This window comes from Pan troglodytes, chromosome 15, assembly GCF_028858775.2.
Source record: "Pan troglodytes isolate AG18354 chromosome 15, NHGRI_mPanTro3-v2.0_pri, whole genome shotgun sequence".
NCBI classification, from domain to species: Eukaryota; Metazoa; Chordata; class Mammalia; order Primates; family Hominidae; genus Pan; species Pan troglodytes.
In genome coordinates, this window is record NC_072413.2 from 10,573,623 (window position 1) to 10,645,711 (window position 72,089).

Sequence of the window (72,089 nt, forward strand, 5' to 3'; positions counted from 1 at the left end):
TTATGTAAATTATATAATACATATTTGGTGTAGTTTCTGATATTTTACATAGGGTGCGTCGTATATATTGACTGTCCTTTTTGATATATTATTTACAGTATATAATATACATTTGGTGTAATTTTTGATATTTTATGTACAGTATATTAAATATAATTACTGTAGTTTTTGATAGTTTATTTACAGTATATATAACACATATTTGGTGTACTTTTTGATATTTTATGTACAGTATGCAATATATATTTACTGAAGTTTTTCAAACTTTATTTACAGTATATAAAATGTATTTGGTATACTTTCAGTTAATATTATATGTACAATATATGAAATATATTTACTGTACTTTTTGATATTTTATGTAGAGTATATAAGATATATTTGGTGTCCTTTTGATATTTTATGTAAATTAAATAATTCACATTTGGTGTAGTTTTTGATATTTTACATAGGGTGTGTCATATATATTGACTGTCTTTTTGATATTTTATTTACAGTATATAATATGCATTTGGTGTAATTTTTGATATTTTATGTACAGTATATTAAATATAATTACTGTAGTTTTTGATAGTTTATTTACAGTATATATAACACATATTTGGAGCACTTTTTGATATTTTATGTACAGTATGTAATATATATTTACTGTACTTTTTCAAATTTTATTTACAGTATATAAAATGTATTTGGTGTACTTTCAGTTAATATTATATGTACAATATATGAAATATATTTACTGTACTTTTTGATATTTTCTGTACAGTATATAAGATATATTTGGTGTCCTTTTGATATTTTCTGTAAATTATATAATACATATTTGGTGTAGTTTCTGATATTTTACATAGGGTGCGTCGTATATATTGACTGTCCTTTTTGATATTTTATTTACAATATATAATATACATTTGGTGTAATTCTTGATATTTTATGTACAGTATATTAAATATAATTACTGTAGTATTTGATAGTTTATTTACAGTATATATAACACATATTTGGTGTACTTTTTGATATTTTATGTACAGTATGTAATATATATTAACTGTACTTTTTGATATTTTATTTACAGTATATAAAATGTATTTGGTGTACTTTCAGTCAATATTGTATGTACAATATATGAAATATATTTACTGTACTTTTTGATATTTTATGTAGAGTATATAAGATATAATTGGTGTCCTTTTGATATTTTATGTAAATTATATAATTCATATTTGGTGTAGTTTTTGATATTTTACATAGGGTGTGTCATATATATTGACTGTCTTTTTGATATTTTATTTACAGTATATAATATACATTTGTTGTAATTTTTGATATTTTATGTACAGTATATTAAATATAATTACTGTAGTTTTTGATAGTTTATTTACAGTATATATAACACATATTTGGTGCACTTTTTGATATTTTATATACAGTATGTCATATATCTTTACTGTACATTTTCAAATTTTATTTACAGTATATAAAATGTATTTGGTGTACTTTTAGTTAATATTATATGTACAATATATGAAATATATTTGCTGTACTTTTTGATATTTTCTGTACAGTATATAAGATATATTTGGTGTCCTTTTGATATTTTATGTAAATTATATAGTACATATTTGGTGTAGTTTTTGATATTTTACATAGGGTGTGTCATATATATTGACTGTCCTTTTTGATATTTTATTTACAGTATATAATATACTTTTGGTGTAATTTTTGATATTTTATGTACAGTATATTAAATATAATTACTGTAGTATTTGATAGTTCATTTACAGTATATATAACACATATTTGGTGTACTTTTTGATATTTTATGTACAGTATGTAATATATATTTACTGTACTTTTTGATATTATATTTACAGTATATAAAATGTATTTGGTGTACTTTCAGTTAATATTATATGTACAATATATGAAATATATTTACTGTACTTTTTGATATTTTATGTAGAGTATATAAGATATATTTGGTGTCCTTTTGATATTTTATGTAAATTATATAATTCATATTTGGTGTAGTTTTTGATATTTTACATAGGGTGTGTCATATATATTGACTGTCTTTTTGATATTTTATTTACAGTATATAATATACATTTGGTGTAATTTTTGATATTTTATGTACAGTATATTAAATATAATTACTGTAGTTTTTGATAGTTTATTTACAGTATATATAACACATATTTGGTGCACTTTTTGATATTTTATGTACAGTATGTCATATATCTTTTCTGTACTTTTTCAAATTTTATTTACAGTATATAAAATGTTTTTGGTGTACTTTTAGTTAATATTATATGTACAATATATGAAATATATTTACTGTACTTTTTGATATTTTCTGTACAGTATATAAGATATATTTGGTGTCCTTTTGATATTTTATGTAAATTATATAATACATATTTGGTGTAGTTTCTGATATTTTACATAGGGTGCGTCGTATATATTGACTGTCCTTTTTGATATTTTATTTACAGTATATAATATACATTTGGTGTAATTTTTGATATTTTATGTACAGTATATTAAATATAATTACTGTAGTATTTGATAGTTTATTTACAGTATATATAACACATATTTGGTGTACTTTTTGATATTTTATGTACAGTATGTAATATATATTTACTGTACTTTTTGATATTTTATTTACAGTATATAAAATGTATTTGGTGTACTTTCAGTTAATATTATATGTACAATATATGAAATATATTTACTGTACTTTTTGATATTTTATGTAGAGTATATAAGATATATTTGGTGTCCTTTTGATATTTTATGTAAATTATATAATTCATATTTGGTGTAGTTTTTGATATTTTACATAGGGTGTGTCATATATATTGACTGTCTTTTTGATATTTTATTTACAGTATATAATATACATTTAGTGTAATTTTTGATATTTTATGTACAGTATATTAAATATAATTACTGTAGTTTTTGATAGTTTATTTACAGTATATATAACACATATTTGGTACACTTTTTGATATTTTATGTACAGTATGTAATATATATTTACTGTACTTTTTCAAACTTTATTTACAGTATATAAAATGTATTTGGTGTACTTTTAGTTAATATTATATGTACAATATATGAAATATATTTACTGTACTTTTTGATATTTTCTGTAGAGTATATAAGATATATTTGGTGTCCTTTTGATATTTTATGTAAATTATATAATACATATTTGGTGTAGTTTCTGATATTTTACATAGGGTGCGTCGTATATATTGACTGTCCTTTTTGATATTTTATTTACAGTATATAATATACATTTGGTGTAATTTTTGATATTTTATGTACAGTATATTAAATATAATTACTGTAGTATTTGATAGTTTAGTTACAGTATATATAACACATATTTGGTGTACTTTTTGATATTTTATGTACAGTATGTAATATATATTTACTGTACTTTTTGATATTTTATTTACAGTATATAAAATGTATTTGGTGTACTTTCAGTTAATATTATATGTACAATATATGAAATATATTTACTGTACTTTTTGATATTTTCTGTACAGTATATAAGATATATTTGGTGTCCTTTTGATATTTTATGTAAATTATATAATTCATATTTGGTGTAGTTTTTGATATTTTACATAGGGTGTGTCATATATATTGACTGTCTTTTTGATATTTTATTTACAGTATATAATATACATTTGGTGTAATTTTTGATATTTTATGTACAGTATATTAAATATAATTACTGTAGTATTTGATAGTTTATTTACAGTATATATAACACATATTTGGTGCACTTTTTGATATTTTATGTACAGTATGTCATATATCTTTACTGTACTTTTTCAAATTTTATTTACAGTATATAAAATGTTTTTGGTGTACTTTTAGTTAATATTATATGTACAATATATGAAATATATTTACTGTACATTTTGATATTTTCTGTACAGTATATAAGATATATTTGGTGTCCTTTTGATATTTTTTGTAAATTATATCATACATATTTGGTGTAGTTTCTGATATTTTAGATAGGGTGTGTCATATATATTGACTGTCCTTTTTGATATTTTATTTACTGTATATAATATACTTTTGGTGTAATTTTTGATATTTTATGTACAGTATATTAAATATAATTACTGTAGTTTTTGATAGTTTATTTACAGTATATATTACACATATTTGGTGTACTTTTTGATATTTTATGTACAGTATGTAATATATATTTGCTGTACTTTTTCTAACTTTATTTACATTATATAAAATGTATTTGGTGTACTTTTAGTTAATATTATATGTACAATATATGAAATATATTTACTGTACTTTTTGATATTTTCTGTACAGTATATAAGATATATTTGGTGTCCTTTGATATTTTATGTAAATTATATAATACATATTTGGTGTAGTTTCTGATATTTTACCTAGGGTGCGTCGTATATTTTGACTGTCCTTTTTGATATTTTATTTACAGTATATAATATACATTTGGTGTAATTTTTGATATTTTATGTACAGTATATTAAATATAATTACTGTAGTATTTGATAGTTTATTTACAGTATATATAACACATATTTGGTGTACTTTTTGATATTTTATGTACAGTATGTAATATATATTTACTGTACTTTTTGATATATTATTTACAGTATATAAAATGTATTTGGTGTACTTTCAGTTAATATTATATGTACAATATATGAAATATATTTACTGTACTTTTTGATATTTTATATAGAGTATATAAGATATATTTGGTGTCCTTTTGATATTTTATGTAAATTATATAATTCATATTTGGTGTAGTTTTTGATATTTTACATAGGGTGTGTCATATATATTGACTGTCTTTTTGATATTTTATTTACAGTTTATAATATACATTTGGTGTAATTTTTGATATTTTATGTACAGTATATTAAATATAATTACTGTAGTTTTTGATAGTTTATTTACAGTATATATAACACATATTTGGTGCACTTTTTGATATTTTATGTACAGTATGTCATATATCTTTACTGTACTTTTTCAAATTTTATTTACAGTATATAAAACGTTTTTGGTGTACTTTTAGTTAATATTATATGTACAATATATGAAATATATTTACTGTACTTTTTGATATTTTCTGTACAGTATATAAGATATATTTGGTGTCCTTTTGATATTTTATGTAAATTATATAATACATATTTGGTGTAGATTTTGATATTTTACATAGGGTGTGTGATATATATTGACTGTCCTTTTTGATATTTTATTTACAGTATATAATATACTTTTGGTGTAATTTTTGATGTTTTATATACAGTATATTAAATATAATTACTGTAGTATTTGATAGTTTATTTACAGTATATATAACACATATTTGGTGTACTTTTTGATATTTTATGTACAGTATGTAATATATATTTACTGTACTTTTAGATATATTATTTACAATATATAAAATGTATTTGGTGTACTTTCAGTTAATATTATATGTACAATATATGAAATATATTTACTGTACTTTTTGATATTTTATGTAGAGTATATAAGATATATTTGGTGTCCTTTTGATATTTTATGTAAATTATATAATTCATATTTGGTGTAGTTTTTGATATTTTACATAGGGTGTGTCATATATATTGACTGTCTTTTTGATATTTTATTTACAGTATATAATATACATTTGGTGTAATTTTTGATATTTTATGTACAGTATATTAAATATAATTACTGTAGTATTTGATAGTTTATTTACAGTATATATAACACATATTTGGTGCACTTTTTGATATTTTACGTAGAGTATGTCATATATCTTTACTGTACTTTTTCAAATTTTATTTACAGTATATAAAATGTTTTTGGTGTACTTTTAGTTAATATTATATGTACAATAAATGAAATATATTTACTGTACATTTTGATATTTTCTGTACAGTATATAAGATATATTTGGTGTCCTTTTGATATTTTTTGTAAATTATATCATACATATTTGGTGTAGTTTTTGATATTTTACATAGGGTGTGTCATATATATTGACTGTCTTTTTGATATTTTATTTACAGTATATAATATACATTTGGTGTAATTTTTGATATTTTATGTACAGTATATTAAATATAATTACTGTAGTTTTTGATAGTTTATTTACAGTATATATAACACATATTTGGTGCACTTTTTGATATTTTATGTACAGTATGTGATATATCTTTACTGTACTTTTTCAAATTTTATTTACAGTATATAAAATGTTTTTGGTGTACTTTTAGTTAATATTATATGTACAATATATGAAATATATTTACTGTACTTTTTGATATTTTCTGTACAGTATATAAGATATATTTGGTGTCCTTTTGATATTTTATGTAAATTATATAATACATATTTGGTGTAGTTTTTGATATTTTACATAGGGTGTGTCATATATATTGACTGTCCTTTTTGATATTTTATTTACAGTATATAATATACTTTTGGTGTAATTTTTGATATTTTATGTACAGTATATTAAATATAATTACTGTAGTTTTTGATAGTTTATTTACAGTATATATTACACATATTTGGTGTACTTTTTGATATTTTATGTACAGTATGTAATATATATTTGCTGTACTTTTTCTAACTTTATTTACATTATATAAAATGTATTTGGTGTACTTTTAGTTAATATTATATGTACAATATATGAAATATATTTACTGTACTTTTTGATATTTTCTGTACAGTATATAAGATATATTTGGTGTCCTTTGATATTTTATGTAAATTATATAATACATATTTGGTGTAGTTTCTGATATTTTACCTAGGGTGCGTCGTATATATTGACTGTCCTTTTTGATATTTTATTTACAGTATATAATATACATTTGGTGTAATTTTTGATATTTTATGTACAGTATATTAAATATAATTACTGTAGTATTTGATAGTTTATTTACAGTATATATAACACATATTTGGTGTACTTTTTGATATTTTATGTACAGTATGTAATATTTATTTACTGTACTTTTTGATATTTTATTTACAGTATATAAAATGTATTTGGTGTACTTTCAGTTAATATTATATGTACAATATATGAAATATATTTACTGTACTTTTTGATATTTTATGTAGAGTATATAAGATATATTTGGTGTCCTTTTGATATTTTATGTAAATTATATAATTCATATTTGGTGTAGTTTTTGATATTTTACATAGGGTGTGTCATATATATTGACTGTCCTTTTTGATATTTTATTTACAGTATATAATATACATTTGGTGTAATTTTTGATATTTTATGTACAGTATATTAAATATAATTACTGTAGTTTTTGATAGTTTATTTACAGTATATATAACACATATTTGGTACACTTTTTGATATTTTATGTACAGTATATTAAATATAACTTTTTCAAACTTTATTTACAGTATATAAAATGTATTTGGTGTACTTTTAGTTAATATTATATGTACAATATATGAAATATATTTACTGTACTTTTTGCTATTTTCTGTACAGTATATAAGATATATTTGGTGTCCTTTTGATATTTTATGTAAATTATATAATACATATTTGGTGTAGTTTCTGATATTTTACATAAGGTGCGTCGTATATATTGACTGTCTTTTTTGATATTTTATTTACAGTATATAATATACATTTGGTGTAATTTTTGATATTTTATGTACAGTATATTAAATATAATTACTGTAGTTTTTGATAGTTTATTTACAGTATATATAACACATATTTGGTGTACTTTTTGATATTTTATGTACAGTATGTAATATATATTTACTGTACTTTTTGATATTTTATTTACAGTATATAAAATGTATTTGGTGTACTTTCAGTTAATATTATATGTACAATATATGAAATATATTTACTGTACTTTTTGATATTTTATGTAGAGTATATAAGATATATTTGGTGTCCTTTTGATATTTTATGTAAATTATATAATTCATATTTGGTGTAGTTTTTGATATTTTACATAGGGTGTGTCATATATATTGACTGTCTTTTTGATATTTTATTTACAGTATATAATATACATTTGTTGTAATTTTTGATATTTTATGTACAGTATATTAAATATAATTACTGTAGTATTTGATAGTTTATTTACAGTATATATAACACATATTTGGTGTACTTTTTGATATTTTATGTACAGTATGTAATATATATTTACTGTACTTTTTGATATTTTATTTACAGTATATAAAATGTATTTGGTGTACTTTCAGTTAATATTATATGTACAATATATGAAATATATTTACTGTACTTTTTGATATTTTATGTAGAGTATATATGATATATTTGGTGTCCTTTTGATATTTTATGTAAATTATATAATTCATATTTGGTGTAGTTTTTGATATTTTACATAGGGTGTGTCATATATATTGACTGTCTTTTTGATATTTTATTTACAGTATATAATATACATTTGGTGTAATTTTTGATATTTTATGTACAGTATATTAAATGTAACTTTTTCAAACTTTATTTACAGTATATAAAATGTATTTGGTGTACTTTCAGTTAATATTATATGTACAATATATGAAATATATTTACTGTACTTTTTGATATTTTATGTGGAGTATATAAAATATATTTGGTGTCCTTTTGATATTTTATGTAAATTATATAATTCATATTTGGTGTAGTTTTTGATATTTTACATAGGGTGTGTCATATATATTTACTGTCCTTTTTGATATTTTATTTACAGTATATAATATACATTTGGTGTAATTTTTGATATTTTATGTACAGTATATTAAATATAATTACTGTAGTATTTGATAGTTTATTTACAGTATATATAACACATATTTGGTGTACTTTTTGATATTTTATGTACAGTATGTAATATATATTTACTGTACTTTTTGATATATTATTTACAGTATATAAAATGTATTTGGTGTACTTTCAGTTAATATTATATGTACAATATATGAAATATATTTACTGTACTTTTTGATATTTTATGTAGAGTATATAAGATATATTTGGTGTCCTTTTGATATTTTATGTAAATTATGTAATTCATATTTGGTGTAGTTTTTGATGTTTTACATAGGGTGTGTCATATATATTGACTGTCTTTTTGATATTTTATTTACAGTATATAATATACATTTGGTGTAATTTTTGATATTTTATGTACAGTATATTAAATATAATTACTGTAGTTTTTGGTAGTTTATTTACAGTATATATAACACATATTTGGTACACTTTTTGATATTTTATGTACAGTATGTAATATATATTTACTGTACTTTCTCAAACTTTATTTACAGTATATAAAATGTATTTGGTGTACTTTTAGTTTATATTATATGTACAATATATGAAATATATTTACTGTACTTTTTGATATTTTCTGTACAGTATATAAGATATATTTGGTGTCCTTTTGATATTTTATGTAAATTATATAATACATATTTGGTGTAGTTTCTGATATTTTACATAGGGTGCGTCGTATATATTGACTGTCTTTTTTGATATTTTATTTACAGTATATAATATACATTTGGTGTAATTTTTGATATTTTATGTACAGTATATTAAATATAATTACTGTAGTATTTGATAGTTTATTTACAGTATATATAACACATATTTGGTGTACTTTTTGATATTTTATGTACAGTATGTAATATATATTTACTGTACTTTTTGATATTTTATTTACAGTATATAAAATGTATTTGGTGTACTTTCAGTTAATATTATATGTACAATATATGAAATATATTTACTGTACTTTTTGATATTTTATGTAGAGTATATAAGATATATTTGGTGTCCTTTTGATATTTTATGTAAATTATATAATTCATATTTGGTGTAGTTTTTGATATTTTACATAGGGTGTGTCATATATATTGACTGTCTTTTTGATATTTTATTTACAGTATATAATATACATTTGGTGTAATTTTTGATATTTTATGTACAGTATATTAAATATAATTACTGTAGTATTTGATAGTTTATTTACAGTATATATAACACATATTTGGTGCACTTTTTGATATTTTATGTACAGTATGTCATATATCTTTACTGTACTTTTTCAAATTTTATTTACAGTATATAAAATGTTTTTGGTGTACTTTTAGTTAGTATTATATGTACAATATATGAAATATATTTACTGTACATTTTGATATTTTCTGTACAGTATATAAGATATATTTGGTGTCCTTTTGATATTTTTTGTAAATTATATAATACATATTTGGTGTAGTTTTTGATATTTTACATAGGGTGTGTCATATATATTGACTGTCCTTTTTGATATTTTATTTACAGTATATAATATACTTTTGGTGTAATTTTTGATATTTTATGTACAGTATATTAAATATAATTACTGTAGTTTTTGATAGTTTATTTACAGTATATATTACACATATTTGGTGTACTTTTTGATATTTTATGTACAGTATGTAATATATATTTGCTGTAATTTTTCTAACTTTATTTACATTATATAAAATGTATTTGGTGTACTTTTAGTTAATATTATATGTACAATATATGAAATATATTTACTGTACTTTTTGATATTTTCTGTACAGTATATAAGATATATTTGGTGTCCTTTGATATTTTATGTAAATTATATAATACATATTTGGTGTAGTTACTGATATTTTACCTAGGGTGCGTCGTATATATTGACTGTCCTTTTTGATATTTTATTTACAGTATATAATATACATTTGGTGTAATTTTTGATATTTTATGTACAGTATATTAAATATAATTACTGTAGTATTTGATAGTTTATTTACAGTATATATAACACATATTTGGTGTACTTTTTGATATTTTATGTACAGTATGTAATATATATTTACTGTACTTTTTGATATATTATTTACAGTATATAAAATGTATTTGGTGTACTTTCAGTTAATATTATATGTACAATATATGAAATATATTTACTGTACTTTTTGATATTTTATGTAGAGTATATAAGATATATTTGGTGTCCTTTTGATATTTTATGTAAATTATATAATTCATATTTGGTGTAGTTTTTGATATTTTACATAGGGTGTGTCATATATATTGACTGTCTTTTTGATATTTTATTTACAGTATATAATATACATTTGGTGTAATTTTTGATATTTTATGTACAGTATATTAAATATAATTACTGTAGTATTTGATAGTTTATTTACAGTATATATAACACATATTTGGTGCACTTTTTGATATTTTATGTAGAGTATGTCATATATCTTTACTGTACTTTTTCAAATTTTATTTACAGTTTATAAAATGTTTTTGGTGTACTTTTAGTTAATATTATATGTACAATATATGAAATATATTTACTGTACATTTTGATATTTTCTGTACAGTATATAAGATATATTTGGTGTCCTTTTGATATTTTTTGTAAATTATATCATACATATTTGGTGTAGTTTTTGATATTTTACATAGGGTGTGTCGTATATATTGACTGTCATTTTTGATATTTTATTTACTGTATATAATATACTTTTGGTGTAATTTTTGATATTTTATGTACAGTATATTAAATATAATTACTGTAGTTTTTGATAGTTTATTTACAGTATATATTACACATATTTGGTGTACTTTTTGATATTTTATGTACAGTATGTAATATATATTTACTGTACTTTTTCAAACTTTATTTACAGTATATAAAATGTATTTGGTGTACTTTTAGTTAATATTATATGTACAATATATGAAATATATTTACTGTACTTTTTGATATTTTCTGTAGAGTATATAAGATATATTTGGTGTCCTTTTGATATTTTATGTAAATTTTATAATACATATTTGGTGTAGTTTCTGATATTTTACCTAGGGTGCGTCGTATATATTGACTGTCCTTTTTGATATTTTTTTTACAGTATATAATATACATTTGGTGTAATTTTTGATATTTTATGTACAGTATATTAAATATAATTACTGTAGTATTTGATAGTTTATTTACAGTATATATAACACATATTTGGTGTACTTTTTGATATTTTATGTACAGTATGTAATATATATTTACTGTACTTTTTGATATATTATTTACAGTATATAAAATGTATTTGGTGTACTTTCAGTTAATATTATATGCACAATATATGAAATATATTTACTGTACTTTTTGATATTTTATGTAGAGTATATAAGATATATTTGGTGTCCTTTTGATATTTTATGTAAATTATATAATACATATTTGGTGTAGTTTTTGATATTTTACATAGGGTGTGTCATATATATTGACTGTCTTTTTGATATTTTATTTACAGTATATAATATACATTTGGTGTAATTTTTGATATTTTATGTACAGTATATTAAATATAATTACTGTAGTTTTTGATAGTTTATTTACAGTATATATAACACATATTTGGTGCACTTTTTGATATTTTATGTACAGTATGTCATATATCTTTACTGTACTTTTTCAAATTTTATTTACACTATATAAAATGTTTTTGGTGTACTTTTAGTTAGTATTATATGTACAATATATGAAATATATTTACTGTACATTTTGATATTTTCTGTACAGTATATAAGATATATTTGGTGTCCTTTTGATATTTTTTGTAAATTATATAATACATATTTGGTGTAGTTTTTGATATTTTACATAGGGTGTGTCATATATATTGACTGTCCTTTTTGATATTTTATTTACAGTATATAATATACTTTTGGTGTAATTTTTGATATTTTATGTACAGTATATTAAATATAATTACTGTAGTTTTTGATAGTTTATTTACAGTATATATTACACATATTTGGTGTACTTTTTGATATTTTATGTACAGTATGTAATATATATTTGCTGTAATTTTTCTAACTTTATTTACATTATATAAAATGTATTTGGTGTACTTTTAGTTAATATTATATGTACAATATATGAAATATATTTACTGTACTTTTTGATATTTTCTGTACAGTATATAAGATATATTTGGTGTCCTTTGATATTTTATGTAAATTATATAATACATATTTGGTGTAGTTTCTGATATTTTACCTAGGGTGCGTCGTATATATTGACTGTCCTTTTTGATATTTTATTTACAGTATATAATATACATTTGGTGTAATTTTTGATATTTTATGTACAGTATATTAAATATAATTACTGTAGTATTTGATAGTTTATTTACACTATATATAACACATATTTGGTGTACTTTTTGATATTTTATGTACAGTATGTAATATATATTTACTGTACTTTTTGATATATTATTTACAGTATATAAAATGTATTTGGTGTACTTTCAGTTAATATTATATGTACAATATATGAAATATATTTACTGTACTTTTTGATATTTTATGTAGAGTATATAAGATATATTTGGTGTCCTTTTGATATTTTATGTAAATTATATAATTCATATTTGGTGTAGTTTTCGATATTTTACATAGGGTGTGTCATATATATTGACTGTCTTTTTGATATTTTATTTACACTATATAATATACATTTGGTGTAATTTTTGATATTTTATGTACAGTATATTAAATATAATTACTGTAGTATTTGATAGTTTATTTACAGTATATATAACACATATTTGGTGCACTTTTTGATATTTTATGTAGAGTATGTCATATATCTTTACTGTACTTTTTCAAATTTTATTTACAGTTTATAAAATGTTTTTGGTGTACTTTTAGTTAATATTATATGTACAATATATGAAATATATTTACTGTACATTTTGATATTTTCTGTACAGTATATAAGATATATTTGGTGTCCTTTTGATATTTTTTGTAAATTATATCATACATATTTGGTGTATTTTTTGATATTTTACATAGGGTGTGTCGTGTATATTGACTGTCCTTTTTGATATTTTATTTACTGTATATAATATACTTTTGGTGTAATTTTTGATATTTTATGTACAGTATATTAAATATAATTACTGTAGTTTTTGATAGTTTATTTACAGTATATATTACACATATTTGGTGTACTTTTTGATATTTTATGTACAGTATGTAATATATATTTACTGTACTTTTTCAAAATTTATTTACAGTATATAAAATGTATTTGGTGTACTTTTAGTTAATATTATATGTACAATATATGAAATATATTTACTGTACTTTTTGATATTTTCTGTACAGTATATAAGATATATTTGGTGTCCTTTTGATATTTTATGTAAATTTTATAATACATATTTGGTGTAGTTTCTGATATTTTACCTAGGGTGCGTCGTATATATTGACTGTCCTTTTTGATATTTTTTTTACAGTATATAATATACATTTGGTGTAATTTTTGATATTTTATGTACAGTATATTAAATATAATTACTGTAGTATTTGATAGTTTATTTACAGTATATATAACACATATTTGGTGTACTTTTTGATATTTTATGTACAGTATGTAATATATATTTACTGTACTTTTTGATATATTATTTACAGTATATAAAATGTATTTGGTGTACTTTCAGTTAATATTATATGTACAATATATGAAATATATTTACTGTACTTTTTGATATTTTATGTAGAGTATATAAGATATATTTGGTGTCCTTTTGATATTTTATGTAAATTATATAATACCTATTTGGTGTAGTTTTTGATATTTTACATAGGGTGTGTCATATATATTGACTGTCTTTTTGATATTTTATTTACAGTATATAATATACATTTGGTGTAATTTTTGATATTTTATGTACAGTATATTAAATATAATTACTGTAGTTTTTGATAGTTTATTTACAGTATATATAACACATATTTGGTGCACTTTTTGATATTTTATGTACAGTATGTCATATATCTTTACTGTACTTTTTCAAATTTTATTTACAGTATATAAAACGTTTTTGGTGTACTTTTAGTTAATATTATATGTACAATATATGAAATATATTTACTGTACTTTTTGATATTTTCTGTACAGTATATAAGATATATTTGGTGTCCTTTTGATATTTTATGTAAATTATATAATACATATTTGGTGTAGTTTTTGATATTTACATAGGGTGTGTCATATATATTGACTGTCCTTTTTGATATTTTATTTACAGTATATAATATACTTTTGGTGTAATTTTTGATATTTTATGTACAGTATATTAAATATAATTACTGTAGTTTTTGATAGTTTATTTACAGTATATATTACACATATTTGGTGTACTTTTTGATATTTTATGTACAGTATGTAATATATATTTGCTGTACTTTTTCTAACTTTATTTACATTATATAAAATGTATTTGGTGTACTTTTAGTTAATATTATATGTACAATATATGAAATATATTTACTGTACTTTTTGATATTTTCTGTACAGTATATAAGATATATTTGGTGTCCTTTGATATTTTATGTAAATTATATAATACATATTTGGTGTAGTTTCTGATATTTTACCTAGGGTGCGTCGTATATATTGACTGTCCTTTTTGATATTTTATTTACAGTATATAATATACATGTGGTGTAATTTTTGATATTTTATGTACAGTATATTAAATATAATTACTGTAGTATTTGATAGTTTATTTACAGTATATATAACACATATTTGGTGTACTTTTTGATATTTTATGTACAGTATGTAATATATATTTACTGTACTTTTTGATATATTATTTACAGTATATAAAATGTATTTGGTGTACTTTCAGTTAATATTATATGTACAATATATGAAATATATTTACTGTACTTTTTGATATTTTATGTAGAGTATATAAGATATATTTGGTGTCCTTTTGATATTTTATGTAAATTATATAATTCATATTTGGTGTAGTTTTTGATATTTTACATAGGGTGTGTCATATATATTGCTGTCTTTTTGATATTTTATTTACAGTATATAATATACATTTGGTGTAATTTTTGATATTTTATGTACAGTATATTAAATATAATTACTGTAGTTTTCGATAGTTTATTTACAGTATATATAACACATATTTGGTGCACTTTTTGATATTTTATGTACAGTATGTCATATATCTTTACTGTACTTTTTCAAATTTTATTTACAGTATATAAAATGTTTTTGGTGTACTTTTAGTTAATATTATATGTACAATATATGAAATATATTTACTGTACTTTTTGATATTTTCTGTACAGTATATAAGATATATTTGGTGTCCTTTTGATATTTTATGTAAATTATATAATACATATTTGGTGTAGTTTCTGATATTTTACATAGGGTGCGTCGTATATATTGACTGTCCTTTTTGATATTTTATTTACAGTATATAATATACATTTGGTGTAATTTTTGATATTTTATGTACAGTATATTAAATATAATTACTGTAGTATTTGATAGTTTATTTACAGTATATATAACACATATTTGGTGTACTTTTTGATATTTTATGTACAGTATGTAATATATATTTACTGTACTTTTTGATATTTTATTTACAGTATATAAAATGTATTTGGTGTACTTTCAGTTAATATTATATGTACAATATATGAAATATATTTACTGTACTTTTTGATATTTTATGTAGAGTATATAAGATATATTTGGTGTCCTTTTGATATTTTATGTAAATTATATAATTCATATTTGGTGTAGTTTTTGATATTTTACATAGGGTGTGTCATATATATTGACTGTCTTTTTGATATTTTATTTACAGTATGTAATATACATTTGGTGTAATTTTTGATATTTTATGTACAGTATATTAAATATAATTACTGTAGTATTTGATAGTTTATTTACAGTATATATAACACATATTTGTGCACTTTTTGATATTTTATGTACAGTATGTCACATATCTTTACTGTACTTTTTCAAATTTTATTTACAGTATATAAAATGTTTTTGGTGTACTTTTAGTTAATATTATATGTACAATATATGATATATATTTACTGTACATTTTGATATTTTCTGTACAGTATATAAGATATATTTGGTGTCCTTTTGATATTTTTTGTAAATTGTATAATACATATTTGGTGTAGTTTTTGATATTTTACATAGGGTGTGTCATATATATTGACTGTCCTTTTTGATATTTTATTTACTGTATATAATATACTTTTGGTGTAATTTTTGATATTTTATGTACAGTATATTAAATATAATTACTGTAGTTTTTGATAGTTTATTTACAGTATATATTACACATATTTGGTGTACTTTTTGATATTTTATGTACAGTATGTAATATATATTTACTGTACTTTTTCAAACTTTATTTACAGTATATAAAATGTATTTGGTGTACTTTTAGTTAATATTATATGTACAATATATGAAATATATTTACTGTACTTTTTGATATTTTCTGTACAGTATATAAGATATATTTGGTGTCCTTTTGATATTTTATGTAAATTATATAATACATATTTGGTGTAGTTTCTGATATTTTACCTAGGGTGCGTCGTATATATTGACTGTCCTTTTTGATATTTTATTTACCGTATATAATATACATTTGGTGTAATTTTTGATATTTTATGTACAGTATATTCAATATAATTACTGTAGTATTTGATAGTTTACTTACAGTATATATAACACATATTTGGTGTACTTTTTGATATTTTATGTACAGTATGTAATATATATTTACTGTACTTTTTGATATATTATTTACAGTATATAAAATGTATTTGGTGTACTTTCAGTTAATATTATATGTACAATATATGAAATATATTTACTGTACTTTTTGATATTTTATGTAGAGTATATAAGATATATTTGGTGTCCTTTTGATATTTTATGTAAATTATATAATTCATATTTGGTGTAGTTTTTGATATTTTACATAGGGTGTGTCATATATATTGACTGTCTTTTTGATATTTTATTTACAGTATGTAATATACATTTGGTGTAATTTTTGATATTTTATGTACAGTATATTAAATATAATTACTGTAGTATTTGATAGTTTATTTACAGTATATATAACACATATTTGTGCACTTTTTGATATTTTATGTACAGTATGTCATATACCTTTACTGTACTTTTTCAAATTTTATTTACAGTATATAAAATGTTTTTGGTGTACTTTTAGTTAATATTATATGTACAATATATGATATATATTTACTGTACATTTTGATATTTTCTGTACAGTATATAAGATATATTTGGTGTCCTTTTGATATTTTTTGTAAATTATATAATACATATTTGGTGTAGTTTTTGATATTTTACATAGGGTGTGTCATATATATTGACTGTCCTTTTTGATATTTTATTTACTGTATATAATATACTTTTGGTGTAATTTTTGATATTTTATGTACAGTATATTAAATATAATTACTGTAGTTTTTGAAAGTTTATTTAGAGTATATATTACACATATTTGGTGTACTTTTTGATATTTTATGTACAGTATGTAATATATATTTACTGTACTTTTTCAAACTTTATTTACAGTATATAAAATGTATTTGGTGTACTTTTAGTTAATATTATATGTACAATATATGAAATATATTTACTGTACTTTTTGATATTTTCTGTACAGTATATAAGATATATTTGGTGTCCTTTTTATATTTTATGTAAATTATATAATACATATTTGGTGTAGTTTCTGATATTTTACCTAGGGTGCGTCGTATATATTGACTGTCCTTTTTGATATTTTATTTACAGTATATAATATACATTTGGTGTAATTTTTGATATTTTATGTACAGTATATTCAATATAATTACTGTAGTATTTGATAGTTTACTTACAGTATATATAACACATATTTGGTGTACTTTTTGATATTTTATGTACAGTATGTAATATATATTTACTGTACTTTTTGATATATTATTTACAGTATATAAAATGTATTTGGTGTACTTTCAGTTAATATTATATGTACAATATATGAAATATATTTACTGTACGTTTTGATATTTTATGTAGAGTATATAAGATATATTTGGTGTCCTTTTGATATTTTATGTAAATTATATAATTCATATTTGGTGTAGTTTTTGATATTTTACATAGGGTGTGGCATATATATTGACTGTCTTTTTGATATTTTATTTAGAGTATATAATATACATTTGGTGTAATTTTTGATATTTTATGTACAGTATATTAAATATAACTTTTTCAAACTTTATTTACAGTATATAAAATGTATTTGGTGTACTTTCAGTTAATATTATATGTACAATATATGAAATATATTTACTGTACTTTTTGATATTTTCTGTACAGTATATAAGATATATTTGGTGTCCTTTTGATATTTTATGTAAATTATATAATACATATTTGGTGTAGTTTCTGATATTTTACATAGGGTGCGTCGTATATATTGACTGTCCTTTTTGATATTTTATTTACAGTATATAATATACATTTGGTGTAATTTTTGATATTTTATGTACAGTATATTAAATATAATTACTGTAGTATTTGATAGTTTATTTACAGTATATATAACACATATTTGGTGTACTTTTTGATATTTTATGTACAGTATGTAATATATATTTACTGTACTTTTTGATATATTATTTACAGTATATAAAATGTATTTGGTGTACTTTCAGTTAATATTATATGTACAATATATGAAATATATTTACTGTACTTTTTGATATTTTATGTAGAGTATATAAGATATATTTGGTGTCCTTTTGATATTTTATGTAAATTATGTAATTCATATTTGGTGTAGTTTTTGATGTTTTACATAGGGTGTGTCATATATATTGACTGTCTTTTTGATATTTTATTTACAGTATATAATATACATTTGGTGTAATTTTTGATATTTTATGTACAGTATATTAAATATAATTACTGTAGTTTTTGGTAGTTTATTTACAGTATATATAACACATATTTGGTACACTTTTTGATATTTTATGTACAGTATGTAATATATATTTACTGTACTTTCTCAAATTTTATTTACAGTATATAAAATGTATTTGGTGTACTTTCAGTTAATATTATATGTACAATATATGAAATATATTTACTGTACTTTTTGATATTTTCTGTAGAGTATATAAGATATATTTGGTGTCCTTTTGATATTTTATGTAAATTATATAATACATATTGGGTGTAGTTTCTGATATTTTACATAGGGTGCGTCGTATATATTGACTGTCTTTTTTGATATTTTATTTACAGTATATAATATACATTTGGTGTAATTTTTGATATTTTATGTACAGTATATTAAATATAATTACTGTAGTTTTTGATAGTTTATTTACAGTATATATAACACATATTTGGTGTACTTTTTGATATTTTATGTACAGTATGTAATATATATTTACTGTACTTTTTGATATATTATTTACAGTATATAAAATGTATTTGGTGTACTTTCAGTTAATATTATATGCACAATATATGAAATATATTTACTGTACTTTTTGATATTTTATGTAGAGTATATAAGATATATTTGGTGTCCTTTTGATATTTTATGTAAATTATATAATACATATTTGGTGTAGTTTTTGATATTTTACATAGGGTGTGTCATATATATTGACTGTCTTTTTGATATTTTATTTACAGTATATAATATACATTTGGTGTAATTTTTGATATTTTATGTACAGTATATTAAATATAATTACTGTAGTTTTTGATAGTTTATTTACAGTATATATAACACATATTTGGTGCACTTTTTGATATTTTATGTACAGTATGTCATATATCTTTACTGTACTTTTTCAAATTTTATTTACACTATATAAAATGTTTTTGGTGTACTTTTAGTTAGTATTATATGTACAATATATGAAATATATTTACTGTACATTTTGATATTTTCTGTACAGTATATAAGATATATTTGGTGTCCTTTTGATATTTTTTGTAAATTATATAATACATATTTGGTGTAGTTTTTGATATTTTACATAGGGTGTGTCATATATATTGACTGTCCTTTTTGATATTTTATTTACAGTATATAATATACTTTTGGTGTAATTTTTGATATTTTATGTACAGTATATTAAATATAATTACTGTAGTTTTTGATAGTTTATTTACAGTATATATTACACATATTTGGTGTACTTTTTGATATTTTATGTACAGTATGTAATATATATTTGCTGTAATTTTTCTAACTTTATTTACATTATATAAAATGTATTTGGTGTACTTTTAGTTAATATTATATGTACAATATATGAAATATATTTACTGTACTTTTTGATATTTTCTGTACAGTATATAAGATATATTTGGTGTCCTTTGATATTTTATGTAAATTATATAATACATATTTGGTGTAGTTTCTGATATTTTACCTAGGGTGCGTCGTATATATTGACTGTCCTTTTTGATATTTTATTTACAGTATATAATATACATTTGGTGTAATTTTTGATATTTTATGTACAGTATATTAAATATAATTACTGTAGTATTTGATAGTTTATTTACACTATATATAACACATATTTGGTGTACTTTTTGATATTTTATGTACAGTATGTAATATATATTTACTGTACTTTTTGATATATTATTTACAGTATATAAAATGTATTTGGTGTACTTTCAGTTAATATTATATGTACAATATATGAAATATATTTACTGTACTTTTTGATATTTTATGTAGAGTATATAAGATATATTTGGTGTCCTTTTGATATTTTATGTAAATTATATAATTCATATTTGGTGTAGTTTTCGATATTTTACATAGGGTGTGTCATATATATTGACTGTCTTTTTGATATTTTATTTACACTATATAATATACATTTGGTGTAATTTTTGATATTTTATGTACAGTATATTAAATATAATTACTGTAGTATTTGATAGTTTATTTACAGTATATATAACACATATTTGGTGCACTTTTTGATATTTTATGTAGAGTATGTCATATATCTTTACTGTACTTTTTCAAATTTTATTTACAGTTTATAAAATGTTTTTGGTGTACTTTTAGTTAATATTATATGTACAATATATGAAATATATTTACTGTACATTTTGATATTTTCTGTACAGTATATAAGATATATTTGGTGTCCTTTTGATATTTTTTGTAAATTATATCATACATATTTGGTGTAGTTTTTGATATTTTACATAGGGTGTGTCGTGTATATTGACTGTCCTTTTTGATATTTTATTTACTGTATATAATATACTTTTGGTGTAATTTTTGATATTTTATGTACAGTATATTAAATATAATTACTGTAGTTTTTGATAGTTTATTTACAGTATATATTACACATATTTGGTGTACTTTTTGATATTTTATGTACAGTATGTAATATATATTTACTGTACTTTTTCAAAATTTATTTACAGTATATAAAATGTATTTGGTGTACTTTTAGTTAATATTATATGTACAATATATGAAATATATTTACTGTACTTTTTGATATTTTCTGTACAGTATATAAGATATATTTGGTGTCCTTTTGATATTTTATGTAAATTTTATAATACATATTTGGTGTAGTTTCTGATATTTTACCTAGGGTGCGTCGTATATATTGACTGTCCTTTTTGATATTTTTTTTACAGTATATAATATACATTTGGTGTAATTTTTGATATTTTATGTACAGTATATTAAATATAATTACTGTAGTATTTGATAGTTTATTTACAGTATATATAACACATATTTGGTGTACTTTTTGATATTTTATGTACAGTATGTAATATATATTTACTGTACTTTTTGATATATTATTTACAGTATATAAAATGTATTTGGTGTACTTTCAGTTAATATTATATGTACAATATATGAAATATATTTACTGTACTTTTTGATATTTTATGTAGAGTATATAAGATATATTTGGTGTCCTTTTGATATTTTATGTAAATTATATAATACCTATTTGGTGTAGTTTTTGATATTTTACATAGGGTGTGTCATATATATTGACTGTCTTTTTGATATTTTATTTACAGTATATAATATACATTTGGTGTAATTTTTGATATTTTATGTACAGTATATTAAATATAATTACTGTAGTTTTTGATAGTTTATTTACAGTATATATAACACATATTTGGTGCACTTTTTGATATTTTATGTACAGTATGTCATATATCTTTACTGTACTTTTTCAAATTTTATTTACAGTATATAAAACGTTTTTGGTGTACTTTTAGTTAATATTATATGTACAATATATGAAATATATTTACTGTACTTTTTGATATTTTCTGTACAGTATATAAGATATATTTGGTGTCCTTTTGATATTTTATGTAAATTATATAATACATATTTGGTGTAGTTTTTGATATTTACATAGGGTGTGTCATATATATTGACTGTCCTTTTTGATATTTTATTTACAGTATATAATATACTTTTGGTGTAATTTTTGATATTTTATGTACAGTATATTAAATATAATTACTGTAGTTTTTGATAGTTTATTTACAGTATATATTACACATATTTGGTGTACTTTTTGATATTTTATGTACAGTATGTAATATATATTTGCTGTACTTTTTCTAACTTTATTTACATTATATAAAATGTATTTGGTGTACTTTTAGTTAATATTATATGTACAATATATGAAATATATTTACTGTACTTTTTGATATTTTCTGTACAGTATATAAGATATATTTGGTGTCCTTTGATATTTTATGTAAATTATATAATACATATTTGGTGTAGTTTCTGATATTTTACCTAGGGTGCGTCGTATATATTGACTGTCCTTTTTGATATTTTATTTACAGTATATAATATACATGTGGTGTAATTTTTGATATTTTATGTACAGTATATTAAATATAATTACTGTAGTATTTGATAGTTTATTTACAGTATATATAACACATATTTGGTGTACTTTTTGATATTTTATGTACAGTATGTAATATATATTTACTGTACTTTTTGATATATTATTTACAGTATATAAAATGTATTTGGTGTACTTTCAGTTAATATTATATGTACAATATATGAAATATATTTACTGTACTTTTTGATATTTTATGTAGAGTATATAAGATATATTTGGTGTCCTTTTGATATTTTATGTAAATTATATAATTCATATTTGGTGTAGTTTTTGATATTTTACATAGGGTGTGTCATATATATTGCTGTCTTTTTGATATTTTATTTACAGTATATAATATACATTTGGTGTAATTTTTGATATTTTATGTACAGTATATTAAATATAATTACTGTAGTTTTCGATAGTTTATTTACAGTATATATAACACATATTTGGTGCACTTTTTGATATTTTATGTACAGTATGTCATATATCTTTACTGTACTTTTTCAAATTTTATTTACAGTATATAAAATGTTTTTGGTGTACTTTTAGTTAATATTATATGTACAATATATGAAATATATTTACTGTACTTTTTGATATTTTCTGTACAGTATATAAGATATATTTGGTGTCCTTTTGATATTTTATGTAAATTATATAATACATATTTGGTGTAGTTTCTGATATTTTACATAGGGTGCGTCGTATATATTGACTGTCCTTTTTGATATTTTATTTACAGTATATAATATACATTTGGTGTAATTTTTGATATTTTATGTACAGTATATTAAATATAATTACTGTAGTATTTGATAGTTTATTTACAGTATATATAACACATATTTGGTGTACTTTTTGATATTTTATGTACAGTATGTAATATATATTTACTGTACTTTTTGATATTTTATTTACAGTATATAAAATGTATTTGGTGTACTTTCAGTTAATATTATATGTACAATATATGAAATATATTTACTGTACTTTTTGATATTTTATGTAGAGTATATAAGATATATTTGGTGTCCTTTTGATATTTTATGTAAATTATATAATTCATATTTGGTGTAGTTTTTGATATTTTACATAGGGTGTGTCATATATATTGACTGTCTTTTTGATATTTTATTTACAGTATGTAATATACATTTGGTGTAATTTTTGATATTTTATGTACAGTATATTAAATATAATTACTGTAGTATTTGATAGTTTATTTACAGTATATATAACACATATTTGTGCACTTTTTGATATTTTATGTACAGTATGTCACATATCTTTACTGTACTTTTTCAAATTTTATTTACAGTATATAAAATGTTTTTGGTGTACTTTTAGTTAATATTATATGTACAATATATGATATATATTTACTGTACATTTTGATATTTTCTGTACAGTATATAAGATATATTTGGTGTCCTTTTGATATTTTTTGTAAATTGTATAATACATATTTGGTGTAGTTTTTGATATTTTACATAGGGTGTGTCATATATATTGACTGTCCTTTTTGATATTTTATTTACTGTATATAATATACTTTTGGTGTAATTTTTGATATTTTATGTACAGTATATTAAATATAATTACTGTAGTTTTTGATAGTTTATTTACAGTATATATTACACATATTTGGTGTACTTTTTGATATTTTATGTACAGTATGTAATATATATTTACTGTACTTTTTCAAACTTTATTTACAGTATATAAAATGTATTTGGTGTACTTTTAGTTAATATTATATGTACAATATATGAAATATATTTACTGTACTTTTTGATATTTTCTGTACAGTATATAAGATATATTTGGTGTCCTTTTGATATTTTATGTAAATTATATAATACATATTTGGTGTAGTTTCTGATATTTTACCTAGGGTGCGTCGTATATATTGACTGTCCTTTTTGATATTTTATTTACCGTATATAATATACATTTGGTGTAATTTTTGATATTTTATGTACAGTATATTCAATATAATTACTGTAGTATTTGATAGTTTACTTACAGTATATATAACACATATTTGGTGTACTTTTTGATATTTTATGTACAGTATGTAATATATATTTACTGTACTTTTTGATATATTATTTACAGTATATAAAATGTATTTGGTGTACTTTCAGTTAATATTATATGTACAATATATGAAATATATTTACTGTACTTTTTGATATTTTATGTAGAGTATATAAGATATATTTGGTGTCCTTTTGATATTTTATGTAAATTATATAATTCATATTTGGTGTAGTTTTTGATATTTTACATAGGGTGTGTCATATATATTGACTGTCTTTTTGATATTTTATTTACAGTATGTAATATACATTTGGTGTAATTTTTGATATTTTATGTACAGTATATTAAATATAATTACTGTAGTATTTGATAGTTTATTTACAGTATATATAACACATATTTGTGCACTTTTTGATATTTTATGTACAGTATGTCATATACCTTTACTGTACTTTTTCAAATTTTATTTACAGTATATAAAATGTTTTTGGTGTACTTTTAGTTAATATTATATGTACAATATATGATATATATTTACTGTACATTTTGATATTTTCTGTACAGTATATAAGATATATTTGGTGTCCTTTTGATATTTTTTGTAAATTATATAATACATATTTGGTGTAGTTTTTGATATTTTACATAGGGTGTGTCATATATATTGACTGTCCTTTTTGATATTTTATTTACTGTATATAATATACTTTTGGTGTAATTTTTGATATTTTATGTACAGTATATTAAATATAATTACTGTAGTTTTTGAAAGTTTATTTAGAGTATATATTACACATATTTGGTGTACTTTTTGATATTTTATGTACAGTATGTAATATATATTTACTGTACTTTTTCAAACTTTATTTACAGTATATAAAATGTATTTGGTGTACTTTTAGTTAATATTATATGTACAATATATGAAATATATTTACTGTACTTTTTGATATTTTCTGTACAGTATATAAGATATATTTGGTGTCCTTTTTATATTTTATGTAAATTATATAATACATATTTGGTGTAGTTTCTGATATTTTACCTAGGGTGCGTCGTATATATTGACTGTCCTTTTTGATATTTTATTTACAGTATATAATATACATTTGGTGTAATTTTTGATATTTTATGTACAGTATATTCAATATAATTACTGTAGTATTTGATAGTTTACTTACAGTATATATAACACATATTTGGTGTACTTTTTGATATTTTATGTACAGTATGTAATATATATTTACTGTACTTTTTGATATATTATTTACAGTATATAAAATGTATTTGGTGTACTTTCAGTTAATATTATATGTACAATATATGAAATATATTTACTGTACGTTTTGATATTTTATGTAGAGTATATAAGATATATTTGGTGTCCTTTTGATATTTTATGTAAATTATATAATTCATATTTGGTGTAGTTTTTGATATTTTACATAGGGTGTGGCATATATATTGACTGTCTTTTTGATATTTTATTTAGAGTATATAATATACATTTGGTGTAATTTTTGATATTTTATGTACAGTATATTAAATATAACTTTTTCAAACTTTATTTACAGTATATAAAATGTATTTGGTGTACTTTCAGTTAATATTATATGTACAATATATGAAATATATTTACTGTACTTTTTGATATTTTCTGTACAGTATATAAGATATATTTGGTGTCCTTTTGATATTTTATGTAAATTATATAATACATATTTGGTGTAGTTTCTGATATTTTACATAGGGTGCGTCGTATATATTGACTGTCCTTTTTGATATTTTATTTACAGTATATAATATACATTTGGTGTAATTTTTGATATTTTATGTACAGTATATTAAATATAATTACTGTAGTATTTGATAGTTTATTTACAGTATATATAACACATATTTGGTGTACTTTTTGATATTTTATGTACAGTATGTAATATATATTTACTGTACTTTTTGATATATTATTTACAGTATATAAAATGTATTTGGTGTACTTTCAGTTAATATTATATGTACAATATATGAAATATATTTACTGTACTTTTTGATATTTTATGTAGAGTATATAAGATATATTTGGTGTCCTTTTGATATTTTATGTAAATTATGTAATTCATATTTGGTGTAGTTTTTGATGTTTTACATAGGGTGTGTCATATATATTGACTGTCTTTTTGATATTTTATTTACAGTATATAATATACATTTGGTGTAATTTTTGATATTTTATGTACAGTATATTAAATATAATTACTGTAGTTTTTGGTAGTTTATTTACAGTATATATAACACATATTTGGTACACTTTTTGATATTTTATGTACAGTATGTAATATATATTTACTGTACTTTCTCAAATTTTATTTACAGTATATAAAATGTATTTGGTGTACTTTCAGTTAATATTATATGTACAATATATGAAATATATTTACTGTACTTTTTGATATTTTCTGTAGAGTATATAAGATATATTTGGTGTCCTTTTGATATTTTATGTAAATTATATAATACATATTGGGTGTAGTTTCTGATATTTTACATAGGGTGCGTCGTATATATTGACTGTCTTTTTTGATATTTTATTTACAGTATATAATATACATTTGGTGTAATTTTTGATATTTTATGTACAGTATATTAAATATAATTACTGTAGTATTTGATAGTTTATTTACAGTATATATAACACATATTTGGTGTACTTTTTGATATTTTATGTACAGTATGTAATATATATTTACTGTACTTTTTGATATTTTATTTACAGTATATAAAATGTATTTGGTGTACTTTCAGTTAATATTATATGTACAATATATGAAATATATTTACTGTACTTTTTGATATTTTATGTAGAGTATATAAGATATATTTGGTGTCCTTTTGATATTTTATGTAAATTATATAATTCAAATTTGGTGTAGTTTTTGATATTTTACATAGGGTGTGTCATATATATTGACTGTCTTTTTGATATTTTATTTACAGTATATAATATACATTTGGTGTAATTTTTGATATTTTATGTACAGTATATTAAATATAATTACTGTAGTATTTGATAGTTTATTTACAGTATATATAACACATATTTGGTGCACTTTTTGATATTTTATGTACAGTATGTCATATATCTTTACTGTACTTTTTCAAATTTTATTTACAGTATATAAAATGTTTTTGATGTACTTTTAGTTAGTATTATATGTACAATATATGAAATATATTTACTGTACATTTTGATATTTTCTGTACAGTATATAAGATATATTTGGTGTCCTTTTGATATTTTTTGTAAATTATATAATACATATTTGGTGTAGTTTTTGATATTTTACATAGGGTGTGTCATATATATTGACTGTCCTTTTTGATATTTTATTTACAGTATATAATATACTTTTGGTGTAATTTTTGATATTTTATGTACAGTATATTAAATATAATTACTGTAGTTTTTGATAGTTTATTTACAGTATATATTACACATATTTGGTGTACTTTTTGATATTTTATGTACAGTATGTAATATATATTTGCTGTAATTTTTCTAACTTTATTTACATTATATAAAATGTATTTGGTGTACTTTTAGTTAATATTATATGTACAATATATGAAATATATTTACTGTACTTTTTGATATTTTCTGTACAGTATATAAGATATATTTGGTGTCCTTTGATATTTTATGTAAATTATATAATACATATTTGGTGTAGTTTCTGATATTTTACCTAGGGTGCGTCGTATATATTGACTGTCCTTTTTGATATTTTATTTACAGTATATAATATACCTTTGGTGTAATTTTTGATATTTTATGTACAGTATATTAAATATAATTACTGTAGTATTTGATAGTTTACTTACAGTATATATAACACATATTTGGTGTACTTTTTGATATTTTATGTACAGTATGTAATATATATTTACTGTACTTTTTGATATTTTATTTACAGTATATAAAATGTATTTGGTGTACTTTCAGTTAATATTATATGTACAATATATGAAATATATTTACTGTACTTTTTGATATTTTATGTAGAGTATATAAGATATATTTGGTGTCCTTTTGATATTTTATGTAAATTATATAATTCATATTTGGTGTAGTTTTTGATATTTTACATAGGGTGTGTCATATATATTGACTGTCTTTTTGATATTTTATTTACAGTATATAATATACATTTGGTGTAATTTTTGATATTTTATGTACAGTATATTAAATATAATTACTGTAGTATTTGATAGTTTATTTACAGTATGTATAACACATATTTGGTGCACTTTTTGATATTTTATGTAGAGTATGTCATATATCTTTACTGTACTTTTTCAAATTTTATTTACAGTTTATAAAATGTTTTTGGTGTACTTTTAGTTAATATTATATGTACAATATATGAAATATATTTACTGTACATTTTGATATTTTCTGTACAGTATATAAGATATATTTGGTGTCCTTTTGATATTTTTTGTAAATTATATCATACATATTTGGTGTAGTTTTTGATATTTTACATAGGGTGTGTCGTATATATTGACTGTCCTTTTTGATATTTTATTTACTGTATATAATATACTTTTGGTGTAATTTTTGATATTTTATGTACAGTATATTAAATATAATTACTGTAGTTTTTGATAGTTTATTTACAGTATATATTACACATATTTGGTGTACTTTTTGATATTTTATGTACAGTATGTAATATATATTTACTGTATTTTTTCAAACTTTATTTACAGTATATAAAATGTATTTGGTGTACTTTTAGTTAATATTATATGTACAATATATGAAATATATTTACTGTACTTTTTGACATTTTCTGTACAGTATATAAGATATATTTGGTGTCCTTTTGATATTTTATGTAAATTTTATAATACATATTTGGTGTAGTTTCTGATATTTTACCTAGGGTGCGTCGTATATATTGACTGTCCTTTTTGATATTTTATTTACAGTATATAATATACATTTGGTGTAATTTTTGATATTTTATGTACAGTATATTAAATATAATTACTGTAGTATTTGATAGTTTATTTACAGTATATATAACACATATTTGGTGTACTTTTTGATATTTTATGTACAGTATGTAATATATATTTACTGTACTTTTTGATATATTATTTACAGTATATAAAATGTATTTGGTGTACTTTCAGTTAATATTATATGTACAATATATGAAATATATTTACTGTACTTTTTGATATTTTATGTAGAGTATATAAGATATATTTGGTGTCCTTTTGATATTTTATGTAAATTATATAATACCTATTTGGTGTAGTTTTTGATATTTTACATAGGGTGTGTCATATATATTGACTGTCTTTTTGATATTTTATTTACAGTATATAATATACATTTGGTGTAATTTTTGATATTTTATGTACAGTATATTAAATATAATTACTGTAGTTTTTGATAGTTTATTTACAGTATATATAACACATATTTGGTGCACTTTTTGATATTTTATGTACAGTATGTCATATATCTTTACTGTACTTTTTCAAATTTTATTTACAGTATATAAAACGTTTTTGGTGTACTTTTAGTTAATATTATATGTACAATATATGAAATATATTTACTGTACTTTTTGATATTTTCTGTACAGTATATAAGATATATTTGGTGTCCTTTTGATATTTTATGTAAATTATATAATACATATTTGGTGTAGTTTTTGATATTTACATAGGGTGTGTCATATATATTGACTGTCCTTTTTGATATTTTATTTACAGTATATAATATACTTTTGGTGTAATTTTTGATATTTTATGTACAGTATATTAAATATAATTACTGTAGTTTTTGATAGTTTATTTACAGTATATATTACACATATTTGGTGTACTTTTTGATATTTTATGTACAGTATGTAATATATATTTGCTGTACTTTTTCTAACTTTATTTACATTATATAAAATGTATTTGGTGTACTTTTAGTTAATATTATATGTACAATATATGAAATATATTTACTGTACTTTTTGATATTTTCTGTACAGTATATAAGATATATTTGGTGTCCTTTGATATTTTATGTAAATTATATAATACATATTTGGTGTAGTTTCTGATATTTTACCTAGGGTGCGTCGTATATATTGACTGTCCTTTTTGATATTTTATTTACAGTATATAATATACATTTGGTGTAATTTTTGATATTTTATGTACAGTATATTAAATATAATTACTGTAGTATTTGATAGTTTATTTACAGTATATATAACACATATTTGGTGTACTTTTTGATATTTTATGTACAGTATGTAATATATATTTACTGTACTTTTTGATATATTATTTACAGTATATAAAATGTATTTGGTGTACTTTCAGTTAATATTATATGTACAATATATGAAATATATTTACTGTACTTTTTGATATTTTATGTAGAGTATATAAGATATATTTGGTGTCCTTTTGATATTTTATGTAAATTATATAATTCATATTTGGTGTAGTTTTTGATATTTTACATAGGGTGTGTCATATATATTGCTGTCTTTTTGATATTTTATTTACAGTATATAATATACATTTGGTGTAATTTTTGATATTTTATGTACAGTATATTAAATATAATTACTGTAGTTTTCGATAGTTTATTTACAGTATATATAACACATATTTGGTGCACTTTTTGATATTTTATGTACAGTATGTCATATATCTTTACTGTACATTTTCAAATTTTATTTACAGTATATAAAATGTTTTTGGTGTACTTTTAGTTAATATTATATGTACAATATATGAAATATATTTACTGTACTTTTTGATATTTTCTGTACAGTATATAAGATATATTTGGTGTCCTTTTGATATTTTATGTAAATTATATAATACATATTTGGTGTAGTTTCTGATATTTTACATAGGGTGCGTCGTATATATTGACTGTCCTTTTTGATATTTTATTTACAGTATATAATATACATTTGGTGTAATTTTTGATATTTTATGTACAGTATATTAAATATAATTACTGTAGTATTTGATAGTTTATTTACAGTATATATAACACATATTTGGTGTACTTTTTGATATTTTATGTACAGTATGTAATATATATTTACTGTACTTTTTGATATTTTATTTACAGTATATAAAATGTATTTGGTGTACTTTCAGTTAATATTATATGTACAATATATGAAATATATTTACTGTACTTTTTGATATTTTATGTAGAGTATATAAGATATATTTGGTGTCCTTTTGATATTTTATGTAAATTATATAATTCATATTTGGTGTAGTTTTTGATATTTTACATAGGGTGTGTCATATATATTGACTGTCTTTTTGATATTTTATTTACAGTATGTAATATACATTTGGTGTAATTTTTGATATTTTATGTACAGTATATTAAATATAATTACTGTAGTATTTGATAGTTTATTTACAGTATATATAACACATATTTGTGCACTTTTTGATATTTTATGTACAGTATGTCACATATCTTTACTGTACTTTTTCAAATTTTATTTACAGTATATAAAATGTTTTTGGTGTACTTTTAGTTAATATTATATGTACAATATATGATATATATTTACTGTACATTTTGATATTTTCTGTACAGTATATAAGATATATTTGGTGTCCTTTTGATATTTTTTGTAAATTGTATAATACATATTTGGTGTAGTTTTTGATATTTTACATAGGGTGTGTCATATATATTGACTGTCCTTTTTGATATTTTATTTACTGTATATAATATACTTTTGGTGTAATTTTTGATATTTTATGTACAGTATATTAAATATAATTACTGTAGTTTTTGATAGTTTATTTACAGTATATATTACACATATTTGGTGTACTTTTTGATATTTTATGTACAGTATGTAATATATATTTACTGTACTTTTTCAAACTTTATTTACAGTATATAAAATGTATTTGGTGTACTTTTAGTTAATATTATATGTACAATATATGAAATATATTTACTGTACTTTTTGATATTTTCTGTACAGTATATAAGATATATTTGGTGTCCTTTTGATATTTTATGTAAATTATATAATACATATTTGGTGTAGTTTCTGATATTTTACCTAGGGTGCGTCGTATATATTGACTGTCCTTTTTGATATTTTATTTACCGTATATAATATACATTTGGTGTAATTTTTGATATTTTATGTACAGTATATTCAATATAATTACTGTAGTATTTGATAGTTTACTTACAGTATATATAACACATATTTGGTGTACTTTTTGATATTTTATGTACAGTATGTAATATATATTTACTGTACTTTTTGATATATTATTTACAGTATATAAAATGTATTTGGTGTACTTTCAGTTAATATTATATGTACAATATATGAAATATATTTACTGTACTTTTTGATATTTTATGTAGAGTATATAAGATATATTTGGTGTCCTTTTGATATTTTATGTAAATTATATAATTCATATTTGGTGTAGTTTTTGATATTTTACATAGGGTGTGTCATATATATTGACTGTCTTTTTGATATTTTATTTACAGTATGTAATATACATTTGGTGTAATTTTTGATATTTTATGTACAGTATATTAAATATAATTACTGTAGTATTTGATAGTTTATTTACAGTATATATAACACATATTTGTGCACTTTTTGATATTTTATGTACAGTATGTCATATACCTTTACTGTACTTTTTCAAATTTTATTTACAGTATATAAAATGTTTTTGGTGTACTTTTAGTTAATATTATATGTACAATATATGATATATATTTACTGTACATTTTGATATTTTCTGTACAGTATATAAGATATATTTGGTGTCCTTTTGATATTTTTTGTAAATTATATAATACATATTTGGTGTAGTTTTTGATATTTTACATAGGGTGTGTCATATATATTGACTGTCCTTTTTGATATTTTATTTACTGTATATAATATACTTTTGGTGTAATTTTTGATATTTTATGTACAGTATATTAAATATAATTACTGTAGTTTTTGAAAGTTTATTTAGAGTATATATTACACATATTTGGTGTACTTTTTGATATTTTATGTACAGTATGTAATATATATTTACTGTACTTTTTCAAACTTTATTTACAGTATATAAAATGTATTTGGTGTACTTTTAGTTAATATTATATGTACAATATATGAAATATATTTACTGTACTTTTTGATATTTTCTGTACAGTATATAAGATATATTTGGTGTCCTTTTTATATTTTATGTAAATTATATAATACATATTTGGTGTAGTTTCTGATATTTTACCTAGGGTGCGTCGTATATATTGACTGTCCTTTTTGATATTTTATTTACAGTATATAATATACATTTGGTGTAATTTTTGATATTTTATGTACAGTATATTCAATATAATTACTGTAGTATTTGATAGTTTACTTACAGTATATATAACACATATTTGGTGTACTTTTTGATATTTTATGTACAGTATGTAATATATATTTACTGTACTTTTTGATATATTATTTACAGTATATAAAATGTATTTGGTGTACTTTCAGTTAATATTATATGTACAATATATGAAATATATTTACTGTACTTTTTGATATTTTATGTAGAGTATATAAGATATATTTGGTGTCCTTTTGATATTTTATGTAAATTATATAATTCATATTTGGTGTAGTTTTTGATATTTTACATAGGGTGTGGCATATATATTGACTGTCTTTTTGATATTTTATTTAGAGTATATAATATACATTTGGTGTAATTTTTGATATTTTATGTACAGTATATTAAATATAACTTTTTCAAACTTTATTTACAGTATATAAAATGTATTTGGTGTACTTTCAGTTAATATTATATGTACAATATATGAAATATATTTACTGTACTTTTTGATATTTTCTGTACAGTATATAAGATATATTTGGTGTCCTTTTGATATTTTATGTAAATTATATAATACATATTTGGTGTAGTTTCTGATATTTTACATAGGGTGCGTCGTATATATTGACTGTCCTTTTTGATATTTTATTTACAGTATATAATATACATTTGGTGTAATTTTTGATATTTTATGTACAGTATATTAAATATAATTACTGTAGTATTTGATAGTTTATTTACAGTATATATAACACATATTTGGTGTACTTTTTGATATTTTATGTACAGTATGTAATATATATTTACTGTACTTTTTGATATATTATTTACAGTATATAAAATGTATTTGGTGTACTTTCAGTTAATATTATATGTACAATATATGAAATATATTTACTGTACTTTTTGATATTTTATGTAGAGTATATAAGATATATTTGGTGTCCTTTTGATATTTTATGTAAATTATGTAATTCATATTTGGTGTAGTTTTTGATGTTTTACATAGGGTGTGTCATATATATTGACTGTCTTTTTGATATTTTATTTACAGTATATAATATACATTTGGTGTAATTTTTGATATTTTATGTACAGTATATTAAATATAATTACTGTAGTTTTTGGTAGTTTATTTACAGTATATATAACACATATTTGGTACACTTTTTGATATTTTATGTACAGTATGTAATATATATTTACTGTACTTTCTCAAATTTTATTTACAGTATATAAAATGTATTTGGTGTACTTTTAGTTAATATTATATGTACAATATATGAAATATATTTACTGTACTTTTTGATATTTTCTGTAGAGTATATAAGATATATTTGGTGTCCTTTTGATATTTTATGTAAATTATATAATACATATTGGGTGTAGTTTCTGATATTTTACATAGGGTGCGTCGTATATATTGACTGTCTTTTTTGATATTTTATTTACAGTATATAATATACATTTGGTGTAATTTTTGATATTTTATGTACAGTATATTAAATATAATTACTGTAGTATTTGATAGTTTATTTACAGTATATATAACACATATTTGGTGTACTTTTTGATATTTTATGTACAGTATGTAATATATATTTACTGTACTTTTTGATATTTTATTTACAGTATATAAAATGTATTTGGTGTACTTTCAGTTAATATTATATGTACAATATATGAAATATATTTACTGTACTTTTTGATATTTTATGTAGAGTATATAAGATATATTTGGTGTCCTTTTGATATTTTATGTAAATTATATAATTCAAATTTGGTGTAGTTTTTGATATTTTACATAGGGTGTGTCATATATATTGACTGTCTTTTTGATATTTTATTTACAGTATATAATATACATTTGGTGTAATTTTTGATATTTTATGTACAGTATATTAAATATAATTACTGTAGTATTTGATAGTTTATTTACAGTATATATAACACATATTTGGTGCACTTTTTGATATTTTATGTACAGTATGTCATATATCTTTACTGTACTTTTTCAAATTTTATTTACAGTATATAAAATGTTTTTGATGTACTTTTAGTTAGTATTATATGTACAATATATGAAATATATTTACTGTACATTTTGATATTTTCTGTACAGTATATAAGATATATTTGGTGTCCTTTTGATATTTTTTGTAAATTATATAATACATATTTGGTGTAGTTTTTGATATTTTACATAGGGTGTGTCATATATATTGACTGTCCTTTTTGATATTTTATTTACAGTATATAATATACTTTTGGTGTAATTTTTGATATTTTATGTACAGTATATTAAATATAATTACTGTAGTTTTTGATAGTTTATTTACAGTATATATTACACATATTTGGTGTACTTTTTGATATTTTATGTACAGTATGTAATATATATTTGCTGTAATTTTTCTAACTTTATTTACATTATATAAAATGTATTTGGTGTACTTTTAGTTAATATTATATGTACAATATATGAAATATATTTACTGTACTTTTTGATATTTTCTGTACAGTATATAAGATATATTTGGTGTCCTTTGATATTTTATGTAAATTATATAATACATATTTGGTGTAGTTTCTGATATTTTACCTAGGGTGCGTCGTATATATTGACTGTCCTTTTTGATATTTTATTTACAGTATATAATATACCTTTGGTGTAATTTTTGATATTTTATGTACAGTATATTAAATATAATTACTGTAGTATTTGATAGTTTACTTACAGTATATATAACACATATTTGGTGTACTTTTTGATATTTTATGTACAGTATGTAATATATATTTACTGTACTTTTTGATATTTTATTTACAGTATATAAAATGTATTTGGTGTACTTTCAGTTAATATTATATGTACAATATATGAAATATATTTACTGTACTTTTTGATATTTTATGTAGAGTATATAAGATATATTTGGTGTCCTTTTGATATTTTATGTAAATTATATAATTCATATTTGGTGTAGTTTTTGATATTTTACATAGGGTGTGTCATATATATTGACTGTCTTTTTGATATTTTATTTACAGTATATAATATACATTTGGTGTAATTTTTGATATTTTATGTACAGTATATTAAATATAATTACTGTAGTATTTGATAGTTTATTTACAGTATATATAACACATATTTGGTGCACTTTTTGATATTTTATGTAGAGTATGTCATATATCTTTACTGTACTTTTTCAAATTTTATTTACAGTTTATAAAATGTTTTTGGTGTACTTTTAGTTAATATTATATGTACAATATATGAAATATATTTACTGTACATTTTGATATTTTCTGTACAGTATATAAGATATATTTGGTGTCCTTTTGATATTTTTTGTAAATTATATCATACATATTTGGTGTAGTTTTTGATATTTTACATAGGGTGTGTCGTATATATTGACTGTCCTTTTTGATATTTTATTTACTGTATATAATATACTTTTGGTGTAATTTTTGATATTTTATGTACAGTATATTAAATATAATTACTGTAGTTTTTGATAGTTTATTTACAGTATATATTACACATATTTGGTGTACTTTTTGATATTTTATGTACAGTATGTAATATATATTTACTGTATTTTTTCAAACTTTATTTACAGTATATAAAATGTATTTGGTGTACTTTTAGTTAATATTATATGTACAATATATGAAATATATTTACTGTACTTTTTGATATTTTCTGTACAGTATATAAGATATATTTGGTGTCCTTTTGATATTTTATGTAAATTTTATAATACATATTTGGTGTAGTTTCTGATATTTTACCTAGGGTGCGTCGTATATATTGACTGTCCTTTTTGATATTTTATTTACAGTATATAATATACATTTGGTGTAATTTTTGATATTTTATGTACAGTATATTAAATATAATTACTGTAGTATTTGATAGTTTATTTACAGTATATATAACACATATTTGGTGTACTTTTTGATATTTTATGTACAGTATGTAATATATATTTACTGTACTTTTTGATATATTATTTACAGTATATAAAATGTATTTGGTGTACTTTCAGTTAATATTATATGTACAATATATGAAATATATTTACTGTACTTTTTGATATTTTATGTAGAGTATATAAGATATATTTGGTGTCCTTTTGATATTTTATGTAAATTATATAATACCTATTTGGTGTAGTTTTTGATATTTTACATAGGGTGTGTCATATATATTGACTGTCTTTTTGATATTTTATTTACAGTATATAATATACATTTGGTGTAATTTTTGATATTTTATGTACACTATATTAAATATAATTACTGTAGTTTTTGATAGTTTATTTACAGTATATATAACACATATTTGGTGCACTTTTTGATATTTTATGTACAGTATGTCATATATCTTTACTGTACTTTTTCAAATTTTATTTACAGTATATAAAACGTTTTTGGTGTACTTTTAGTTAATATTATATGTACAATATATGAAATATATTTACTGTACTTTTTGATATTTTCTGTACAGTATATAAGATATATTTGGTGTCCTTTTGATATTTTATGTAAATTATATAATACATATTTGGTGTAGTTTTTGATATTTACATAGGGTGTGTCATATATATTGACTGTCCTTTTTGATATTTTATTTACAGTATATAATATACTTTTGGTGTAATTTTTGATATTTTATGTACAGTATATTAAATATAATTACTGTAGTTTTTGATAGTTTATTTACAGTATATATTACACATATTTGGTGTACTTTTTGATATTTTATGTACAGTATGTAATATATATTTGCTGTACTTTTTCTAACTTTATTTACATTATATAAAATGTATTTGGTGTACTTTTAGTTAATATTATATGTACAATATATGAAATATATTTACTGTACTTTTTGATATTTTCTGTACAGTATATAAGATATATTTGGTGTCCTTTGATATTTTATGTAAATTATATAATACATATTTGGTGTAGTTTCTGATATTTTACCTAGGGTGCGTCGTATATATTGACTGTCCTTTTTGATATTTTATTTACAGTATATAATATACATTTGGTGTAATTTTTGATATTTTATGTACAGTATATTAAATATAATTACTGTAGTATTTGATAGTTTATTTACAGTATATATAACACATATTTGGTGTACTTTTTGATATTTTATGTACAGTATGTAATATATATTTACTGTACTTTTTGATATATTATTTACAGTATATAAAATGTATTTGGTGTACTTTCAGTTAATATTATATGTACAATATATGAAATATATTTACTGTACTTTTTGATATTTTATGTAGAGTATATAAGATATATTTGGTGTCCTTTTGATATTTTATGTAAATTATATAATTCATATTTGGTGTAGTTTTTGATATTTTACATAGGGTGTGTCATATATATTGACTGTCTTTTTGATATTTTATTTACAGTATATAATATACATTTGGTGTAATTTTTGATATTTTATGTACAGTATATTAAATATAATTACTGTAGTTTTCGATAGTTTATTTACAGTATATATAACACATATTTGGTGCACTTTTTGATATTTTATGTACAGTATGTCATATATCTTTACTGTACTTTTTCAAATTTTATTTACAGTATATAAAATGTTTTTGGTGTACTTTTAGTTAATATTATATGTACAATATATGAAATATATTTACTGTACTTTTTGATATTTTCTGTACAGTATATAAGATATATTTGGTGTCCTTTTGATATTTTATGTAAATTATATAATACATATTTGGTGTAGTTTCTGATATTTTACATAGGGTGCGTCGTATATATTGACTGTCCTTTTTGATATTTTATTTACAGTATATAATATACATTTGGTGTAATTTTTGATATTTTATGTACAGTATATTAAATATAATTACTGTAGTATTTGATAGTTTATTTACAGTATATATAACACATATTTGGTGTACTTTTTGATATTTTATGTACAGTATGTAATATATATTTACTGTACTTTTTGATATTTTATTTACAGTATATAAAATGTATTTGGTGTACTTTCAGTTAATATTATATGTACCATATATGAAATATATTTACTGTACTTTTTGATATTTTATGTAGAGTATATAAGATATATTTGGTGTCCTTTTGATATTTTATGTAAATTATATAATTCATATTTGGTGTAGTTTTTGATATTTTACATAGGGTGTGTCATATATATTGACTGTCCTTTTTGATATTTTATTTACAGTATATAATATACATTTGGTGTAATTTTTGATATTTTATGTACAGTATATTAAATATAATTACTGTAGTTTTTGATAGTTTATTTACAGTATATATAACACATATTTGGTACACTTTTTGATATTTTATGTACAGTATATTAAATATAACTTTTTCAAACTTTATTTACAGTATATAAAATGTATTTGGTGTACTTTTAGTTAATATTATATGTACAATATATGAAATATATTTACTGTACTTTTTGCTATTTTCTGTACAGTATATAAGATATATTTGGTGTCCTTTTGATATTTTATGTAAATTATATAATACATATTTGGTGTAGTTTCTGATATTTTACATAAGGTGCGTCGTATATATTGACTGTCTTTTTTGATATTTTATTTACAGTATATAATATACATTTGGTGTAATTTTTGATATTTTATGTACAGTATATTAAATATAATTACTGTAGTATTTGATAGTTTATTTACAGTATATATAACACATATTTGGTGTACTTTTTGATATTTTATGTACAGTATGTAATATATATTTACTGTACTTTTTGACATTTTATTTACAGTATATAAAATGTATTTGGTGTACTTTCAGTTAATATTATATGTACAATATATGAAATATATTTACTGTACTTTTTGATATTTTATGTAGAGTATATAAGATATATTTGGTGTCCTTTTGATATTTTATGTAGATTATATAATTCATATTTGGTGTAGTTTTTGATATTTTACATAGGGTGTGTCATATATATTGACTGTCTTTTTGATATTTTATTTACAGTATGTAATATACATTTGGTGTAATTTTTGATATTTTATGTACAGTGTATTAAATATAATTACTGTAGTATTTGATAGTTTATTTACAGTATATATAACACATATTTGGTGCACTTTTTGATATTTTATGTACAGTATGTCATATATCTTTACTGTACTTTTTCAAATTTTATTTACAGTATATAAAATGTTTTTGGTGTACTTTTAGTTAATATTATATGTACAATATATGAAATATATTTACTGTACATTTTGATATTTTCTGTACAGTATATAAGATATATTTGGTGTCCTTTTGATATTTTTTGTAAATTATATAATACATATTTGGTGTAGTTTTTGATATTTTACATAGGGTGTGTCATATATATTGACTGTCCTTTTTGATATTTTATTTACTGTATATAATATACTTTTGGTGTAATTTTTGATATTTTATGTACAGTATATTAAATATAATTACTGTAGTTTTTGATAGTTTATTTACAGTATATATTACACATATTTGGTGTACTTTTTGATATTTTATGTACAGTATGTAATATACATTTACTGTACTTTTTCAAACTTTATTTACAGTATATAAAATGTATTTGGTGTACTTTTAGTTAATATTATATGTACAATATATGAAATATATTTACTGTACTTTTTGATATTTTCTGTACAGTATATAAGATATATTTGGTGTCCTTTTGATATTTTATGTAAATTATATAATACATATTTGGTGTAGTTTCTGATATTTTACCTAGGGTGCGTCGTATATATTGACTGTCCTTTTTGATATTTTATTTACAGTATATAATATACATTTGGTGTAATTTTTGATATTTTATGTACAGTATATTAAATATAATTACTGTAGTATTTGATAGTTTACTTACAGTATATATAACACATATTTGGTGTACTTTTTGATATTTTATGTACAGTATGTAATATATATTTACTGTATTTTTGATATATTATTTACAGTATATAAAATGTATTTGGTGTACTTTCAGTTAATATTATATGTACAATATATGAAATATATTTACTGTACTTTTTGATATTTTATGTAGAGTATATAAGATATATTTGGTGTCCTTTTGATATTTTATGTAAATTATATAATTCATATTTGGTGTAGTTTTTGATATTTTACATAGGGTGTGGCATATATATTGACTGTCTTTTTGATATTTTATTTACAGTATATAATATACATTTGGTGTAATTTTTGATATTTTATGTACAGTATATTAAATATAATTACTGTAGTTTTCGATAGTTTATTTACAGTATATATAACACATATTTGGTGCACTTTTTGATATTTTATGTACAGTATGTCATATATCTTTACTGTGCTTTTTCAAATTTTATTTACAGTATATAAAACGTTTTTGGTGCACTTTTAATTAATATTATATGTACAATATATGAAATATATTTACTGTTCTTTTTGATATTTTCTGTACAGTATATAAGATATATTTGGTGTCCTTTTGATATTTTATGTAAATTATATAATACATATTTGGTGTAGTTTCTGATATTTTACATAGGGTGCGTCGTATATATTGACTGTCCCTTTTGATATTTTATTTACAGTATATAATATACATTTGGTGTAATTTTTGATATTTTATGTACAGTATATTAAATATAATTACTGTAGTATTTGATAGTTTATTTACAGTATATATAACACATATTTGGTGTACTTTTTGATATTTTATGTACAGTAAGTAATATATATTTACTGTACTTTTTGATATTTTATTTACAGTATATAAAATGTATTTGGTGTACTTTCAGTTAATATTATATGTACAATATATGAAATATATTTACTGTACTTTTTGATATTTTCTGTACAGTATATAAGATATATTTGGTGTCCTTTTGATATTTTATGTAAATTATATAATACATATTTGGTGTAGTTTCTGATATTTTACCTAGGGTGCGTCGTATATATTGACTGTCCTTTTTGATATTTTATTTACAGTATATAATATACATTTGGTGTAATTTTTGATATTTTATGTACAGTATATTAAATATAATTACTGTAGTATTTGATAGTTTACTTACAGTATATATAACACATATTTGGTGTACTTTTTGATATTTTATGTACAGTATGTAATATATATTTACTGTACTTTTTGATATATTATTTACAGTATATAAAATGTATTTGGTGTACTTTCAGTTAATATTATATGTACAATATATGAAATATATTTACTGTACTTTTTGATATTTTATGTAGAGTATATAAGATATATTTGGTGTCCTTTTGATATTTTATGTAAATTATATAATTCATATTTGGTGTAGTTTTTGATATTTTACATAGGGTGTGGCATATATATTGACTGTCTTTTTGATATTTTATTTACAGTATATAATATACATTTGGTGTAATTTTTGATATTTTATGTACAGTATATTAAATATAATTACTGTAGTTTTTGATAGTTTATTTACAGTATATATAACATATTTGGTGCACTTTTTGATATTTTATGTACAGTATGTCATATATCTTTACTGTACTTTTTCAAATTTTATTTACAGTATATAAAACGTTTTTGGTGTACTTTTAGTTAATATTATATGTACAATATATGAAATATATTTACTGTACTTTTTGATATTTTCTGTACAGTATATAAGATATATTTGGTGTCCTTTTGATATTTTATGTAAATTATATAATACATATTTGGTGTAGTTTTTGATATTTTACATAGGGTGTGTCATATATATTGACTGTCCTTTTTGATATTTTATTTACAGTATATAATATACTTTTGGTGTAATTTTTGATATTTTATGTACAGTATATTAAATATAATTACTGTAGTTTTTGATAGTTTATTTACAGTATATATTACACATATTTGGTGTACTTTTTGATATTTCATGTACAGTATGTAATATATATTTACTGTATTTTTTCTAACTTTATTTACAGTATATAAAATGTATTTGGTGTACTTTTAGTTAATATTATATGTACAATATATGAAATATATTTACTGTACTTTTTGATATTTTCTGTACAGTATATAAGATATATTTGGTGTCCTTTGATATTTTATGTAAATTATATAATACATATTTGGTGTAGTTTCTGATATTTTACCTAGGGTGCGTCGTATATATTGACTGTCCTTTTTGATATTTTATTTACAGTATATAATATACATTTGGAGTAATTTTTGATATTTTATGTACAGTATATTAAATATAATTACTGTAGTATTTGATAGTTTATTTACAGTATATATAACACATATTTGGTGTACTTTTTGATATTTTATGTACAGTATGTAATATATATTTACTGTACTTTTTGATATATTATTTACAGTATATAAAATGTATTTGGTGTACTTTCAGTTAATATTATATGTACAATATATGAAATATATTTACTGTACTTTTTGATATTTTATGTAGAGTATATAAGATATATTTGGTGTCCTTTTGATACTTTATGTAAATTATATAATTCATATTTGGTGTAGTTTTTGATATTTTACATAGGGTGTGTCATATATATTGACTGTCTTTTTGATATTTTATTTACAGTATATAATATACATTTGGTGTAATTTTTGATATTTTATGTACAGTATATTAAATATAATTACTGTAGTTTTCGATAGTTTATTTACAGTATATATAACACATATTTGGTGCACTTTTTGATATTTTATGTACAGTATGTCATATATCTTTACTTTTTCAAATTTTATTTACAGTATATAAAATGTTTTTGGTGTACTTTTAGTTAATATTATATGTACAATATATGAAATATATTTACTGTACTTTTTGATATTTTCTGTACAGTATATAAGATATATTTGGTGTCCTTTTGATATTTTATGTAAATTATATAATACATATTTGGTGTAGTTTCTGATATTTTACATAGGGTGCGTCGTATATATTGACTGTCCTTTTTGATATTTTATTTACAGTATATAATATACATTTGGTGTAATTTTTGATATTTTATGTACAGTATATTAAATATAATTACTGTAGTATTTGGTAGTTTATTTACAGTATATATAACACATATTTGGTGTACTTTTTGATATTTTATGTACAGTATGTAATATATATTTACTGTACTTTTTGATATTTTATTTACAGTATATAAAATGTATTTGGTGTACTTTCAGTTAATATTATATGTACAATATATGAAATATATTTACTGTACTTTTTGATATTTTATGTAGAGTATATAAGATATATTTGGTGTCCTTTTGATATTTTATGTAAATTATATAATTCATATTTGGTGTAGTTTTTGATATTTTACATAGGGTGTGTCATATATATTGACTGTCTTTGATATTTTATTTACAGTATATAATATACATTTGGTGTAATTTTTGATATTTTATGTACAGTATATTAAATATAATTACTGTAGTATTTGATAGTTTATTTACAGTATATATAACACATATTTGGTGTACTTTTTGATATTTTATGTACAGTATGTAATATATATTTACGGTACTCTTTTGATATTTTATTTACAGTATATAAAATGTATTTGGTGTACTTTCAGTTAATATTATATGTACAATATATGAAATATATTTACTGTACTTTTTGATATTTTATGTAGAGTATATATGATATATTTGGTGTCCTTTTGATATTTTATGTAAATTATATAATTCATATTTGGTGTAGTTTTTGATATTTTACATAGGGTGTGTCATATATATTGACTGTCTTTTTGATATTTTATTTAGAGTATATAATATACATTTGGTGTAATTTTTGATATTTTATGTACAGTATATTAAATATAACTTTTTCAAACTTTATTTACAGTATATAAAATGTATTTGGTGTACTTTCAGTTAATATTATATGTACAATATATGAAATATATTTACTGTACTTTTTGATATTTTATGTGGAGTATATAAAATATATTTGGTGTCCTTTTGATATTTTATGTAAATTATATAATTCATATTTGGTGTAGTTTTTGATATTTTACATAGGGTGTGTCATATATATTGACTGTCTTTTTGATATTTTATTTACAGTATATAATATACATTTGGTGTAATTTTTGATATTTTATGTACAGTATATTAAATATAATTACTGTAGTATTTGATAGTTTATTTACAGTATATATAACACATATTTGGTGCACTTTTTGATATTTTATGTACAGTATGTCATATATCTTTACTGTACTTTTTCAAATTTTATTTACAGTATATAAAATGTTTTTGTTGTACTTTTAGTTAATATTATATGTACAATATATGAAATATATTTACTGTACATTTTGATATTTTCTGTACAGTATATAAGATATATTTGGTGTCCTTTTGTTATTTTATGTAAATTATATAATTCATATTTGGTGTAGTTTTTGATATTTTACATAGGGTGTGTCATATATATTGACTGTCTTTTTGATATTTTATTTACAGTATATAATATACATTTGGTGTAATTTTTGATATTTTATGTACAGTATATTAAATATAATTACTGTAGTTTTCAATAGTTTATTTACAGTATATATAACACATATTTGGTGCACTTTTTGATATTTTATGTACAGTATGTCATATATCTTTACTGTACTTTTTCAAATTTTATTTACAGTATATAAAATGTTTTTGGTGTACTTTTAGTTAATATTATATGTACAATATATGAAATATATTTACTGTACTTTTTGATATTTTCTGTACAGTATATAAGATATATTTGGTGTCCTTTTGATATTTTATGTAAATTATATAATACATGTTTGGTGTAGTTTCTGATATTTTACATAGGGTGCGTCGTATATATTGACTGTCCTTTTTGATATTTTATTTACAGTATATAATATACATTTGGTGTAATTTTTGATATTTTATGTACAGTATATTAAATATAATTACTGTAGTATTTGATAGTTTATTTACAGTATATATAACACATATTTGGTGTACTTTTTGATATTTTATGTACAGTATGTAATATATATTTACTGTACTTTTTGATATTTTATTTACAGTATATAAAATGTATTTGGTGTACTTTCAGTTAATATATGTACAATATATGAAATATATTTACTGTACTTTTTGATATTTTATGTAGAGTATATAAGATATATTTGGTGTCCTTTTGATATTTTATGTAAATTATATAATTCATATTTGGTGTAGTTTTTGATATTTTACGTAGGGTGTGTCATATATATTGACTGTCCTTTTTGATATTTTATTTACAGTATATAATATACATTTGGTGTAATTTTTGATATTTTATGTACAGTATATTAAATATAATTACTGTAGTTTTTGATAGTTTATTTACAGTATATATAACACATATTTGGTACACTTTTTGATATTTTATGTACAGTATGTAATATATATTTACTGTACTTTTTCAAACTTTATTTACAGTATATAAAATGTATTTGGTGTACTTTTAGTTAATATTATATGTACAATATATGAAATATATTTACTGTACTTTTTGATATTTTCTGTACAGTATATAAGATATATTTGGTGTCCTTTTGATATTTTATGTAAATTATATAATACATATTTGGTGTAGTTTCTGATATTTTACATAGGGTGCGTCGTATATATTGACTGTCTTTTTTGATATTTTATTTACAGTATATAATATACATTTGGTGTAATTTTTGATATTTTATGTACAGTATATTAAATATAATTACTGTAGTATTTGATAGTTTATTTACAGTATATATAACACATATTTGGTGTACTTTTTGATATTTTATGTACAGTATGTAATATATATTTACTGTACTTTTTGATATATTATTTACAGTATATAAAATGTATTTGGTGTACTTTCAGTTAATATTATATGTACAATATATGAAATATATTTACTGTACTTTTTGATATTTTATGTAGAGTATATAAGATATATTTGGTGTCCTTTTGATATTTTATGTAAATTATATAATTCATATTTGGTGTAGTTTTTGATATTTTACATAGGGTGTGTCATATATATTGACTGTCTTTTTGATATTTTATTTACAGTATATAATATACATTTGGTGTAATTTTTGATATTTTATGTACAGTATATTACATATAATTACTTTAGTATTTGATAGTTTATTTACATTATATATAACACATATTTGGTGCACTTTTTGATATTTTATGTACAGTATGTCATATATCTTTACTGTACTTTTTCAAATTTTATTTACAGTATATAAAATGTTTTTGTTGTACTTTTAGTTAATATTATATGTACAATATATGAAATATATTTACTGTACATTTTGATATTTTCTGTACAGTATATAAGATATATTTGGTGTCCTTTTGATATTTTTTGTAAATTATATAATACATATTTGGTGTAGTTTTTGATATTTTACATAGGGTGTGTCATATATATTGACTGTCCTTTTTGATATTTTATTTACTGTATATAATATACTTTTGGTGTAATTTTTGATATTTTATGTACAGTATATTAAATATAATTACTGTAGTTTTTGATAGTTTATTTACAGTATATATTACACATATTTGGTGTACTTTTTGATATTTTATGTACAGTATGTAATATATATTTACTGTACTTTTTCAAACTTTATTTACAGTATATAAAATGTATTTGGTGTACTTTTAGTTAATATTATATGTACAATATATGAAATATATTTACTGTACTTTTTGATATTTTCTGTACAGTATATAAGATATATTTGGTGTCCTTTTGATATTTTATGTAAATTATATAATACATATTTGGTGTAGTTTCTGATATTTTACCTAGGGTGCGTCGTATATATTGACTGTCCTTTTTGATATTTTATTTACAGTATATAATATACATTTGGTGTAATTTTTCATATTTTATTTACAGTATATTAAATATAATTACTGTAGTATTTGATAGTTTATTTACAGTATATATAACACATATTTGGTGTACTTTTTGATATTTTATGTACAGTATGTAATATATATTTACTGTACTTTTTGATATATTATTTACAGTATATAAAATGTATTTGGTGTACTTTCAGTTAATATTATATGTACAATATATGAAATATATTTACTGTACTTTTTGATATTTTATGTAGAGTATATAAGATATATTTGGTGTCCTTTTGATATTTTATGTAAATTATATAATTCATATTTGGTGTAGTTTTTGATATTTTACATAGGGTGTGGCATATATATTGACTGTCTTTTTGATATTTTATTTACAGTATATAATATACATTTGGTGTAATTTTTGATATTTTATGTACAGTATATTAAATATAATTACTGTAGTTTTTGATAGTTTATTTACAGTATATATAACACATATTTGGTGCACTTTTTGATATTTTATGTACAGTATGTCATATATCTTTACTGTACTTTTTCAAATTTTATTTACAGTATATAAAACGTTTTTGGTGTACTTTTAGTTAATATTATATGTACAATATATGAAATATATTTACTGTACTTTTTGATATTTTCTGTACAGTATATAAGATATATTTGGTGTCCTTTTGATATTTTATGTAAATTATATAATACATATTTGGTGTAGTTTTTGATATTTTACATAGGGTGTGTCATATATATTGACTGTCCTTTTTGATATTTTATTTACAGTATATAATATACTTTTGGTGTTATTTTTGATATTTTATGTACAGTATATTAAATATAATTACTGTAGTTTTTGATAGTTTATTTACAGTATATATTACACATATTTGGTGTACTTTTTGATATTTTATGTACAGTATGTAATATATATTTACTGTACTTTTTCTAACTTTATTTACAGTATATAAAATGTATTTGGTGTACTTTTAGTTAATATTATATGTGCAATATATGAAATATATTTACTGTACTTTTTGATATTTTCTGTACAGTATATAAGATATATTTGGTGTCCTTTGATATTTTATGTAAATTATATAATACATATTTGGTGTAGTTTCTGATATTTTACCTAGGGTGCGTCGTGTATATTGACTGTCCTTTTTGATATTTTATTTACAGTATATAATATACATTTGTAGTAATTTTTGATATTTTATGTACAGTATATTAAATAAAATTACTGTAGTATTTGATAGTTTATTTACAGTATATATAACACATATTTGGTGTACTTTTTGATATTTTATGTACAGTATGTAATATATATTTACTGTATTTTTGATATATTATTTACAGTATATAAAATGTATTTGGTGTACTTTCAGTTAATATTATATGTACAATATATGAAATATATTTACTGTACTTTTTGATATTTTATGTAGAGTATATAAGATATATTTGGTGTCCTTTTGATATTTTATGTAAATTATATAATTCATATTTGGTGTAGTTTTTGATATTTTACATAGGGTGTGTCATATATATTGACTGTCTTTTTGATATTTTATTTACAGTATATAATATACATTTGGTGTAATTTTTGAAATTTTATGTACAGTATATTAAATATAATTACTGTAGTTTTCGATAGTTTATTTACAGTATATATAACACATATTTGGTGCACTTTTTGATATTTTATGTACAGTATGACATATATCTTTACTGTACTTTTTCAAATTTTATTTACAGTATATAAAATGTTTTTGGTGTACTTTTAGTTAATATTATATGTACAATATATGAAATATATTTACTGTACTTTTTGATATTTTCTGTACGGTATATAAGATATATTTGGTGTCCTTTTGATATTTTATGTAAATTATATAATACATATTTGGTGTAGTTTCTGATATTTTACATAGGGTGCGTCGTATATATTGACTGTCCTTTTTGATATTTTATTTACAGTATATAATATACATTTGGTGTAATTTTTGATATTTTATGTACAGTATATTAAATATAATTACTGTAGTATTTGATAGTTTATTTACAGTATATATAACCATATTTGGTGTACTTTTTGATATTTTATGTACAGTATGTAATATATATTTACTGTACTTTTTGATATTTTATTTACAGTACATAAAATGTATTTGGTGTACTTTCAGTTAATATTATATGTACAATATATGAAATATATTTACTGTACTTTTTGATATTTTATGTAGAGTATATAAGATATATTTGGTGTCCTTTTGATATTTTATGTAAATTATATAATTCATATTTGGTGTAGTTTTTGATATTTTACATAGGGTGTGTCATATATATTGACTGTCTTTTTGATACTTTATTTACAGTATATAATATACATTTGGTGTAATTTTTGATATTTTATGTACAGTATATTAAATATAATTACTGTAGTATTTGATAGTTTATTTACAGTATATATAACACATATTTGGTGTACTTTTTGATATTTTATGTACAGTATGTAATATATATTTACTGTACATTTTTGATATTTTATTTACAGTATATAAAATGTATTTGGTGTACTTTCAGTTAATATTATATGTACAATATATGAAATATATTTACTGTACTTTTTGATATTTTATGTAGAGTATATATGATATATTTGGTGTCCTTTTGATATTTTATGTAAATTATATAATTCATATTTGGTGTAGTTTTTGATATTTTACATAGGGTGTGTCATATATATTGACTGTCTTTTTGATATTTTATTTAGAGTATATGATATACATTTGGTGTAATTTTTGATATTTTATGTACAGTATATTAAATATAACTTTTTCAAACTTTATTTACAGTATATAAAATGTATTTGGTGTACTTTCAGTTAATATTATATGTACAATATATGAAATATATTTACTGTACTTTTTGATATTTTATGTGGAGTATATAAAATATATTTGGTGTCCTTTTGATATTTTATGTAAATTATATAATTCATATTTGGTGTAGTTTTTGATATTTTACATAGGGTGTGTCATATATATTGACTGTCTTTTTGATATTTTATTTACAGTATATAATATACATTTGGTGTAATTTTTGATATTTTAGGTACAGTATATTAAATATAATTACTGTAGTTTTTGATAGTTTATTTACAGTATATATAACACATATTTGGAGCACTTTTTGATATTTTATGTACAGTATGTCATATATATTTACTGTACTTTTTCAAACTTTATTTACAGTATATAAAATGTTTTTGGTGTACTTTCAGTTAATATTATATGTACAATATATGAAATATATTTACTGTACTTTTTGATATTTTCTGTACAGTATATAAGATATATTTGGTGTCCTTTTGATATTTTATGTAAATTATATAATTCATATTTGGTGTAGTTTTTGATATTTTACATAGGGTGTGTCATATATATTGACTGTCTTTTTCATATTTTATTTACAGTATATAATATACATTTGGTGTAATTTTTGATATTTTATGTACAGTATATTAAATATAATTACTGTAGTTTTTGATAGTTTATTTACAGTATATATAACACATATTTGGAGCACTTTTTGATATTTTATGTACAGTATGTAATATATATTTACTGTACTTTTTCAAACTTTATTTACAGTATATGAAATGTATTTGGTGTACTTTCAGTTAATATTATATGTACAATATATGAAATATATTTACTGTACTTTTTGATATTTTCTGTACAGTATATAAGATATATTTGGTGTCCTTTTGATATTTTATGTAAATTATATAATACATATTTGGTGTAGTTTCTGATATTTTACATAGGGTGCGTCGTATATATTGACTGTCCTTTTTGATATTTTATTTACAGTATATAATATACATTTGGTGTAATTTTTGATATTTTATGTACAGTATATTAAATATAATTACTGTAGTATTTGATAGTTTATTTACAGTATATATAACACATATTTGGTGTACTTTTTGATATTTTATGTACAATATGTAATATATATTTACTGTATTTTTGATATTTTATTTACAGTATATAAAATGTATTTGGTGTACTTTCAGTTAATATTATATGTACAATATATGAAATATATTTACTGTGCTTTTTGATATTTTATGTAGAGTATATAAGATATATTTGGTGTCCTTTTGATATTTTATGTAAATTATATAATTCATATTTGGTGTAGTTTTTGATATTTTACATAGGGTGTGTCATATATATTGACTGTCTTTTTGATATTTTATTTACAGTATATAATATACATTTGGTGTAATTTTTGATATTTTATGTACAGTATATTAAATGTAACTTTTTCAAACTTTATTTACAGTATATAAAATGTATTTGGTGTACTTTCAGTTAATATTATATGTACAATATATGAAATATATTTACTGTACTTTTTGATATTTTATGTAGAGTATATAAGATATATTTGGTGTCCTTTTGATATTTTATGTAAATTATATAATTCATATTTGGTGTAGTTTTTGAAATATTACATAGGGTGTGTCATATATATTGACTGTCTTTTTGATATTTTATTTACAGTATATAATATACATTTGGTGTAATTTTTGATATTTTATGTACAGTATATTAAATATCATTACTGTAGTTTTTGATAGTTTATTTACAGTATATATAACACATATTTGGTGCACTTTTTGATATTTTATATACAGTATGTCATATATCTTTACTGTACTTTTTCAAATTTTATTTACAGTATATAAAATGTTTTTGGTGTACTTTTGGTTAATATTATATGTACAATATATGAAATATATTTACTGAACTTTTTGATATTTTCTGTACAGTATATAAGATATATTTGGTGTCCTTTTGATATTTTATGTAAATTATATAATACATATTTGGTGTAGTTTCTGATATTTTACATAGGGTGCGTCGTATTTATTGACTGTCCTTTTTGATATTTTATTTACAGTATATAATATACATTTGGTGTAATTTTTGATATTTTATGTACAGTATATTAAATATAATTACTGTAGTATTTGATAGTTTATTTACAGTATATATAACACATATTTGGTGTACTTTTTGATATTTTATGTACAGTACGTAATATATATTTACTGTACTTTTTGATATTTTATTTACAGTATATAAAATGTATTTGGTGTACTTTCAGTTAATATTATATGTACAATACATGAAATGTATTTACTGTACTTTTTGATATTTTATGTAGAGTATATAAGATATATTTGGTGTCCTTTTGATATTTTATGTAAATTATATAATTCATATTTGGTGTAGTTTTTGATATTTTACATAGGGTGTGTCATATATATTGACTGTCTTTTTGATATTTTATTTACAGTATATAATATACATTTGGTGTAATTTTTGATATTTTATGTACACTATATTAAATATAATTACTGTAGTATTTGATAGTTTATTTACAGTATATATAACACATATTTGGAGCACTTTTTATATTTTATGTACAGTATGTCATATATATTTACTGTACTTTTTCAAAATTCATTTACACTATATAAAATGTATTTGGTGTACTTTCAGTTAATATTATATGTACAATATATGAAATATATTTACTGTACTTTTTGATATTTTATGTACAGTATATAAGATATATTTGGTGTCCTTTTGATATTTTATGTAAATTATATAATACATATTTGGTGTAGTTTCTGATATTTTACATAGGGTGCGTCGTATATATTGACTGTCCTTTTTGATATTTTATTTACAGTATATAATATACATTTGGTGTAATTTTTGATATTTTATGTACAGTATATTAAATATAATTACTGTAGTATTTGATAGTTTATTTACAGTATATATAACACATATTTGGTGTACTTTTTGATATTTTATGTACAATATGTAATATATATTTACTGTACTTTTTGATATTTTATTTACAGTATATAAAATGTATTTGGTGTACTTTCAGTTAATATTATATGTACAATATATGAAATATATTTACTGTGCTTTTTGATATTTTATGTAGAGTATATAAGATATATTTGGTGTCCTTTTGATTTTTTATGTAAATTATATAATTCATATTTGGTGTAGTTTTTGATATTTTACATAGGGTGTGTCATATATATTGACTGTCTTTTTGATATTTTATTTACAGTATATAATATACATTTGGTGTAATTTTTGATATTTTATGTACAGTATATTAAATGTAACTTTTTCAAACTTTATTTACAGTATATAAAATGTATTTGGTGTACTTTCAGTTAATATTATATGTACAATATATGAAATATATTTACTGTACTTTTTGATATTTTATGTAGAGTATATAAGATATATTTGGTGTCCTTTTGATATTTTATGTAAATTATATAATTCATATTTGGTGTAGTTTTTGATATTTTACATAGTGTGTGTCATATATATTGACTGTCTTTTTGATATTTTATTTACAGTATGTAATATACATTTGGTGTAATTTTTGATATTTTATGTACAGTATATTAAATATAATTACTGTAGTTTTTGATAGTTTATTTACAGTATATATAACACATATTTGGAGCACTTTTTGATATTTTATGTACAGTATGTATTATATATTTACTGTACTTTTTCAAACTTTATTTACAGTATATAAAATGTATTTGGTGTACTTTCAGTTAATATTATATGTACAATATATGAAATATATTTACTGTACTTTTTGATATTTTCTGTACAGTATATAAGATATATTTGGTGTCCTTCTGTTATTTTATGTAAATTTTATAATTCATATTTGGTGTAGTTTTTGATAGTTTACATAGGGTGTGTCATATATATTGACTGTCTTTTTGATATTTTATTTACAGTATATAATATACATTTGGTGTAATTTTTGATATTTTATGTACACTATATTAAATATAATTACTGTAGTTTTTGATAGTTTATTTACAGTATATATAACACATATTTGAAGCACTTTTTGATATTTTATGTACAGTATGTGATATATATTTACTGTACTTTTTCAAACTTCATTTACAGTATATAAAATGTATTTGGTGTACTTTCAGTTAATATTATATGTACAATATATGAAATATATTTACTGTACTTTTTGATAATTTCTGTACAGTATATAAGATATATTTGGTGTCGTTTTGATATTTTATGTAAATTATATAATACATATTTGGTGTAGTTTCTGATATTTTACATAGGGTGCGTCGTATATATTGACTGTCCTTTTTGATATTTTATTTACAGTATATAATATACATTTGGTGTAATTTTTGATATTTTATGTACAGTATATTAAATATAATTACTGTAGTATTTGATAGTTTATTTACAGTATATATAACACATATTTGGTGTACTTTTTGATATTTTATGTACAGTATGTCATATATATTTACTGTACTTTTTGATATTTTATTTACAGTATATAAAATGTATTTGGTGTACTTTCAGTTAATATTATATGTACAATATATGAAATATATTTACTGTACTTTTTGATATTTTATGTGGAGTATATAAAATATATTTGGTGTCCTTTTGATATTTTATGTAAATTATATAATTCATATTTGGTGTAGTTTTTGATATTTTACATAGGGTGTGTCATATATATTGACTGCCTTTTTTGATATTTTATTTACAGTATATAATATACATTTGGTGTAATTTTTGATATTTTAGGTACAGTATATTAAATATAATTACTGTAGTTTTTGATAGTTTATTTACAGTATATATAACACATATTTGGAGCACTTTTTGATATTTTATGTACAGTATGTCATATATATTTACTGTACTTTTTCAAACTTTATTTACAGTATATAAAATGTTTTTGTTGTAATTTCAGTTAATATTATATGTACAATATATGAAATATATTTAATGTACTTTTTGATATTTTCTGTACAGTATATAAGATATATTTGGTGTCCTTTTGATATTTTATGTAAATTATATAATACATATTTGGTGTAGTTTTTGATATTTTACATAGGGTGTGTCATATATATTGACTGTCCTTTTTGATATTTTATTTACAGTATATAATATACTTTTGGTGTAATTTTTGATATTTTATGTACAGTATATTAAATATAATTACTGTAGTTTTTGATAGTTTATTTACAGTATATATTACACATATTTGGTGTACTTTTTGATATTTTATGTACAGTATGTAATATATATTTACTGTACTTTTTCAAACTTTATTTACAGTATATAAAATGTATTTGGTGTACTTTTAGTTAATATTATATGTACAATATATGAAATATATTTACTGTACTTTTTGATATTTTCTGTACAGTATATAAGATATATTTGGTGTCCTTTTGATATTTTATGTAAATTATATAATACATATTTGGTGTAGTTTCTGATATTTTACCTAGGGTGCGTCGTATATATTGACTGCCCTTTTTGATATTTTATTTACTGTATATAATATACATTTGGTGTAATTTTTGATATTTTATGTACAGTTTATTAAATATAATTACTGTAGTATTTGATAGTTTATTTACAGTATATATAACACATATTTGGTGTACTTTTTGATATTTTATGTACAGTATATTAAATATAATTACTGTAGTATTTGATAGTGTATTTACAGTATATATAACCATATTTGGTGTACTTTTTGATATTTTATGTACAGTATGTAATATATATTTACTGTACTTTTTGATATTTTATTTACAGTACATAAAATGTATTTGGTGTACTTTCAGTTAATATTATATGTACAATATATGAAATATATTTACTGTACTTTTTGATATTTTATGTAGAGTATATAAGATATATTTGGTGTCCTTTTGATATTTTATGTAAATTATATAATTCATATTTGGTGTAGTTTTTGATATTTTACATAGGGTGTGTCATATATATTGACTGTCTTTTTGATATTTTATTTACAGTATATAATATACATTTGGTGTAATTTTTGATATTTTATGTACAGTATATTAAATATAATTACTGTAGTATTTGATAGTTTATTTACAGTATATATAACACATATTTGGTGTACTTTTTGATATTTTATGTACAGTATGTAATATATATTTACTGTACTTTTTTGATATTTTATTTACAGTATATAAAATGTATTTGGTGTACTTTCAGTTAATATTATATGTACAATATATGAAATATATTTACTGTACTTTTTGATATTTTATGTAGAGTATATATGATATATTTTGTGTCCTTTTGATATTTTATGTAAATTATATAATTCATATTTGGTGTAGTTTTTGATATTTTACATAGGGTGTGTCATATATATTGACTGTGTTTTTGATATTTTATTTAGAGTATATAATATACATTTGGTGTAATTTTTCATATTTTATGTACAGTATATTAAATATAACTTTTTCAAACTTTATTTACAGTATATAAAATGTATTTGGTGTACTTTCAGTTAATATTATATGTACAATATATGAAATATATTTACTGTACTTTTTGATATTTTATGTGGAGTATATAAAATATATTTGGTGTCCTTTTGATATTTTATGTAAATTATATAATTCATATTTGGTGTAGTTTTTGATATTTTACATAGGGTGTGTCATATATATTGACTGTCTTTTTGATATTTTATTTACAGTATATAATATACATTTGGTGTAATTTTTGATATTTTATGTACAGTATATTAAATGTAACTTTTTCAAACTTTATTTACAGTATATAAAATGTATTTGGTGTACTTTCAGTTAATATTATATGTACAATATATGAAATATATTTACTGTACTTTTTGATATGTTATGTAGAGTATATAAGATATATTTGGTGTCCTTTTGATATTTTATGTAAATTATATAATTCATATTTGGTGTAGTTTTTGATATTTTACATAGGGTGTGTCATATATATTGACTGTCTTTTTGATATTTTATTTACAGTATATAATATACATTTGGTGTAATTTTTGATATTTTATGTACAGTATATTAAATATAATTACTGTAGTTTTTGATAGTTTATTTACAGTATATATAACACATATTTGGAGCACTTTTTGATATTTTATGTACAGTATGTATTATATATTTACTGTACTTTTTCAAACTTTATTTACAGTATATAAAATGTATTTGGTGTACTTTCAGTTAATATTATATGTACAATATATGAAATATATTTACTGTACTTTTTGATATTTTCTGTACAGTATATAAGATATATTTGGTGTCCTTTTGTTATTTTATGTAAATTTTATAATTCATATTTGGTGTAGTTTTTGATAGTTTACATAGGGTGTGTCATATATATTGACTGTCTTTTTGATATTTTATTTACAGTATATAATATACATTTGGTGTAATTTTTGATATTTTATGTACACTATATTAAATATAATTACTGTAGTTTTTGATAGTTTATTTACAGTATATATAACACATATTTGAAGCACTTTTTGATATTTTATGTACAGTATGTGATATATATTTACTGTACTTTTTCAAACTTCATTTACAGTATATAAAATGTATTTGGTGTACTTTCAGTTAATATTATATGTACAATATATGAAATATATTTACTGTACTTTTTGATAATTTCTGTACAGTATATAAGATATATTTGGTGTCCTTTTGATATTTTATGTAAATTATATAATACATATTTGGTGTAGTTTCTGATATTTTACATAGGGTGCGTCGTATATATTGACTGTCCTTTTTGATATTTTATTTACAGTATATAATATACATTTGGTGTAATTTTTGATATTTTATGTACAGTATATTAAATATAATTACTGTAGTATTTGATAGTTTATTTACAGTATATATAACATATTTGGTGTACTTTTTGATATTTTATGTACAGTATGTCATATATATTTACTGTACTTTTTGATATTTTATTTACAGTATATAAAATGTATTTGGTGTACTTTCAGTTAATATTATATGTACAATATATGAAATATATTTACTGTACTTTTTGATATTTTATGTGGAGTATATAAAATATATTTGGTGTCCTTTTGATATTTTATGTAAATTATATAATTCATATTTGGTGTAGTTTTTGATATTTTACATAGGGTGTGTCATATATATTGACTGCCTTTTTTGATATTTTATTTACAGTATATAATATACATTTGGTGTAATTTTTGATATTTTAGGTACAGTATATTAAATATAATTACTGTTGTTTTTGATAGTTTATTTACAGTATATATAACACATATTTGGAGCACTTTTTGATATTTTATGTACAGTATGTCATATATATTTACTGTACTTTTTCAAACTTTATTTACAGTATATAAAATGTTTTTGTTGTAATTTCAGTTAATATTATATGTACAATATATGAAATATATTTAATGTACTTTTTGATATTTTCTGTACAGTATATAAGATATATTTGGTGTCCTTTTGATATTTTATGTAAATTATATAATACATATTTGGTGTAGTTTTTGATATTTTACATAGGGTGTGTCATATATATTGACTGTCCTTTTTGATATTTTATTTACAGTATATAATATACTTTTGGTGTAATTTTTGATATTTTATGTACAGTATATTAAATATAATTACTGTAGTTTTTGATAGTTTATTTACAGTATATATTACACATATTTGGTGTACTTTTTGATATTTTATGTACAGTATGTAATATATATTTACTGTACTTTTTCAAACTTTATTTACAGTATATGAAATGTATTTGGTGTACTTTCAGTTAATATTATATGTACAATATATGAAATATATTTACTGTACTTTTTGATATTTTCTGTACAGTATATAAGATATATTTGGTGTCCTTTTGATATTTTATGTAAATTATATAATTCATATTTGGTGTAGTTTTTGATATTTTACATAGGGTGTGTCATATATATTGACTGTCTTTTTGATATTTTATTTACAGTATATAATATACATTTGGTGTAATTTTTGATATTTTATGTACAGTATATTAAATGTAACTTTTTCAAACTTTATTTACAGTATATAAAATGTATTTGGTGTACTTTCAGTTAATATTATATGTACAATATATGAAATATATTTACTGTACTTTTTGATATTTTATGTAGAGTATATAAGATATATTTGGTGTCCTTTTGATATTTTATGTAAATTATATAATTCATATTTGGTGTAGTTTTTGATATTTTACATAGGGTGTGTCATATATATTGACTGTCTTTTTGATATTTTATTTACAGTATATAATATACATTTGGTGTAATTTTTGATATTTTAGGTACAGTATATTAAATATAATTACTGTAGTTTTTGATAGTTTATTTACAGTATATATAATACATATTTGGAGCACTTTTTGATATTTTATGTACAGTATGTCATATATATTTACTGTACTTTTTGATATATTATTTACAGTATATAAAATGTATTTGGTGTACTTTCAGTTAATATTATATGTACAATATATGAAATATATTTACTGTACTTTTTGATATTTTATGTAGAGTATATAAGATATATTTGGTGTCCTTTTGATATTTTATGTAAATTATATAATTCATATTTGGTGTAGTTTTTGAAATATTACATAGGGTGTGTCATATATATTGACTGTCATTTTGATATTTTATTTACAGTATATAATATACATTTGGTGTAATTTTTGATATTTTATGTACAGTATATTAAATATCATTACTGTAGTTTTTGATAGTTTATTTACAGTATATATAACACATATTTGGTGCACTTTTTGATATTTTATATACAGTATGTCATATATCTTTACTGTACTTTTTCAAATTTTATTTACAGTATATAAAATGTTTTTGGTGTACTTTTGGTTAATATTATATGTACAATATATGAAATATATTTACTGAACTTTTTGATATTTTCTGTACAGTATATAAGATATATTTGGTGTCCTTTTGATATTTTATGTAAATTATATAATACATATTTGGTGTAGTTTTTGATATTTTACATAGGGTGCGTCGTATTTATTGACTGTCCTTTTTGATATTTTATTTACAGTATATAATATACATTTGGTGTAATTTTTGATATTTTATGTACAGTATATTAAATATAATTACTGTAGTATTTGATAATTTATTTACAGTATATATAACACATATTTGGTGTACTTTTTGATATTTTATGTACAGTACGTAATATATATTTACTGTACTTTTTGATATTTTATTTACAGTATATAAAATGTATTTGGTGTACTTTCAGTTAATATTATATGTACAATACATGAAATGTATTTACTGTACTTTTTGATATTTTATGTAGAGTATATAAGATATATTTGGTGTCCTTTTGATATTTTATGTAAATTATATAATTCATATTTGGTGTAGTTTTTGATATTTTACATAGGGTGTGTCATATATATTGACTGTCTTTTTGATATTTTATTTACAGTATATAATATACATTTGGTGTAATTTTTGATATTTTATGTACACTATATTAAATATAATTACTGTAGTATTTGATAGTTTATTTACAGTATATATAACACATATTTGGAGCACTTTTTATATTTTATGTACAGTATGTCATATATATTTACTGTACTTTTTCAAAATTCATTTACAGTATATAAAATGTATTTGGTGTACTTTCAGATAATATTATATGTACAATATATGAAATATCTTTACTGTACTTTTTGATATTTTCTGTACAGTATATAAGATATATTTGGTGTCCTTTTGATATTTTATGTAAATTATATAATACATATTTGGTGTAGTTTCTGATATTTTACATAGGGTGCGTCGTATATATTGACTGTCCTTTTTGATATTTTATTTACAGTATATAATATACATTTGGTGTAATTTTTGATATTTTATGTACAGTATATTAAATATAATTACTGTAGTATTTGATAGTGTATTTACAGTATATATAACACATATTTGGTGTACTTTTTGATATTTTATGTACAGTATGTCATATATATTTACTGTACTTTTTGATATTTTATTTACAGTATATAAAATGTATTTGGTGTACTTTCAGTTAATATTATATGTACAATATATGAAATATATTTACTGTACTTTTTGATATTTTATGTGGAGTATATAAAATATATTTGGTGTCCTTTTGATATTTTATGTAAATTATATAATTCATATTTGGTGTAGTTTTTGATATTTTACATAGGGTGTGTCATATATATTGACTGTCTTTTTGATATTTTATTTACAGTATATAATATACATTTGGTGTAATTTTTGATATTTTAGGTACAGTATATTAAATATAATTACTGTAGTTTTTGATAGTTTATTTACAGTATATATAACACATATTTGGAGCACTTTTTGATATTTTATGTACAGTATGTCATATATATTTACTGTACTTTTTCAAACTTTATTTACAGTATATAAAATGTTTTTGGTGTACTTTCAGTTAATATTATATGTACAATATATGAAATATATTTACTGTACTTTTTGATATTTTCTGTACAGTATATAAGATATAGTTGGTGTCCTTTTGATATTTTATGTAAATTATATAATTCATATTTGGTGTAGTTTTTGATATTTTACATAGGGTGTGTCATATATATTGACTGTCTTTTTGATATTTTATTTACAGTATATAATATACATTTGGTGTAATTTTTGATATTTTAGGTACAGTACATTAAATATAATTACTGTAGTTTTTGATAGTTTATTTACAGTATATATAACACATATTTGGAGCACTTTTTGATATTTTATGTACAGTATGTCATATATATTTACTGTACTTTTTCAAACTTTATTTACAGTATATAAAATGTTTTTGGTGTACTTTCAGTTAATATTATATGTACAATATATGAAATATATTTACTGTACTTTTTGATATTTTCTGTACAGTATATAAGATATATTTGGTGTCCTTTTGATATTTTATGTAAATTATATAATTCATATTTGGTGTAGTTTTTGATATTTTACATAGGGTGTGTCATATATATTGACTGTCTTTTTCATATTTTATTTACAGTATATAATATACATTTGGTGTAATTTTTGATATTTTATGTACACTATATTAAAAATAAATACTGTAGTTTTTGATAGTTTATTTACAGTATATATAACACATATTTGGAGCACTTTTTGATATTTTATGTACAGTATGTAATATATATTTACTGTACTTTTTCAAACTTTATTTACAGTATATAAAATGTATTTGGTGTACTTTCAGTTAATATTATATGTACAATATATGAAATATATTTACTGTACTTTTTGATATTTTATGTACAGTATATAAGATATATTTGGTGTCCTTTTGATATTTTATGTAAATTATATAATACATATTTGGTGTAGTTTCTGATATTTTACATAGGGTGCGTCGTATATATTGACTGTGCTTTTTGATATTTTATTTACAGTATATAATATACATTTGGTGTAATTTTTGATATTTTATGTACAGTATATTAAATATAATTACTGTAGTATTTGATAGTTTATTTACAGTATATATAACACATATTTGGTGTACTTTTTGATATTTTATGTACAATATGTAATATATATTTACTGTACTTTTTGATATTTTATTTACAGTATATAAAATGTATTTGGTGTACTTTCAGTTAATATTATAGGTACAATATATGAAATATATTTACTGTACTTTTTGATATTTTATGTAGAGTATATATGATATATTTGGTGTCCTTTTGATATTTTATGTAAATTATATAATTCATATTTGGTGTAGTTTTTGATATTTTACATAGGGTGTGTCATATATATTGACTGTCTTTTTGATATTTTATTTACAGTATATAATATACATTTGGTGTAATTTTTGATATTTTATGTACAGTATATTAAATGTAACTTTTTCAAACTTTATTTACAGTATATAAAATGTATTTGGTGTACTTTCAGTTAATATTATATGTACAATATATGAAATATATTTACTGTACTTTTTGATATTTTATGTAGAGTATATAAGATATATTTGGTGTCCTTTTGATATTTTATGAAAATTATATAATTCATATTTGGTGTAGTTTTTGATATTTTACATAGGGTGTGTCATATATATTGACTGTCTTTTTGATATTTTATTTACAGTATATAATATACATTTGGTGTAATTTTTGATATTTTAGGTACAGTATATTAAATATAATTACTGTAGTTTTTGATAGTTTATTTACAGTATATATAATACATATTTGGAGCACTTTTTGATATTTTATGTACAGTATGTCATATATATTTACTGTACTTTTTGATATATTATTTACAGTATATAAAATGTATTTGGTGTACTTTCAGTTAATATTATATGTACAATATATGAAATATATTTACTGTACTTTTTGATATTTTATGTAGAGTATATAAGATATATTTGGTGTCCTTTTGATATTTTATGTAAATTATATAATTCATATTTGGTGTAGTTTTTGAAATATTACATAGGGTGTGTCATATATATTGACTGTCATTTTGATATTTTATTTACAGTATATAATATACATTTGGTGTAATTTTTGATATTTTATGTACAGTATATTAAATATCATTACTGTAGTTTTTGATAGTTTATTTACAGTATATATAACACATATTTGGTGCACTTTTTGATATTTTATATACAGTATGTCATATATCTTTACTGTACTTTTTCAAATTTTATTTACAGTATATAAAATGTTTTTGGTGTACTTTTGGTTAATATTATATGTACAATATATGAAATATATTTACTGAACTTTTTGATATTTTCTGTACAGTATATAAGATATATTTGGTGTCCTTTTGATATTTTATGTAAATTATATAATACATATTTGGTGTAGTTTCTGATATTTTACATAGGGTGCGTCGTATTTATTGACTGTCCTTTTTGATATTTTATTTACAGTATATAATATACATTTGGTGTAATTTTTGATATTTTATGTACAGTATATTAAATATAATTACTGTAGTATTTGATAATTTATTTACAGTATATATAACACATATTTGGTGTACTTTTTGATATTTTATGTACAGTACGTAATATATATTTACTGTACTTTTTGATATTTTATTTACAGTATATAAAATGTATTTGGTGTACTTTCAGTTAATATTATATGTACAATACATGAAATGTATTTACTGTACTTTTTGATATTTTATGTAGAGTATATAAGATATATTTGGTGTCCTTTTGATATTTTATGTAAATTATATAATTCATATTTGGTGTAGTTTTTGATATTTTACATAGGGTGTGTCATATATATTGACTGTCTTTTTGATATTTTATTTACAGTATATAATATACATTTGGTGTAATTTTTGATATTTTATGTACACTATATTAAATATAATTACTGTAGTATTTGATAGTTTATTTACAGTATATATAACACATATTTGGAGCACTTTTTATATTTTATGTACAGTATGTCATATATATTTACTGTACTTTTTCAAAATTCATTTACAGTATATAAAATGTATTTGGTGTACTTTCAGTTAATATTATATGTACAATATATGAAATATCTTTACTGTACTTTTTGATATTTTCTGTACAGTATATAAGATATATTTGGTGTCCTTTTGATATTTTATGTAAATTATATAATACATATTTGGTGTAGTTTCTGATATTTTACATAGGGTGCGTCGTATATATTGACTGTCCTTTTTGATATTTTATTTACAGTATATAATATACATTTGGTGTAATTTTTGATATTTTATGTACAGTATATTAAATATAATTACTGTAGTATTTGATAGTGTATTTACAGTATATATAACACATATTTGGTGTACTTTTTGATATTTTATGTACAGTATGTCATATATATTTACTGTACTTTTTGATATTTTATTTACAGTATATAAAATGTATTTGGTGTACTTTCAGTTAATATTATATGTACAATATATGAAATATATTTACTGTACTTTTTGATATTTTATGTGGAGTATATAAAATATATTTGGTGTCCTTTTGATATTTTATGTAAATTATATAATTCATATTTGGTGTAGTTTTTGATATTTTACATAGGGTGTGTCATATATATTGACTGTCTTTTTGATATTTTATTTACAGTATATAATATACATTTGGTGTAATTTTTGATATTTTAGGTACAGTATATTAAATATAATTACTGTAGTTTTTGATAGTTTATTTACAGTATATATAACACATATTTGGAGCACTTTTTGATATTTTATGTACAGTATGTCATATATATTTACTGTACTTTTTCAAACTTTATTTACAGTATATAAAATGTTTTTGGTGTACTTTCAGTTAATATTATATGTACAATATATGAAATATATTTACTGTACTTTTTGATATTTTCTGTACAGTATATAAGATATAGTTGGTGTCCTTTTGATATTTTATGTAAATTATATAATTCATATTTGGTGTAGTTTTTGATATTTTACATAGGGTGTGTCATATATATTGACTGTCTTTTTGATATTTTATTTACAGTATATAATATACATTTGGTGTAATTTTTGATATTTTAGGTACAGTACATTAAATATAATTACTGTAGTTTTTGATAGTTTATTTACAGTATATATAACACATATTTGGAGCACTTTTTGATATTTTATGTACAGTATGTCATATATATTTACTGTACTTTTTCAAACTTTATTTACAGTATATAAAATGTTTTTGGTGTACTTTCAGTTAATATTATATGTACAATATATGAAATATATTTACTGTACTTTTTGATATTTTCTGTACAGTATATAAGATATATTTGGTGTCCTTTTGATATTTTATGTAAATTATATAATTCATATTTGGTGTAGTTTTTGATATTTTACATAGGGTGTGTCATATATATTGACTGTCTTTTTCATATTTTATTTACAGTATATAATATACATTTGGTGTAATTTTTGATATTTTATGTACACTATATTAAAAATAAATACTGTAGTTTTTGATAGTTTATTTACAGTATATATAACACATATTTGGAGCACTTTTTGATATTTTATGTACAGTATGTAATATATATTTACTGTACTTTTTCAAACTTTATTTACAGTATATAAAATGTATTTGGTGTACTTTCAGTTAATATTATATGTACAATATATGAAATATATTTACTGTACTTTTTGATATTTTATGTACAGTATATAAGATATATTTGGTGTCCTTTTGATATTTTATGTAAATTATATAATACATATTTGGTGTAGTTTCTGATATTTTACATAGGGTGCGTCGTATATATTGACTGTGCTTTTTGATATTTTATTTACAGTATATAATATACATTTGGTGTAATTTTTGATATTTTATGTACAGTATATTAAATATAATTACTGTAGTATTTGATAGTTTATTTACAGTATATATAACACATATTTGGTGTACTTTTTGATATTTTATGTACAATATGTAATATATATTTACTGTACTTTTTGATATTTTATTTACAGTATATAAAATGTATTTGGTGTACTTTCAGTTAATATTATAGGTACAATATATGAAATATATTTACTGTACTTTTTGATATTTTATGTAGAGTATATATGATATATTTGGTGTCCTTTTGATATTTTATGTAAATTATATAATTCATATTTGGTGTAGTTTTTGATATTTTACATAGGGTGTGTCATATATATTGACTGTCTTTTTGATATTTTATTTACAGTATATAATATACATTTGGTGTAATTTTTGATATTTTATGTACAGTATATTAAATGTAACTTTTTCAAACTTTATTTACAGTATATAAAATGTATTTGGTGTACTTTCAGTTAATATTATATGTACAATATATGAAATATATTTACTGTACTTTTTGATATTTTATGTAGAGTATATAAGATATATTTGGTGTCCTTTTGATATTTTATGAAAATTATATAATTCATATTTGGTGTAGTTTTTGATATTTTACATAGGGTGTGTCATATATATTGACTGTCTTTTTGATATTTTATTTACAGTATATAATATACATTTGGTGTAATTTTTGATATTTTAGGTACAGTATATTAAATATAATTACTGTAGTTTTTGATAGTTTATTTACAGTATATATAATACATATTTGGAGCACTTTTTGATATTTTATGTACAGTATGTCATATATATTTACTGTACTTTTTGATATATTATTTACAGTATATAAAATGTATTTGGTGTACTTTCAGTTAATATTATATGTACAATATATGAAATATATTTACTGTACTTTTTGATATTTTATGTAGAGTATATAAGATATATTTGGTGTCCTTTTGATATTTTATGTAAATTATATAATTCATATTTGGTGTAGTTTTTGAAATATTACATAGGGTGTGTCATATATATTGACTGTCATTTTGATATTTTATTTACAGTATATAATATACATTTGGTGTAATTTTTGATATTTTATGTACAGTATATTAAATATCATTACTGTAGTTTTTGATAGTTTATTTACAGTATATATAACACATATTTGGTGCACTTTTTGATATTTTATATACAGTATGTCATATATCTTTACTGTACTTTTTCAAATTTTATTTACAGTATATAAAATGTTTTTGGTGTACTTTTGGTTAATATTATATGTACAATATATGAAATATATTTACTGAACTTTTTGATATTTTCTGTACAGTATATAAGATATATTTGGTGTCCTTTTGATATTTTATGTAAATTATATAATACATATTTGGTGTAGTTTCTGATATTTTACATAGGGTGCGTCGTATTTATTGACTGTCCTTTTTGATATTTTATTTACAGTATATAATATACATTTGGTGTAATTTTTGATATTTTATGTACAGTATATTAAATATAATTACTGTAGTATTTGATAATTTATTTACAGTATATATAACACATATTTGGTGTACTTTTTGATATTTTATGTACAGTACGTAATATATATTTACTGTACTTTTTGATATTTTATTTACAGTATATAAAATGTATTTGGTGTACTTTCAGTTAATATTATATGTACAATACATGAAATGTATTTACTGTACTTTTTGATATTTTATGTAGAGTATATAAGATATATTTGGTGTCCTTTTGATATTTTATGTAAATTATATAATTCATATTTGGTGTAGTTTTTGATATTTTACATAGGGTGTGTCATATATATTGACTGTCTTTTTGATATTTTATTTACAGTATATAATATACATTTGGTGTAATTTTTGATATTTTATGTACACTATATTAAATATAATTACTGTAGTATTTGATAGTTTATTTACAGTATATATAACACATATTTGGAGCACTTTTTATATTTTATGTACAGTATGTCATATATATTTACTGTACTTTTTCAAAATTCATTTACAGTATATAAAATGTATTTGGTGTACTTTCAGTTAATATTATATGTACAATATATGAAATATCTTTACTGTACTTTTTGATATTTTCTGTACAGTATATAAGATATATTTGGTGTCCTTTTGATATTTTATGTAAATTATATAATACATATTTGGTGTAGTTTCTGATATTTTACATAGGGTGCGTCGTATATATTGACTGTCCTTTTTGATATTTTATTTACAGTATATAATATACATTTGGTGTAATTTTTGATATTTTATGTACAGTATATTAAATATAATTACTGTAGTATTTGATAGTGTATTTACAGTATATATAACACATATTTGGTGTACTTTTTGATA